The sequence below is a fragment of the Apium graveolens genome, chromosome 2 (assembly GCF_009905375.1).
Source record: "Apium graveolens cultivar Ventura chromosome 2, ASM990537v1, whole genome shotgun sequence".
Taxonomy (NCBI): domain Eukaryota; kingdom Viridiplantae; phylum Streptophyta; class Magnoliopsida; order Apiales; family Apiaceae; genus Apium; species Apium graveolens.
In genome coordinates this window covers 158,687,409-158,759,497 of record NC_133648.1, presented here as the reverse complement: position 1 = coordinate 158,759,497, position 72,089 = coordinate 158,687,409, and the positions used below count along the sequence as shown (strand labels likewise).

Below are 72,089 nucleotides of genomic sequence, written 5' to 3'. Positions count from 1 at the left end.
TCCATTGTTGCCAAAGTTTCCATCACCATTACCTTGAGTATCATCATGATTAACAGGTTCTTCACCATCAACAACCTCAGGTTCTTGATCATGTTCTGATTCTGAATCTGACATATCATCAAACTTTAGTTTGTCAGAAGGATCTTCAGTTTGGGTACTAGGGAGTTTAGTGTCATCAAATGTAACATTGACACTTTCAGTTACTTTGTGTTGATCAATGATATACACCCTGTATGATCTTCTTCCATATCCAACAAAAATACCCTCATATGCCTTTGCCTCGAATTTACCACGATGATCATCTCCATCCTTGAGCATGAAGCATCTGGCACCAAATACATGAAAGTATTTGATAGAAGGTTTCTGTTCATTCAAAATCTCATAAGGAGTTTTCATGAAGTCTTTGTTGATTAGAGTTCGATTCTGAGTATAACATGCAGTATTGACAGCTTCAGCCAAAAGTACATTGGAAGACCTGATTCACTTAACATCATTCTTGCAGCTTCAATCAATGTACGATTCTTCCTTTCTACCACTCCATTTTGTTGAGGGGTTCTAGGAGCTGAAAATTGTCTGGTAATCCCTTTGTCTGTATAGAATCCATTGAGAAGTGAATTCTTGAATTATGTTCCATTATCTGACCTTATTACTCTAACAGGGACATTAGAATCTAACTCGATCAACTTGATATGATCAATCACAACTTGTGGTGTTTCATCCTTAGAGTGAAGGAATAAAACCCACGTATACTTGGAATAGTCGTCAACTATCATAAGACAGTAACACTTCTTTGACATCGAAAGAACATTAACTGGTCCAAATAAATCCATGTGCAATAATTGCAGAACACCAGTTATGGAGGATGTGTTAGTGCCTCTGTGACTTGCTTTCTTTGACTTTCCTTTCTGGCAAGCCTCACACAGTCCTTCTGGGGAGAATTCCAGCTGAGGCAGACCTCTGACCAATTCTCTTTTGACAAGAGAATTCATTATTTTGAAATTGAGATGAGAAAGTCTCTTGTGCCATAGCCAACTCTCATCTGACGATGCCTTTGCATAGAAACAATTGACTTCAGGATTGCTTCCAGAGTTCATGTCAGCTACGAACAGATTTCCTTTCCGGATTCCCATTAAGGAGGGTTTTTCATTTTTCTTGTGCAGAATCTGACACTTCAGCTTGTCGAATAAAACATTGTAGCCGTTGTCACAGAACTGACTAATGCTAAGCAGATTGTGTTCAAGTCCTTGCACAACATACACATTTTCAATGATAACATTTCCAGCTAGCAAACAGCCATATCCCTCAGTTAAACCTTTGATGTTATCTCCAAAGGTAACCACTAGGCCAGCTTTCTCAACCACATTTGATAGCAGGGCTCTATCTCCGGTCATATGTCTTGACGATCCGCTGTCAAGAATCCACACTACCGGTTGTACCTGTTTAATGCCCTGCAATATAAATGGATTAGACCTTCTTCGGAACCCAAGCTTGGTTGGGTCCGGCATACTTGTAAAATTGGCCTTTATCAGGCAAAACAACATCCTTAACTTTAATGTTCTCAACTTTCTCAATGACTGGACATTTGACCTTGTGAACAACCTTGACAAATTTCTGTTTAGGCTTAGGCACAAATGTCTCCTTTCTAGCTTTAGGAGGACTAGCAGTCTTAGACCTATCATGCTTCCTATTATTCACATGCTGACGAGGAGTAGTCTTATCATTAGAAACATGCTTACCATTAAAATAAGCATACATCAAATTAAAAGCACAAGACATACAATCAGGAACACCACATGCTTTATGAGAGGGATTAATAATAGGCAACTTATGCATGGTAGACATGGCATTTGTGTTATCCAACTCATGTGTGTCTGAGTTAGTCTCAGTTGCTTTCACAACTTTGACTGGAACCTTTGACACACTTGACTTGGAAACAGCTTTCTCATTAGCAAGATCTTTAGCACGGATTTCTTCTTGAATAATAAATGAGGTCTCATCAAATGGTTCAGCAATTGATTCTTTATAGAGGGGTTCATCAACACCCTTAAGCACATGTGGTACTTCCCTACCTTTAGCACAGACATGGGGAGGGGAGTTTATGCCTAATTTTCCAATAGCAACATTGTAATCATAACCTATTCCAGATGTTTGATTAACAGCTTGCTTATTGTAAAACTCTTTGGACTTCGAACAAGAATTAAAGTAAGCTTTAACCTTAGCCTCAAGACCGGTGATCTTGTTTTTGAGAATAGTTTTAAGTTGTCTATAACAGTCAACTCTATTCTCTAGAAAAGATACTTGTTCTTTTAATTTATCTTGATTAATGTGCACAAGTCTTAATCCATTGACCTCTTTCTCAAGGTCTTTGATTTGTTGATTTAACATTTCATTATCACGACGAGCAAAATCTAAGGAACCTCCTAGATGACAAACTAATTCAGCATCAGTAAATTTTACCTCTTTTCTTGACGATGAGGTGTTTGCATCACTAGCCATGAGAGCAAGATTCCCAACTTCTTCATCTTCACTGTCAGTATCATCCCAGCTTCTTCCCTTTGCCAGGTAAGCCCTTTCAGATTTACTCTTCTGATTAGAATCATAAGAGTTCTTCCTCACTTGTTTTAGCTTCCTGCATTCTGTGGCAAAGTGTCCCAACTCATTGCAGTTGAAGCATCGAATGGTGCTTCGATCAACCATCCCTGTTTTGTACCCACCACTGCTGGTGTTTGAGGATGAAGATCCACCTTTCTGGAATCTGTTGTAGTTGGACTTGTACTTGAACATGGGATTCCTCTTGAATCTGACATTGGAGAATCTCTTGACAATCAGGGCCATTGACTCAACTTCCAATTGCTCCAGTTCTTCCAAGGAATAAAAATCATCTCCTGATTGATTTGTAGTAGGAGGATCAAATTCTGCTACTATCACATTTTTTTCAACCTTGGAAGACTGTACCATTCTTTCGGACTGTTGAGATTATTGTTGATATTGTGGTTATTGTTGTTGTTCTTCAGCTACTAGAGCAGTAGACGTGCTGATCACTCTTTCTTTCCCGTAGACTTCCTTCTGCTAAATCTGCTCCAACTCATAAGTCTTTAACACACCATAGAGCCTTTCCAAAGAAATCTCACTCAGATCTCTTGCTTCTCTTATGGCAGTGATTCTATGTTCGAGATAAGTTCGCAGTGTTAAAAGGAACTTTTTGTTGACCTCCCTGATGGAATAGTATTTACCATTAATGTTCAGGTTGTTGATCAATGCATTGTACTTCTCAAACACTTCAGTGATTCCTTCTCGTGGATTGGATTTAAAGTATTCATACTCAGAGGTTAGGATTTCCAACTTGTTCTCCCTAACTTCCTCTGTGCCTTCATTAATCACCTCAATAGTTTCCCATATGTGTTTGGAATCTTTACAGTTCATCACATGTCTATTCATCAAGGGATCAAGGGAATCCACTAAAATTAATTGAAGGCTAGCATCCAGGGAGGCTTCTTCTTTTTCAGCAGGAGAAAAATCCTCAGGATCTTTCACATAAGTTCTAGCTTTGGTAATCACCACATCATTTTCTATTACCTCTGGTTCAATAACCATCGGAATTTTCGGACCCTTCTTTAACACTTCCAGATATTTGGAATTTGCAACTTGTAAAAACAATAGCATCTTCTTCCACATAACATAATTTTCTTTATCAAATAAGGGAATTTTAACGGTTCCAACTTTTTCTGTAGTCATTATGAATTTTTGAGTAAATAAAAATTCAAGGAGTGAAAGAATCACAAAAGTCTAGGATCTTGATTTGTTCGTTAATCAGAAGACTCTGATACCAGTTGTTAGGTCTCAATATGTTTGTAGAAGGGGGGTTGAATACAAACAATACCGTTTAATCGAATAAAATGCGGAATAAAAAAGTGAAACAAAATTCAAGTTAAATAAAACTATTATTAAACTTGAAAGGTGTTACAACAACGGTATCGTTTACAAGGGATTAATCTCAAATAAATTATTCCAAATCTAGAATAAATTCGACATGAACTTTTTCTATTTTTGTAATAAAAAGGATCAAATGCTAAATGCAATTTGAGATTAAGCTCTAGGGATTTTGATCCGCTAGATAGTTATACAAGAACAAGAAAAGGATTTCTAGTGGATTAGATTTAACAATGAATACTAGAAATAAATGATCTGTGTAATTGCAATAAGTTCTCTGCAGTTTTTCTTTTGTTCTGTGTTCTTCTGTGTTTTACATTCAATACACTGCTTCTGTTGAAAATCAGCTGATGTTGATAAGTAAACAAAACAATCCACTTGATCCAGAAAGACTTTCGGCAAGACAATTCATTTGAACTAGAAAGACTTTCGGCAAGACAATCCATTTGAACTAGAAAGACTTTCGGCAAGACAATTATTTGAACCGGCAAGACAATCAAATGAACTGGCATGACTTTTGGTATGACTATTGATTGTCATACCGATTGTCTTGCTAATACAAAAGATAGTCTTGCTGAATTAATATAGAATATTAATTCAAAAACAATTCTGAAAATACATACTATTAATTCAGAATTAATTAATCAATTAATTCAATTAATCAATAAATTAATCTTCGCAGATATAATTTATTTTCTTAATTAAATTATATGACTTAATTAATTAATAGAGAATTAATACTACTCTTGAACATCAACCATTCTTCTGAAAATCTTCTGATAATTATGAATCAATTCCACACTTCAATGTTGACACTCGATGTACTGTCTGGTTCATGAGTGACTAACTTCCGTGACTTTTCTTCATGCCTTGACTTTGATACTCTTGATTTTCTTCGTACTAAATTCTTGTAATTAATTGATACCCTGACGAGATCTCTGTCACTTGATTAAATCCACAATCTTGATTTATATCACTGAGGCTTGATCAATTTCTTGAGCTTCTTCCAGTGAATTAAGTCATCAAGTCTGTAGAAGAACAATGTTGCTTAATCCTTTGACATATGTTACTATGAGAGATCTCTCTAACGATAGAATCACTATTTACTTGTTACATCCTTATCTGAGTTGAGTTAAATTCTTGAATAAACAAATAGGCTATTACATATGCCTTTCAAGGATGTAATTTAACAGCTAAGCAGTTTACTCAGAATTTGAAAAATTCCAAGTTAATTGAATTTAAAAAACAAATATGCAGAGATTTCTGAAATATTTATAATTATTTCAGTTAATTTCCAATTTAATCAAATTAATTTTGATTTAATGGAGATTAATCTGCTGCAAAACATTAGCTTAGTTCTTGCCTTAGGATGAAGAATTGAGCATTCCAATTTCACTTACAAGTCTAGTGAAAGTTGTTTCATCCAAAGGTTTAGTAAAAATGTCAGCTAGTTGTTTTTCTGTTGATACAAAAATGAGCTCAATGGTACCATTAGTAGCATGTTATCTAATAAAATGGTACCTCACATCAATGTGCTTTGTCCGAGAATGATTAACTGGATTAGCTACTATAGATATAGCACTAGTATTGTCACACATGATAGGAATTTTGTGTAACACTGGGCCATAATCCATTAGCTGATTTCTAATCCAAAGCACTTGAGCACAACAACTTTCTGCAGCTATGTATTCAGCTTCAGCTGTAGAACTTGATACAAATTGTTGTTTTTTGATGTACCAAGATACAAGTCTTTGTCCAAGAAATTGACAGCTTCCACTGGTACTCTTTCTGTCAACCCTGCATCCAGCAAAATCTGCATCTGTGTATCCAACAGCTTCAAAACCAGTTCCCTTAGGATACCATAATCCCAAGTTTGGAGTTCCCTTCAAATATCTAAAAATCCTCTTTACAGCCATCAAATGTGATTCTTTTGGATTGGCTTGAAATTTTGCACATAGACATGTTGCAAACATGATGTCTGGTGTACTTGCTGTTAAGTAAAGCAATGATCCAATCATCCCTCTGTAGCTTGAGATATCTACACTCTTGCCCTTTTTATCTTCATCCAACTTTGTTGCAGTAGACATAGGTGTAGATGCAGGTGAACAATCAACCATTCCAAACCTTTTTCAAAAGATCCTTGACATATTTAGTTTGGATGATGAATATAACATCACTTCTTTGGTTGACTTGAAGTCCTAGGAAGTAACTCAGTTCCCCCATCATACTCATTTCATATTCACTTTGCATAAGCTTGGAGAATCTTTGGCACAGCTTCTCATTAGTAGAACCAAAGATGATATCATCCACATAGATCTGGACTAGGATCATATTTTCACCATATTTCTTGTAGAAGAGAGTCTTGCCTATGGTTCCTCTAGTAAAACCATGCTTCAATAGGAAGTTTGATAGTGTGTCATACCAAACTCTAGGTGCATGTTTTAGTCCATAAAGAGCCTTGAGTAACTTATACACAAAATTTGGAAATTTTGGATCCTCAAAGTCAGGAGGCTGTTGTACATAAACTTCTTCTTCTAGCTCACCATTCAGAAAGGCACTTTTGACATCCATTTGATACACTTTAAAATTTGAATGTGCAGCAAATGCTAAAAAAATTCTTATAGCTTCAAGTCTTGCAACAGGAGCAAAAGTTTCATCATAATCAATCCCTTCTTCTTGTGAGTAGCCTTTTGCAACCAACCTTGCTTTGTTTCTGGTAACTATACCATTTTCATCCATTTTGTTCCTGAACACCCATTTTGTTCCAATAATGCTTCTGTTCTTTGGTGCAGGAACTAACTCCCAGACTTTGCTTCTTTCAAACTGGTTCAGCTCTTCCTACATGGCAGATATCCAGTCAGGATCCAGCAGAGCTTCATCAATTTTCTTAGGCTCTACTTGAGACTAAACATGCATGTAGGCACTCATTAGTTGTCGCACCTCTAGTCCTCACACCAGCAGTAGGATCACCAATAATTGCTTCTCTAGAGTGACTTATATCCCACTTCCTTGTATGAGTTTGTTGACTTGTGCCTTCATCATTTTCTCCATTATTGGTATGACTGGTAGATCCTTCTTCCCTTTCTCCCCCTGAGTTTGTGCTATCAAATTCAGGTGTTTGAGATGAGCTTCCATTCCCATAATTTTCCTGTTCAATAGACTCTTCATTCATCATTTGTTGTGCATTAACTTCATCTTCTTCATCAGAATCACTATCAATATTGAGTTTTTCAAATGCAAGGGCTTCAGCTTCATTATCATCAAGGCATCCCAAGCCTGGACACTTGTCATCATCAAAGGTCACATCTGTGCTTTCCATAATCTTCTTTTGATTAATCATATAGACTTTGTAGGCTGTTCTTTCCAGCGAATAACCCAGAATAATTACTTCAAAAACCTTTGAGTCAAATTTTCCCACATATTCAGAGTTGTCTTTCAAAATGTAACACTTACTTCCAAACACATGAAGATGATTTACAGTAGGATTTCTCTTGGACATGATTGAGTAGGATGACTTTCCATGTGCCTTGTTAATGAGATATTTGTTCTGAGTATAACATGCAGTGTTGACAGCCTCTTCCCAGAAACTTGTTGGCAACTTGGCATCTTGCAGCATTGTTTTAGCAGCTTCAACCAATGTTCTGTTCTTTCTCTCAACTACTCCATTTTATTGAGGTGTACTGGCAGCTGAGAATTCTTGAACAATGCCTTTGCCTTTGCAGAATTCACTTAATGTAACATTTCTGAATTCTGTTCCATTGTCACTTCTCAGTCTTTTCACACAATTGTAATCTTCAGCCTGCTTTTCTATCTTCTTGATGTGCTCAATTATGATATGTGGAGTTTCATCTTTAGAGTACATGAACTCTACCCAAGTGTATCTTGAGAAATCATCCACCATCACAAGTGCATATATGTTCCTTGAAATTGATAAGACATTTACTGGCCCAAACAAATCCATGTGAATAAGCTGCAAGGGTGCACTAATAGAATTCACAGTTTTTGAATTGTGACTAGATCTTTTCATCTTTCCTTTCTGACAAGCTTCACAAACTTCAACTTTAGCAAACTCCAGCTTGGGCATGTCTCTCACTAACTCTTTTTTGACTAAGTTGTTAATTGCTTTGAAATTCAAGTGAGACGGTTTCTTATGCAATAGCTTGCTTTATTCTTCTGATGCCTTGGTGTAGAAGCAACAAATACCATCCTTATTTATTGAGTCCAAGTCTGCAACAAACAAGCTTTCTTTCCTTGCTCCTTTTAGAGCAATTTCACCAGTTTTCTTGCTGATATAGGTGCATTCTTCTTTATTGAATAAAATTTCAAAGCCTTTGTCTGCAAATTGGCTAACACTGAGAAGATTCACCTCAAGACCAGCTACTAGTACTACATCATCAATGACAACATTTTCAGAAATAATCCTGCCATATCCCATTGTGAATCATTTGATGTTGTCTCCAAAGGTCACCAATGGGCCAGCTTTCTCCTCAAACTGTGATAGCAGGGCCTTATCACCTGTCATATGTCTGGAACATCCACTGTCAATGATCCATATGACTTTATTCACTTTGCCCTGCACATAATGAGATTCAGGTGTGTTTAGTGACCCAAGCAGTGTTGGGTACTTTCTTCTTGTTAACTGATTTAGCAGAAGTAGAGTGATTTGTTTCAGATAAAATAGAGTTCAATGATTGTTGTGCATTTTCCCTTTCTGATGTAGACTCAATTTTTGTTTCCTTAAGATCTACTCTCAGTTTGTGGCAACTTTTCATCACTTTTAAGTTGCAAGGGATGCAATCAAACTTATCACAGAATGAGTAGGGTTCATTTAAATCTGCTTCATTGTATTTGCAAGTTCCTTCTGTTGGCTTACTAACACCCTTTTTACAAAGGTGAGTTAGATGATTTGTAGAGCCACATTTTCCACACTTCTTGCCTGGAACATCTGCAATATATGCCAGATTATTGCTTTTGGTTATCCCCTTTCTCCTATTTCTATTTTTCTTCTTCTTTCTTGCATCTTCAATCTTGGTTTCTTTGACAGGAGTCTTGGTACTTTGATTGTCCATAAGATTTTCTTCAGGCTTAGAAGATTGAATTAAACTTGCATTTTTCTTTTCATTGTCCTCATCTGCAATTTCTTACTTGATGATCAATTCTTCTTCACTGAAGTTTACTTCACAAGTCTTAAACACAAGTGACCCACCATTTCTCAGCATTGCTGAAATATTTTCACTCTTTGTTGCTTTTCCTCTGTCACCAGTGTTTTTCTTTTTGTTGTTTAAGGCATCATAATCAAGACCAATAGCAATGTTTGCACATGGTTTGTTTTTCTTCCGGTACTGACCAACCAATTCAGATGCATTCTTGAAGGACTTCAACTTTACTTCACTTTTCTCCAATTTTTCCCTTAGCACAACCTCAATCTCATTTGCACACTTAAGCTTGTTTTTCAGATAGCCATTTTCTTGTTTCAAGGCTTCAAGCTCCACTATCAACAATTCAGCTTCTTATTTTTCACTTTCAAGCTTCTCATTTAACTTTGTTAATCTGCTAACTTCTTCATTAGCAGCAACCATGCTTGTATGAATGTGAAACATTTATGTGCTCATCTTTTCAACAGTTTCCTTATATTGATTCACATTTAAATCAGTGGAGGTAAGAGTTGGTACCTGTGATTTAGATGAGGATGATTCTCCTTGCTCCAAGGCCATGAGTGCATAGTTTCCAAGTTCTTCATCTTCATCATTTTCAGAGTCATCCCAACTTTTACGTTCTGCAATATAAGTTTTGCTTTGCTGTTTCTTCAGAAGAGCTTCATACTTTGCTTCAAGTTCAAGATAAGCCTTATCTTTCTTTGCCTTCTTGGGTTTCCTGCATTCTGTAGAAAAGTGGCCTAGTTCATCACAGCTGAAGCACCTTATATTAGATCTGTCAACGGATCCAGTTGTATAACAACTCTTGCTATCAGAATGGTACTTCATTTTCTCTTTCCAGCTGTTGTCTTTGTTAAAGGACTGTCATTTACTTTTGAAGTATCTTGGCTTCCTTACTCTAATGTTAGAGAATTTTCTAGCCACATAGGCCATTGACTGATCTAGCTCATCCAGTTCTTCAAGAGTATAGAACTCATCCTTTTTCAATTCTAGTATGACTTGCTCCTGTGAATCAATTGTTCTCTGCTCGCTTGTTGAGGCAACTGGAATATGAGATCTTGGTTCATCATTAGATGTTTGACCTTCATTTACTATTAAAGCACTTGAACCATCTACAACATGTCCTTGCCCAGATCTCAATGATTGCCTTTAAATCATCTCTAGTTCATAGGTTTTGAGAATTCCATATAGAACTTCCAGAGTTATTCTGCTCAAGTCTCTCCCTTCCTTGATTGCTGATATTTTCTGTTCCAAATGGTCAGGGAGAGTAAGCAAGAACTTCAGACTCACCTCTTCAGCTTCATAGAATTTGTCATGAAGCTGCAAGTCATTTATCAGCTTAATGAATCTTTCAAACACATCAGTAATGCTTTCCTTAGGCTTAGCCATGAAACCCTCATATTGTGAAATCAGTATCCTTCTTTGATTAGATCTAACCTCCTCAGTTCCTTCACAGAGTATTTCAATCTTCTCCCATATTTGTGATAAGTGGCATTTTATACCACTTAGAACGTCTTAAAATGGCTTAAATTGGTGTCTTGAAATCAAGTATTTTGTGTATTTGATGCGTTTTTCTAGTATTTATGCATTTCAGGGTTTTAGTTGCATTTCGGGGGAGGAATCATCAAGAATAAGCCTTGGCATGTGTTCACCATTGCGAGAGGAAAGAAACGGGCAGATTACGGTGAAGAAACGGAGCAAAATCAGATTTTTTTCCAGTAGAGGTCTAAGCGCCCACTCAGCATTGCTGAGCGGCCGCGCAGCAAGCTGAGCGGCCGCGCAGGGTCGGGAAAAAAGACAAATTATTTTAGGACTTCTACTTCTGTTTGGTTTCCACTTCTATGTAATCTGAGTTTTATGGGACTATTATATAAGTAGATTTGAGATGTTTTCACAAGGGGGATTAAAAAGAAGATTGTGTTTTTATGCAAGAAGAGAAGGAGATAAGGAAGAAGACCGATTTAGCACACCGCAACGAAGAGGAAGCATATCTTCTTGTGATTCTTGTTTCGTTGTAACGTTGGATGCTAGTTTTCTTGCTTTGAACTTATTTACTCTTGTGACGTATTCTGTTTTAATATAATTAGTTTAGTTATTATTTTCTTGTGTTTGTTTATCATGATTTCATATGAACCCATGATGACGATAAGTTCTATTATGGGCTAATCGTGATCATGGGGTTGCAACGGATTTATTATGGAATTCTTTAGTTAATCATTTAATACTTTAGTGTGTGATGATTGCATGATATCTAGTATTGGTTGTGCGTATTCGTCTTATGTGCGTCGCGAACATATAAGATAGGGTGTTAATCTCTTGTGAAGCGACGGTGGATCTTGAGATTTAGAACTTACCATGCTAGCATAGGTTCATGTACGTTGTGCATGATTAGTGGGTAACTCTAACAGTTTTATTTTCCCTATGTAATCAAAAGGAATAACTTGTGCTTAAATCGTTGTGTTGTCAATTTCTGTAGACATATAGGAACTCAACATAATTGATGACTATTCAACTTCTAACTTAATTGTGGATGCTTGGTAGAATGGTATTAGTACAATAAAAGTTGGCTTTTATCAGTTTCGTGTTATTCAATTAATATCATCAATGTCACATGCTAAAGGTAATAACAATGGCTATAGAAGGAAGTAATAATGAAGTTGTGATCTCATGAGTGTTTTATTATTGATAAATTGAAGTGTTAGTTAAGTGATTAATTAAGTAGTTAATTATAGTTAATATTTAATCAACAATTTTAAGTGTTAGTGTCTTAACATTGAGAAGTAATCATACATTGGTGAGTGAGTTTAATTAGACAATAATTTAGTCTGAGTCTCTGAGGGAACGAACTAGAAAATATTCTATATTACTTGCGAACGCGTATACTTGCGTGAATATTAGCGCGTGTTTTCGCCCTAACAAGTTTTTGGCGCCGCTGCCGGGGACTCGGCGTATTTGTTTAGTTTATGTACTTACGATCATTGGTCATTAGGACTCAGTGATTAGGACGTAGTAGTTACTTATTTTTTCCGGTTGTGTTTCAGGTACTTTAGCAAGCGTTTATGCAAACTCGTTCTCGTGCTCGCAAGAGGACTTTAGATACAGCTGAGGAGACAGACGAAGTTCTTGATATTCCGGAGAAGTTAGATTTTGAGGATTCGGATTCAGGAACTGAGCAGAAAGAACCAGTAAACATGGGATATCGTATTGTTCAAGCTGATCCAGCTCTTATGGATTTTTCTCGGCCTAAAATTGATGACATTCAGTCAAGCATCCTTCATCCGACTATTCAAGCTAACACCTTTGAAATCAAGCCGGGCACTATTCAGATGGTGCAGAATTCTGTTTCTTTTGGAGGAGCGGCAACTGAAGACCCCAACATGCACATAAGGAATTTTGTCGAGATCTGCAGCACTTTTAAGTATAATGGCGTGACTGATGAGGCTATCAAGTTGAGGCTTTTCCCATTCTCAATGAGGGACAAGGCTAAAGACTGGTTACATTCTGAACCAGCTGGGCCCATCACTATGTGGCAAGATCTTGCACAAAAGTTTCTGGTGAAGTTTTATCCGATGGCAAAGACTGCTGCTATGAGGAGTGCTCTTACTCAGTTTGCGCAGCAACCTACAGAATCTATGTGCGAGGCTTGGGAACGCTACAAGGAAATGTTGAGAAAATGTCCACATCATGGAATGCCGGATTGGATGGTGATCACTGGTTTCTATAATGGTTTGGGGGCCCAATCTCGGCCCATGCTCGATGCAGCAGCTGGAGGCGCCTTATGGGCTAAAAGCTATACTGAGGCGTATAATCTTATAGAGACGATGGCTGCAAATGAGCATCAAAACCCAACTCAGAGGATGACGTCAGGCAAGGTAGCAGGTATTCTGGAAGTTGATGCAGCCACCGCTATTGCAGCCCAGCTCCAAGCGCTATCAATGAAGGTTGATTCTCTGGCTACATATGGAGTTAATCAAATAGCTATGGTTTGTGAGCTTTGTGCATGTTCTCATACTACGGATCAGTGTTCTCTTGTCAATGAATCTGTTCAGTATGTGAATAATTATCAGCGACAACAGCAGCCTGTGCCAGTGACCTATCATCCTAACAACAGAAATCATCCAAATTTCAGCTGGGGGAATAATCAGAATGCTATTCAGCCACCATATCAGCAAGGAGTGAGTAAACAGTTTAACCCACCTGGATTCCAGCAACCACAGCAGTATGCTACAAGGCAATCATATCCTCAACAGGGAAGTACAGTTGTACCTACTAGTGCTGATTTTGAGGAACTTAAGCTGTTGTGTAAGAGTCAGGCGGTTTCTATCAAGACCTTGGAAAATCAAATCGGTCAATTAGCCAATGCAGTGCTCAATCGTCAACCTGGCACTCTTCCCAGTGACACGGAAGTACCAGGAAGGAAGGAAGCTAAAGAGCAAGTCAAGGCTATTACCTTAAGGTCTGGAAAAGTGGCTGATGCTGAAAAGGCAAAAGAAGTAGAAGCTGAAATTAGAGATGAAGAATCTAAGCAAAAGGAGAAAGCGGCGGAACCAAGGAAGACTACTGTTGAACACACTCTGCCTGAGGCTAATACAGGGGAGAAACAGCTCTATCCTCCACCACCTTTTCCTAAGAGATTGCAGCAACAAAAGCTGGATAGACAGTTCGGGAAGTTTCTGGAGGTGTTCAAGAAACTTCACATCAATATACCTTTCGCTGAGGCTCTGGAACAAATTCCTAGTTATGCGAAGTTTATGAAGACTATTCTTTCAAGGAAGGTGAAACTGGATGACCTTGAAACCGTTGCTCTCACGGAAGAAAGAAGCAGAACAAAAGTTACCACCAAAACTGAAAGATCCAGGAAGCTTCACCATTCCTTGCACCATTGGCAATCTGACTTTTGACAAGTGCCTTTGTGATTTGGGAGCAAGCATTAATCTGATGCCGTTATCGATCTTTAAAAAGCTGGATCTGCCTGATCCAAAACCCACATACATGTCGCTACAATTGGCTGACCGTTCCATTACTTACCCAAGGAGCATAGTTGAGGATGTGCTCGTCAAGGTGGATAAGCTCTTCTTTCCTACAGATTTTGTTATTCTGGATTTGAGGAAGATAAGAAGATTTCCATAATCTTGGGAAGGCCTTTCTTGGCTACTGGACGTACCTTGATAGATGTGCAAAAAGGTGAACTTACTATGCGGGTCCAAGATCAGGATGTGACCTTCAACGTATTCAAGGCAATGAAATTCCCTACAGAAGATGAGGAGTGCTTAAAATTGGATGTGATTGATTCTGCGGTTACTTCGGAACTCGATCGCATGCTAATGTCTGATGCATTGGAAAAGGCCTTAGTGGGGGATTTTGACAGCGATGATGAAGATGGCAACGAGCAATTACAATATCTGAACGCTTCTCCCTGGAAGCGAAAGCTGGACATACCATTTGAATCTCTTGGTACTTCTGACCTTAAGAATGCTGAAGGGAAGCTCAAACCATCAATAGAGGAAGCACCTACCTTGGAGCTCAAGCCATTACCTGAACACTTGAGGTATGCTTTTTTAGGTGATTCATCTATGTTACCTGTTATTATTTTATCTGACCTTTCAGGTAGTGAGGAAGACAAGCTCTTAAGGATTTTGAGAGAATTCAAATCGGCTATAGGATGGACCATAGCAGACATCAAGGGGATAAGTCCTTCATATTGTATGCATAAAATTCTGCTAGAGGAAGGTAGTAAGCCAACTGTGGAACAGCAGCGAAGACTGAATCCCATCATGAAGGAAGTGGTGAAGAAAGAAATTCTGAAATGGCTGGATGCAGGCATCATTTATCCTATTTCTGACAGCTCGTGGGTGAGCCCCGTACAATGTGTACCTAAGAAGGGAGGTATCACTGTGGTCGCAAATGAAAAGAATGAGCTCATCCCTACTCGAACAGTTACAGGATGGAGAGTATGCATGGATTATAGAAAATTGAACAAAACCACAAGGAAGGATCACTTCCCTCTTCCATTTATTGATCAGATGCTTGACAGATTGGCGGGTCATGAGTATGTTTGTCTTCTGGATGGTTATTCCGGGTATAATCAGATTTGTATTGCACCAGAGGATCAGGAAAAGACTACCTTCACTTGTCCATTTGGCACGTTTGCTTTTCGCAGAGTTTCGTTTGGGTTATGTGGCGCCCCGGCCACTTTTTAGAGATGTATGATGGCTATATTCTCTGAAATGATTGGAAATAACGTCGAAGTGTTCATGGATGACTTCTCCGTCTTTGGACACTCATATGATGAATGTTTGAATAATCTGCGCGCCGTACTCAAAAGATGCGTGGAAACTAATTTGGTGCTCAATTGGGAGAAATGTCATTTTATGGTGCGTGAAGGCATTATCCTTGGGCATAAGGTCTCTAGCAAGGGTCTGGAGGTGGACAAGGCCAAGGTGGGAGTCATTGAAAATCTTCCCCCACCTAATTCTGTGAAAGGAATCCGTAGTTTTCTTGGTCATGCGGGTTTTTATCGGCGATTCATCAAGGACTTTTTAAAGATATCTAAGCCGTTGTGCAATTTGCTTGAGAAAGATGTGCCTTTCAAATTTGATGATGAATGTTTGGCAGTATTCGAGACTCTCAAGAAGAGTTTGATCACTGCACCAGTTATTACAGCACCAGATTGGACAGAACCGTTTGTGATGATGTGTGATGCGAGTGATTATGCGGTAGGTGCAGTTCTGGGACAGCGCAAGAAAAACCTCTTCCATGTGGTCTACTATGCGAGTAAGACTTTAAATGGTGCCCAATTGAACTACACCACTACTGAGAAGGAGCTTTTGGCTATAGTCTTTGGTTTTGAGAAATTTCGATCGTATCTACTTGGTACGAAAGTAACAGTATTCACTGATCATGCAGCTATTCGCTATCTAGTGTCCAAGAAGGATTCGAAGCCGAGACTCATTCGTTGGGTGCTTTTACTTCAGGAATTTGAGTTAGAGATCAAAGATAGAAAAGGTACTGAGAATCAAGTAGCTGACCATCTCTCTAGATTGGAGAATCCCGATTCTACTTCACAGGATAGGACGTTAATCAATGAATCTTTTCCGGATGAGCAGTTGTTTGCAATTCAGGAGGAAGAACCATGGTTTGCAGATATTGTAAACTATCTCGTCAGCAATATAATGCCTCCTAATTTGACATCCGCTCAAAAGAAGAAGTTTCTGCATGAGCTGAAGTGGTATATGTGGGAGGAACCATATTTGTTTAGACAGGGAGCTGAGATGTATCTCGTTCTGTGAGACGGAGGGGATATTACGAGACTGCCATTCCACGGTTTATGGTGGACACTATGGTGGTGAGAAAACGGCAGCTCGTATTCTGCAAGCAGGTTTTTTCTGGCCTACTTTGTTCAAGGATGCTCATCAGTTTGTTTTAAGGTGTGATCGTTGCCAAAGAGTGGGAAATTTGTCAAGGAAGGATGAGATGCCATTAAATGTGATGCTTGAAGTCGAGGTCTTTGATGTGTGGGGAATCGATTTCATGGGGCCTTTTATCTCGTCTTGCAATAATCAGTACATCTTGCTGGCAGTCGATTATGTCTCAAAATGGGTTGAAGTTAAAGCTTTACCAACAAATGATGCAAAGGCAGTGCTAAATTTTCTTCATAAGCAAATTTTCACAAGGTTTGGAACACCTCGGGTAATCATAAGTGATGAAGGATCGCATTTTTGCAACCGTAAGTTCACTTCTATGATGCAGCGTTATAATGTGAATCATCGAGTAGCTACTGCCTATCATCCGCAAACAAATGGTCAAGCGGAAGTGTCTAACAGAGAGATAAAGTGCATTTTAGAGAAGGTTGTTTGTCCGTCAAGGAAGGATTGGTCTTTAAAGCTCGATGAAGCTGTTTGGGCTTACAGAACAACATACAAAACTCCACTTGGGATGTCACCATTTCAGTTGGTGTACGGTAAGGGATGTCATCTACCTGCGGAGCTTGAGCATAAGGCCTACTGGGCATTGAAGAAGTTGAACCTGGATTTAGATGCAGCTGGTAAGAAAAGAATGCTTCAGCTTAATGAACTTGATGAATTTCGACTTCAAGCGTACGAGAATAACAAAATGTATAAGGAAAAGGTGAAGAGGTGGCACGATAGGAAGCTACATCCTAAGTTATTTGTGCCAGGGCAACAAGTTCTTTTATTCAACTCTCGGCTCCGACTTTTTCCTGGGAAGTTGAAATAAAGGTGGTCTGGACCTTTTATTGTCAAAAATGTGTTTCCACATGGAGCGGTGGAAATTTTTGAGAATGATCTGGACCAAGCATTCAAGGTTAACGGTCAGCGGTTGAAGTACTACTATGGGGACATGGCAAACCGAGAAGTGGTTAGTGCCATTTTGTTGACTACTTGAGAAGGGTACGAAACGTCAAGCTAATGACGAAAAAGAAGCGCTGTGTGGGAGGCAACCCATGAATTGTTGTTACAGGAACCCTTAGAAGTTAATAACCTATCCAAAAACATAAAAAAATCAGAAAATAGGGGCTGAAAAAAAAAATTCAGTGACCCCCTGAGCGCCTGCTCAGCTTTGCTGAGCGACCGCGCAACAAGCTGAGCGCCCGCTCAGCTTTGCTGAGCGACCGCGCAGCAAGCTGAGCGCCCGCTCAGTTTTGCTGAGCGACCGCTCAGGGGTCGAGTACCAGAATTTTTTTTTACAGCTCAGAAAAATCAAAAAAAAAACACACAAAAACAGTTTTAGCCCATAAACCCACGATTTGTTCCCACTATCCCATCATTTTACCCCTTAATTCCCAAACCCTAATCTAATCCACATCCTATATATACATACACCTATCCTACATATCTCCCACAAAACTTCCTACACTTAAACCCTCTCACAAACATCAAAAATCAGTTCTTACACACTTTTATTCACGAATCAATGGCACCCAAGAGAGCACGCACTATTGATAGCAGCAGCACAGTTCCTACTGTTGATTCATCGAGGGGTACTGCTGCAAGGCCTCGGTTAACTGACAGAGCTGCGGAGGAGGAGTACACTAGGCTGTTGGGGAAGCCGATTCTGAAGGAGAGGGGGTTTTTACCATCGGGGAGGGATGGTGAGTTGTTGCCCATGATTGCAGATAAGGGGTGGATAGCTTTTTGTGAGTCACCCGAAGCGGTACCGATGAGTGTTGTTCGCGAGTTCTACGCGAACGCGAAGGCCGAAAAGAATGGGTTTTCTGTGGTCCGTGGGCTGACGGTTGATTATCATCCTGTGGCGATTCGCCGTGTGATTGGACAGCGAGAGAGGAAGCCCGAGGAGGAGAACTGGAATGAAAAGACTGCTGAGGATTTTGACTTGGATTTGATTTATGCGACTCTCTATCGACCGGGCACAGTTTGGACCTGCAGGACCGGCACTAATGAGTATCGTCACTTTCCGGCGATCGCCATGAACAGGTACGCCCGTGCATGGAATGCATTTATTTGTGCTAATATTTTGCCTTCTTCGCATGCACACGAGGTCACAGTTGAGAGAGCACAGTTGTTGTGGGGAATTCTGAATGAGGAATACTATGTGGACCTTGGTGAGTTTATCTACCAAGGAATTCTGAAGTTTTTGAGGGGAGCGAAGCATATGAACATCCCTTATGCATCTACGGTTACGAAGCTATGCCGAGCAGTGGGAGTGAACTGGCCGGCTCATGAGCAGTTGCAGTTGCCAGCAGCTTCGATTGATTCTGGCACTCTGAATGGGATGCAGGAGTGGACCGGTGGTGAGCCTGAGGAGCATGGGCTGGGTTATCGTCTTCCAGGAGGGCGTCCAGCACGAGGTGCTACTATGGCTAGGCCAGGGCGTGATGAGGCTGGTTCTTCGAGAGCTCAGGAGGGTGCTGGGATGGTTGATGCCCTATATAGGAGGCTTTCACGGCGGATGGATGCCATGTATGAGACGCAGAGCAGGTTTGCTCAGGAGCTCACCCTTGCGTTAGGGACTGCTTTTCGAAGCCTTGGAGCTGATATCCAGTGGCCAGTTTTTGGTGAGGACTCTGCATACCCGCCGCATGATACTCCACCCACTGAGGGTGATGATGATGATGACTCCGAGTAGGTATACCCTGTGTTCCTTTCTACTACTTTCACTGAGGACAGTGAAGATTTTTAGTTTGGGGGTGGTAGTTAAGGAATATTGTGTGTGTGTCATATAGTTGCATATTCATGATAGTTTAGTTCATATAGTTGCATAATTTATGCCATATAGTTTTTTTTGTTATGAATGTCATGTAGCTCATGTATTTACCATGATCCCTTTTGTAATGATTTATCGACTGAATTGTGATATTGATGCGAGTGTAGTGATAGCATTAAAGTGATATTAAGTCGTGTAGGTTGATATGCATGCTAGAAACAATTGTAAGTCCACTAAGTCTTAGAGAATGCGTAAGGGCTAGATTGTTGTTATGATTTAGCTGTTTTCAAGGTCAATCTACTTATTATGCTTAGAATTCGATTATAGGTTCTTAGTGATAAAGGCATGAAAAAGAAAAAAAATTGGAGAAAAAAATATGGAAGTTGTTGCTAGTTGTGGCTAGGCGTCAAATGGCTAGTAGCCGGCTCGCATATGGTGTGAGTAGTCTAGGGTTGAACAAGAAGGAGCGAAACGCACTTGCTCAGAAGATAAAAAAAAAAAATTATTTAGTTTATGCATAATTGATCAAGAGTGTGCTCTTTGGTATTCGAGTTATTAAGTTCTTAGGGGACTTTGTGCCTAGTGACCTAAGGCTTTTAGAGTCTGGGATCCGCTAACCTAACGCTCGTTACATGGATACCATTGTATAAGTCTTTTGTGGACCTCACTCATTGCACGGTCAAATAAGTATTTGAGTTGTAAATAAAAAGCACGATTCCGTAATAAGCTCCAGAGTTCTTGTAGTGTTGTATATCACTTTGTGCCTAGAATTTTTTATTCTTTGTATAATCGTAGGATTGCCTTGAGGATAGTCTAGTCATAGTAATTGGTCTAGTTCCGAAGCATATCTGTTAAGCATTTGCACACACCACATTTCTGGCTGTATGTCCGTTTGCATGAGTTTATTGATCTTTAGTTGTCTAACTGCATTCGTTGAGATGTGGCAATTTGGTTGGTTAATTGTAGTAAGGGGGATCGCTGCATTTTCATATAGATTGCATTCATGCATGTTTTTATTTGTTTTTGAGTCTGTGACGCTTGAGGGCAAGCATCGATTTAAGTTTGGGGGTGTGATAAGTGGCATTTTATACCACTTAGAACGTCTTAAAATGGCTTAAATTGGTGTCTTGAAATCAAGTATTTTGTGTATTTGATGCATTTTTCTAGTGTTTATGCATTTCAGGGTTTTAGTTACATTTCGGGGGAGGAATCATCAAGAATAAGCCTTGGCATGTGTTCACCATTGCGAGAGGAAAGAAACGGGCAGATTACGGCGAAGAAACAGAGCAAAATCAGATTTTTTCCAGTAGAGGTCTGAGCGCCCGCTCAGCATTGCTGAGCGGCCGCGCAGGGTCGGGAAAAAAGACAAATTATTTTAGGACTTCTACTTCTGTTTGGTTTCCACTTCTATGTAATCTGAGTTTTATGGGACTATTATATAAGTAGATTTGAGACGTTTTCACAAGGGGGATTAAAAAGAAGATTGTGTTTTTATGCAAGAAGAGAAGGAGATAAGGAAGAAGACCGATTTAGCACACCGCAACGAAGAGGAAGCATATCTTCTTGTGATTCTTGTTTCGTTGTAATGTTGGATGCTAGTTTTCTTGCTTTGAACTTATTTACTCTTGTGACGTATTCTGTTTTAATATAATTTGTTTAGTTATTATTTTCTTGTGTTTGTTTATCATGATTTCATATGAACCCATGATGACGATAAGTTCTATTATGGGCTAATCGTGATCATGGGGTTGCAACGGATTTATTATGGAATTCTTTAGTTAATCGTTTAATACTTTAGTGTGTGATGAGTGCATGATATCTAGTATTGGTTGTGCGTATTCGTCTTATGTACGTCGCGAACATATAAGATAGGGTGTTAATCTCTTGTGAAACGACGGTGGATCTTGAGATTTAGAACTTGCCATGCTAGCATAGGTTCATGTACGTTGTGCATGATTAGTGGGTAACTCTAACAGTTTTATTTGCCCTATGTAATCAAAAGGAATAACTTGTGCTTAAATCGTTGTGTTGTCAATTTCTGTAGACATATAGGAACTCAACATAATTGATGACTATTCAACTTCTATCTTAATTGTGGATGCTTGGTAGAATGGTATTAGTACAATGAAAGTTGGCTTTTATCAGTTTCGTGTTATTCGATTAATATCATCAATGTCACATGCTAAAGGTAATAACAATGGCTATAGAAGGAAGTAATAATGAAGTTGTGATCTCATGAGTGTTTTATTATTGATAAATTGAAGTGTTAGTTAAGTGATTAATTAAGTAGTTAATTATAGTTAATATTTAATCAACAATTTTAAGTGTTAGTGTCTTAACATTGAGAAGTAATCATACATTGGTCAGTGAGTTTAATTAGACAATAATTTAGTCTGAGTCTCTGAGGGAACGAACTAGAAAATATTCTATATTACTTGCGAACGCGTATACTTGCGTGAATATTAGCGCGTGTTTTCGCCCTAACAATTTGCTTGGCAGTGTCACAGTTAACAATATTGTTGTACATCACAGTGTCAAGTGACTCAATCAATATTAATTGCAAGCTGCTATCAAGGGAGACTTTCTCCTTTTGAGGGTCTAAATACTCAGCCGGATCTTTGGGAGCATAATGAGTTGGTATGACCATGTCTCCATCTGTAGATTCCTCAACTCTTACCATAGGAATGAAGGGTCCATTCTTGAGGATTTGAATATAGAATGGATTGGCCATCCTGGTAAACAGCATCATTTTCTTTTTCTAAAGAGTGTAGTTAGCTTTGTCAAAGGTAGGAATTTTGATGCTACTGATTTTCTGTGTATTCATTCTTCCAAGATCTTGAATCTGTTTACTTTCAGATTTTGCTCTGATACCACTTTTTAGGTAATGAATCACACACAGAGGGGGGGTGAATGTGTTTTTCTGATTTTAGGCTTTTCTTGAAGGTTAATGGTTGAACAAAGTAAATTAAATCTTGTATAGAAAAGTGTTCATGCGGAATATAAGCTTGTAGAAAATAAAGAACACAGATCTTCAAAACTCACTTAATTTTTGTATTAAAAATTAAGATATTTTGCTACAAAATTTCTAAGCTCTTTGAAGTTAAAAAGCTCAGCTTCTTCTCGAGAGTGTTACAAGAATTTTGATCTAAATTATTACTTCTAACTAGAAGACCAGTGTTAACTTTATATCTCAGTTAACTGCTAGTTTACACAATAGATAATAAACATGCTATTAACTTTTCTAAACTGTCACTTGTCATTTCTATTTATAGAAAAGCAAATCTTCCATTTCTGGCTTAGCATATCTTTGGCATCCCGTGTTTACTTTAATCTTCCTCTGTCAGTTAATCTTTGCCATTGATCTTGCACACTCTTCAAGCTGCTTTTTGTAGACTTGTCAATCCAGCTGTTGGATTGTTTGTTGATTGTTTATCTTGAATATTGAACTGATCTGCAATTCTGTACTTTGAGAATGTACTTCGAGATCTTCAGTTTGAATTAATAGAACACTTGACATTTCGATTAGTACATAAGTTTATCGAGATCTCTAGCACTCCATAATGAGTTTGGCTTGTAGAGGTCTTCAGCTTGTCGAGATCTCTAGTCTCTATATATTCACTTTGACATGTAGATATCTCTGAGTTCTCTAATAAATATAGACTTGTCGATAACTCTGAGTTCTCTAGTGAATGGATGACTTGTCGATATCTCCAATCTACAGTTGTTCAAATTGGCTTGTCGATATCTTCTTGAGTTCTCGAGTAGCTTTCCTGACTTCTCTACTCCCGGTGGATATTGCTTATCCGTCGAGTAATGATGGCTTATTCGTCGAGTAGACATTGCTTATCCATCGAGTAGATGTTGCTCATCCATCGAGTAGATATTGTTGATCCATTGAGTAGACACTGTTCATCCATCGAGTAGAAGTTGCTCATCCATCGAGTAGATATTGCTCATTCGTCGGTACTCTCTGGAGTTTGAATGACTTCTCGATAAGCCATTCTGGAGTTCTCGAATGACTTCTCTATAACATTAAATCTGTGACTTGTAGAGATCTTGACTAATTTTAGTCGTTTTTTAATAAATTTATACATGTATAAATTATTTATACATGTATATATACGTTTTGATTTGATTTCATAGAATAATTTTAGTCGTTTTTGAATAAATTTGTTAGCAATTATTTAGTGTTATCTAGGAGGAAGAAGATCTCCAAATATAATATGTATTAATTTATTTTCTTCGAATATGTTTATAGAGTTAAATTTTTTAATTTTTACTACATATCATAGAATAATGAAAACTAAAAGATATAGAGTTCAGTTTATAATTTAATAAAATAGTTTCTATAGTATAAAAAATTAAATTTAGTGAATAGAAAAAAATAAAAGCTTTGATTTATAAAGAATTGTAAAATCTTAAAATATTAGATTGCATCAAGTTTATTTAGCTATTTTCGTAATAATATTTAATCTTGAAAAACACTTTAATTTTGTTTAATATTTATTCAAAATAAAAACAAAATTGGTGATAATCAGTTTAGATTTTAAATCTCCCACTAAATTCGATGATAGTAAAATTATAGATTATTTTGAATATTATAAAATACTCAATTTTTATTTATAACATTATAGTTTTATATTTTGTTATGTTATTATATACTTTGCATTCATCGTACCTATTTGATTTTATACCTTTTTTATTTTAATGAATTTTTTTAGCGGTTTCACTAAATTCCCTTCACAATTGATAGTTTCATTTTCAATTTATGGATGTACTATTTTACACATTTTTTTTAGTACTAAAAAATGTCATGTTTTCTATTTTTTTTGGAAATAAATTTTTAATGATCAAAATACAGTAAATGTACTTTTATATCAAATAAATAATATTTTTATATATTGTGTACAACTGCATTTCTAAAATCTAAGAATCTTATTTCTCGTCAAAATATGCACATTCCCGCATGATACCATTTTTCAAGCTACGAAAATTATATATAAATAAATTTTTAATTAAAATAAAAATTTCCTACTTACAGTAAATTAGCATCACTTGCTAACTAAAAAAATTTGACAACAAAATTAAAATTTATTAATTTAAAAAAATATATAAAAAAACATGACCTTACTAATAATTTTCCATTTATAATTACCAATAAATTTTATTACCCAGAAAGCCATTTCATCTGGGTGACATCCCCGTTTGAAGTGGCGTCCATATGTGCTATTTTTTGAAATTAAACGTAAAAAAGTGTTAAAAAAGGGATGGAGGTTGAAGATGAGTGTAGTAGTGGTGTACGGGTGTAGTGGTGTGTAATGTGTATGAGTGTACTTGGATAATTTTCTGATTTATTAATAATTATTTTTAATCCAAATTTTGAATTATTAAAATTTGTTTTAGAAGTGTTTAGAATTTGGATGCAATTAAAAATTAAATAAAATTATATTACAAAAAAATTGTAATTATATTAAATATATGATTTAATATTTTTAAAAATAAATAATATTTATTTTAACTTTATTATAAATATCTTTGCCCCCAAATTCTAACACAAAAAAAGGCGGGAAGAGAAAACATATCACTCCATTTCTTCCCCAACCACTCAATGGCGGCGATGGATTCCGACTCAGATTCCGGCACCTCTTATATCTCAGCAACCCCGCCACGTCATTCCTCTCCCCCACCACCACCATCATCACCTCCTTGCTATTCTTCTCCGCCGCAACAACCACCCGCAAGATCAAACATTCTATCTCTAACCAAATGCAAACCCAAATCTAAAACAAAGCTCCCCAACACTTCCCGCCCAATTTTAAGGCCTAAACCCAAAAATAACTCATCTAAGCCCAACCCTATTCCAGTTCAACCCGACCCATTACCCGACCCACTTCCCTCTTCTTCAATTAAGCCTGCAAGTCTCCAAGATTTGCCTTTTAGAATTATCCAGCCTTGTTTATTTGATCAATGTGAGAATGAAAGGGTTTCTACTACTCGCTTATCAGTGTCGAAATTTGGGTCTTTTTCGAAAAAGAATGTAGCTTGTCTCCATTTTGAATCTACTGAAGATGATAAAGGTTGCGGCTTTGCTCCGTGTTCGATAAAGGGTAAGTCTTGTCTTAATTCTGAATTTACTGAAATTGATAAAGATTGTACCTTTGATCCTAAGTCTTGTTCCAATTTTGAATCTACTGAAAATTATAAAGATTGTAATGTTTCTCATTCGGGTTCGACAAAGCCTAAATCTTTTCTTAATTTCGAGTCTGATGGAAATGATAACGATTGTGCTTTTGCTCCTTCGGTGTCGAGACCTGAGGTGGGAAAAGGAAAGTCAGGTGTTTGTGCTGAGAGTGTGGTTAGACCGGTAAGGAAACACCCTAATTTAATTAGTAGTAGTGGTGATTTTATGCAGCCGGTTAAGAAAGCAAAATGTAGCAATGAAGGGAACTTTGTGAAGCTTAATATTAATGGCTACGGACGGAGCAAATTTACTTATAAGAGTAAAAACAGGAACTTTAAGTCTTCGAGGAGGAGGAATAAGAATTGGAATGGTAGAGGTAAAGATGGTAAGGAGGAAGGGGAGTTTGTGGAAGACGAAGGTTTGGTTTTTGAGAAGAGAGATGAGGTGAAAGGAAGTGCAAAGATAAGGGGGGATTTTGAGGTTTTGGTTGAGGAGGCGGTATTGAGTGTTAGAAATGAGGCATCGGACGAGAATTTGGTGAAGCTATTGAAGCTTACTCATGGGTTTGATGAGTTTAGGGATGGGCAGTTGGAGGCAATTAAGATGGTACTAGATGGAAAGTCAACTATGTTGGTTTTGCCTACTGGTGCAGGGAAATCTTTGTGCTATCAGTTGGCTTCAATGGTTTTGCTAGGGATTACACTTGTTGTTAGTCCTTTGGTTGCTTTAATGATTGATCAACTCAAACAGCTACCACCAGTCATTCCTGGTGGTCTTATATCTAGCAGTCAAGTAGGCCTTTCTTCCCCTTCTATATACGCTATTTGCATATGCGTTGATGTTTAAATAACAAGCCCCGTTTCTGACTTGGAGCCCTCTTATGATTGTAGACACGTGAAGAGACTGAGGAAACGTTAAGGCTGCTACAAGAGGGTGCGTTGAAGGTACATTTATAGTTAGTCACATTTTTAATGCTCTTGTTTGTTTTGATGTTTACAGACATGAATCCCTCTGAAAGATTATCTTAAATTTTTCTGTTCAGTTTAAACATTTATGTACTAGGATTGTTGCGCGCTATCCGTTGCGTCGTATAATATAAAACTTAACCTTTAGATATTGATTATTTTAAATTATAACCGTTCCCATTTGTTGTTAGAGGTTTCGGTTTAACATTAAAGAAACTACTCCATATATGTTTTTGTAATGGTTTTCCATTCTCTATGGGTAAATTAATCAATAGTTATTATTTTTCCAAAAAATATATTGTGTCATTCTCAGAGATCCAATATAAGATGTTGACGAATGTTCAAATTTATATCGCATTTGTATTGGTCAACGCATTGAGATGTTACTAATATTCTATACGCTGGAAGATATGCACATTATTCATTTGGTTGTATTTATTGAATGGTGTATTGAATTCGATACACAAACAGGAAAAATATCATGCAGTAAGGTGTAAACTTGGTGCAAACCTATATAATTTATAAAAAAGAGTATGTAGTGTATCTCATTTCATCTTTTTGAGAGTTACTTTCTACAAATTCAAGCACAGCTAATATTACTTGACACTTTTGGATCAGGTCCTTTTTGTTTCGCCGGAGAGATTTTTGAGTAAAGAATTCATATCTACTTTTACTAGCGGCACACTAGTCTCGCTTGCAGTGATTGATGAAGCCCACTGTATCTCAGAATGGTGAGCCATATCTGGACCATATTCACTAATCTCAACTGTGATCTGGATGCCCTATATTCTTGTAAATTGCAGTATAATTTAATGATGCTCAAACTATTGTGGCAGGTCCCATAATTTCCGACCATCATATATGAGGCTTAGGGCATCCTTACTGTGTGACTGTCTTAATGTCAAAAGCATTCTTGCAATGACCGCAACAGCGACCAAAAAAACACTGCTTGATGTAATGAGTGCGTTGGATATTCCTCCTACAAATCTCATCCAAGCAGCCCAATTGAGGGAGAACTTTCAGTTATCAGTATCTATAAGCGATAACAGGCAAGTGCCTACATATTAGTGATTATAGAGCTTCCTTGTTATATATGCTCATTTTTTGAGTAAATATATGTTACAACAATTTGATCATAGCAGGATGAAACATCTGATGGCACTTCTCAGGTCCTCTCCCTATAAAGATATCACTAGCATCATTGTGTACTGCAAGTATAAGGTTTGTATTCTTTTTCTTTTTTATGTGTGTCTGTAAATTTTTTCCCTATGTTTAATGGTGGTACAGAACTTAATGAGAGTGCTTCAGCATTACTTCGGAGGATGTTATTCCTGTCGAATTTCAGTAATTTAAATCCAAAACATGTCTATAATAAGAATTAATTGCACTTTGCACCCTATTATTATGTTTCAAAAACAAATTTGTACCAGAATTTTGGAAAATTCAGTTTGCACCCCTACACTTCAAGTTTGGGATTCATTATACACCCCTTTCCAAAATTTTGTTGAATTGGGTAGGGGTAAAACCGGAAATTCAGCAAAAATATTAAGTAAATTAATTTCATATCTTTTAAAATAATGTTAAAAATTGAATTTTGATACAACATTGTAAGTTTTTAATTTTTTAAATGATAATAGTAATTTTAGTTTTGATTTCATTTTATATTACTAATGCTAGTATTTTGTAATTCTACAAAAAAATATTTTAACAATTAATTTTGATTATATAATTAAATTTAATTAAGTAGAGTAATAAAATTTTGAAATTGATATTAAAAAAAATAAAAATCGAATGTAAAATTAATAGTGCTATTTGAAAATAAAAAAATCATTATTTTATAGTTGATATAAAATAATATACAATTTTTAATAATATTTGAACAAGTTAAATTTTATTTTTGATTAAGTATATTGTTGAATTTCCGGTTTTACCCCCACCTAATTCAACAAAATTCTGGAAATGGTGCATAATGAATCCCAAAGTTAAAGTATAGGGGTGCAAACTGAATTTCTCAAAGTTCTGGTTCAAATTTGTTTTTGAAACATAGTAGTAGGGTGTAAAGTGCAATTTACCCCTATAAAAATTGTGATTCGAACTTTGCAATTTATGTAACAGACAAATTGTGGTGAAATAACAAATGCTATCTGGAACGTTGATGTCGAGATAATATCTCGTAACATGTATGCTGAGAGAAAAGTAGCAATGGAAGAGTATTGAGGACCGGAGAGGATAAAGTAGTGTTAATAATTTTTGATACGTATATGTAAATCCATACATGCTACTCGCATTATATCTGGATTTTTTGTATAGAGAATAACATACATCTTAGAGCTTTAACCTTTGCAATTTATTTAACAAATAAATTGTAGTGAAACAACAAAAACTATTTGGAATGTTGATGTCAAGAGAATATCACATAAAATATGTATGCTGAGAGAAAAGAAGCAATGGAAGAGTATTGAGGGCTAGAGAATTAAGAAGTGTTAATAATTTTTAATAAATATCTGGGATTTTTGTATAGATTTACATACATCTTAGAGCTTTGAACCTTGCTGAAAGCAAACCTTTTTGTTTCCAGAAAGCTAGGAACAGACTCAGATACGGTGACACGGGACACGGGTACGGGGACACGGGGATTCGCCAATCGCCAAAGAGTCTTGGATACGGACTCGGCAAATAAAATAATAATAATTAATATTTATATATATCTATATTCATGATAAGATTTGTATATGTGAAATACTTCACATTTTTATTATAAATCATAAGTTATAACAAGTAATGAAAGTTCAATTCTTCAAAATAAGTGGAAAATTTAATTATAAACTCAGTCAACATTATGTTCATCTTTTTTAAAAAGAGCAATCTCATTTAGCAAAAAAAAAAAGCAATCTCCATCTCTGGTTAGTCGAGAGAAAAGTTTCTAACTGTTAAAACACTTTCCTCCACATGTGATTAAGTTTATATAGTGGCGGGCCAGGCTTTTTCTAGTTGGGCTGGGTTTTTCTAGTTGGGCTGGGTTTTTCTAGTTGGGTAGAGTCCGAGGAGTGTCGCCCCCGAGTCAATGGCGAGTCCAACACTGTTTTTTGTGCCGACTTGCCACGTGGCGAGTCCAATACGCACTCAGGAGAGTCAGGGCCGAGTCGGAGAGTCTGGAGAGTCCGACTCGCATACGGCAACCAAAATGAAGAGTCCGTGCTTCCTAGCCAGAAAGTCATTGCTTTAATTACACAAATGACAAGTGTTGAAGGATATATGCCTTCTTAGCGTGTTAGTATCTGTTCAGTGTTCAGGGTTATGATAACTGACATCTTACTCTTTGGTATGCATCTGTAGTATGAAACCGACACAATAAGCAAATTTCTAGCTGATGGCAATATCAAGGCTAAGGTTAGTGTTTGATGTACCACAATGTGCTCCTGATATTTACTATTATTACTATTATACGATGTGACAATACCTAATATGAATAATAATGATGTTAAAAATATTTTACATCTAGAGTTATCACAGTGGTCTTACTGCAAAAGAGCGAAGCCGCACACAGGAATTATTTTGCTCCAACAAGATAAGAGTGGTATGTGGATACAGTTATTGAAATTCCTTGCTTGTTAAAAAAAATATAATTTATAAGATATCTCCTTTTACCTGATGTTAAACGTATATATTATTTATTTCTTTATCTTCCTGTCCAGTCCTTTCTTTTTCTTTATGTGTACTGCTCCTTTTTTGAAGGTTGTAGCGACTGTGGCATTTGGTATGGGGCTTGACAAGAGTGATGTTGGGGCTGTAAGAATTAATAGTCTAATTTTTTGTGTGAGAATTCTGCTACTTTTTTAATATATATTCCCCCCTAAACTTAAGTAATCTCCAGGTAATTCACTATAGCCTGCCAGAAAGCTTGGAAGAGTATGTCCAGGTTGATATTCAGTTTCAATACTAAGAGTTAATTATATATACTCTTATAGCCATAACTTGATTGGGTATATGATTCCATTTTTTTAGGAAATTGGTCGTGCTGGACGGGATGGGAGATTGTCTTTCTGCCATCTTCTTTTTGATGATATCACATATTATAGACTTCGTAGTCTTATGTACAGGTAGCTGACTTATTGCCTATTCATCACTGCATTTTAGTTCATATGTGTTGATTATCAGATTTGGTAATGATATTCTGTGATTTGCAGTGACGGGCTAGACGAATATGCAGTAAATAAATTCCTACGTCAAGTTTTCAGTAGTGATGACTTCCCTGGGAAAGTTTGTTCATTGCCCAAAGAATCATTATCTCGCAAATTTGACATGAAAGAAGAGGTGCATTCCATGATTTCCTTTGTAGCTTTCATATATAATTTGCAGAGCAAAGATATTTATGGCCCTATCTGTCTCGCTTTACATTGATACAGTCATTTATACATTCCAAAGGTTAATTTTGATTTGCATTTAGCATGTCATTCAAGTTGTAGCTTTGCCATGGAACATAATCCTTTGGCATTAAGTGTATATTTTTTGCCTTTGTTCTGCATTAAACGTTTTAACAGTAGAAATGCTTGGATCATGATAATTAATTTCTTAATCAGCACATTTATTTTAGCACCATTCTCTAGATGTTGAAATTCCCATCTGATCGGCACAGGTTATGCTTACGATTTTAACACGCTTGGAGTTGGGCGAAGTGCGCTACTTGCATTTACTTCCAGAAATGAACATAACTTGCTGCTTGAATTTCTATAAGGTGTGTTTTAAAGAGTCTGTTCTATACTCTTATTGTCCATTATTATAACTTTTGTGCTTCTTTGGCCATTGTCTTGGTGGTTTATCCACTGTCCGAAGTTGTGTTTACAGTTTACTATGATTAGCACATATTTTGAATATAAAACAATAATTTCTCATCTATTACATTTGTGCTTTCTGATATTAATTACTTGTGATCAATGTAACTCGTAATAATTTGCATAACTGCAGACTCCACCTGCAGTATTAGCTTCAAAGGATATTTTTGTTGCTGCAATTATGAAAAAGTGAGTATACTCGTTGAGTTGATTATTTGAATAATTGTGTGGTTGGTTACATAAAAGAATGGTGTAATTATATTTACAGGTCAGTAACAAAGGATGGGCAATATGTGTTCGACATACCCGCTGTAGCAAGTAGCATGCGTGTTCCAGCTATGGACTTAATAAATCAGCTGCAGTATCTTAAGGTTTGAAATTCACATACAAACCTAAATTTGTCAGATATTTTTTTAAGTGTTGATAATTAATGACGCGTTTTAGGTTAATCACTCTGTCTTCTCATTCTACTAATATTTGTAGTATATTTCTTGAACTGCATTTTTGTCTTCGCCAAGGGCTGAAGAGGTTCATTGCGAACACGGATCTATGTATATATTGTGTGTGTGTTGAAAAATATTCCTTTAATTAAGAAAGTTTGAACCTTTGCAGAGTAAAAACCGTAACGTAAGATTGCATGCAAAGCTCAGCTAATTAACTAAACTTTAATTACAGTTAGAAGGTGTTGGGTACATGAATTATTTTCCACTAACCATGTTACTATTTACAACCCTGTTAGGGGCTTTACACATAAATTCCTTTATTGATTAGGCCATATGGTCAAACAAAATTTAGACACCCAAAACTACTTGTGTTAAGTTTTCTACTCTCTTACTGTTTACTTCTGCTCTTACAATATGATGATTCCATGGAATGATGAATGTTAACTTATGGTATACCAGAGTAGTCTTTGGAATACTAAGATTCCAGACTAGTAATCCAGAAGAGTAGACGTAGTGGTAACTTGTTAGTTTGGTTGGAAGTCGCGGTTTGTCTGAAGTTTGTGAGTGCTTTCCTCAGTATTTTTATTAATACTGTTTCACTAGCCTATAACATATTCTGCGTACAATTTTGTTGATGTTCTTTTTGTATATGTGTTTTATATACAAAACGGTGATGCTCGGAGACAGATATTAAGAATGATCTTTTACCCTAGTGCGCTGCTACTCTGAAGTAAATGATTGATCGTAACTGCTTCATGGTCGATTATACTGTTTTTTCTTATATAATGTTAAATTCTTCTGGTTTACTTCTATACCATTTTATGCTTCGTCACTACTATAGTTTGCAATTTTTTTTCAACTTTCCAAAGTGAATTCAGTTTCATTTGATTACATGTTTTACTTTCACCTTATACTAGTTGAAGGGAGAAGTTACATATGAATTGAAGGATCCAGCATATTGCTATACAATATTGAATTCGCCAAAGGATGTATGCTCACTTACAGAAGATCTTACGAAGTGGTTAATGGAGGTCGAGAGTTGCAAGGTGATTAATATATTAATTAATTTCTTGTTTTAGTCATTTTTGACAAGCCCGGGTTAGGGACTAGCTGCAGAGTGCAAATGTTTCTTTTGATAGTTTCCAGACCAATAAAATGTTATGTATCGATGTTGGACAAGGTTAAGAAAGGGTTGTAAACATTGGATAGAACCTATTTCCGCGGTCAGGGGTAACACAACTTAATCCTCGGATCTATTAAATATCATTAATTCATAATCTTCAAGAGTTCATTTACATAGAACGATTACATCTCCTTATTTAGGAATAAAAACATATCAAGGGTCGCAAAAATCATCTCGATTCCTAATACTTAACTATTGCAACGAATCCAAAATCTTAAAAGTTGATTGTAATCTTTTTTATCTCAATCCTAGATTATCCCTCTTTTTTATCTCAATCCTAGAATATTCCTGATAGATATATCAATATGCCTATATCTAGAGGGTATTATACAAAAATTAACTATATTCAATAATTACTGCTGCGCATCATGCATTACCTTGTCACATGTTCATGTTAAGCTTCTATGTGTTGCCCATATAAAAGTGCATCTACTCTGTAACTCTATCTTATGGTGCAGTCTGTAGGTATAATAGACTTAGCAGTATTTAAAATACTAGAATAATATTCAGCATAATTAGGAGTTCAGGCCGCATTGGCTGATCACTAAAGGATTTTGTCGCAATTGCAAACCTTTTCAACAATTATCAATCCTCATGAATGCTATCAGAAAATTCTGTTTTGCAGGCTGTTTTATTACTATTTTCTCTTCCACTTATATACAATCACTTTTCTGTAGGTTAAGAAACTAGATGCAATGTACAATGCTGCAGTCTTTGCAGTGAAAGAGTGTAATAAAATGCTTGGCTGCAATGATTGCACACCATTTTTACAAAAGAAGATTTTGGAATACTTCGCGGCAGATGATGGTGATGAAATCCCAAATAAGATGGGTCAAAGCAGGTTTGTAAAATTGCTTTGGTCGAACACTTGTGAACTAATACGGAGCCAGGATCCATTTTCATACTTACTAGTTACTAAGATACATCATTCGGAAACCAGTATGAAAAAGGGCAATCCCTGGTGTTTATCAACAAATTGTAATTGTACTGGAAATAGAGGTCAGGTTGCCACACGGGCAGAAATAATTACCGAATAATATATGCATTACATTAACACAATAAGTTACATACACTAATTGTGACAAATTTCAATTTTTTCCTATAATTTTTCCTTATTTTTTATTTAATGGTTTGTTTTTGCAGCCCCTTTTTGCGATCAGATATAAAGGTATGGCTTGATGTGTCACTTGTTCTTGCTGTTGCATGAAGGAATTTTAGTCAAGTGAAAAAAGGTTATATGTTTTTCTTTTGTGTGGCGTGATAGGTTTTTCTGCAGAGTAACAACCATGCCAAGTTTACTCCCAGAGCTATTGCAAGGATAATGCATGGGATTGCTAGTCCAGCCTTTCCTTCTTCAATTTGGTCCAGAACTCATTTCTGGTATATTTTAAATTTCTAGAAATCTGTGTTAAGTACCTGTCTTAATTTTTTTAAGATTATTTGGTCAATTTGGACTTTTAGATTTAGTTAAAAATCACGTGGCGATGCTAATTCTCTATTGCAGGGGAAGGTATGCGCAGATAGAGTTCAAGGCGGTTATGGAAGCAGCTAAGGCGGAACTTCTAAATATTGTTGGGAAGGATGTAATCTAGTGATTAACTACGCAGAAAGATGTCTCAAGAGGAGGCTAGTTCCAACAAATGGTAGATATCCACAGATGGTTTATTATAGCACCAATGAACTTTAAAACTGGCTCTTGCGTATAACCTAAAGTTGCAAGTTTGCAAGCAGAAATTGCGAGATTGAATATAGGGACAACATCCAAGTGGGCATGCCCTGAAGTTATGTTACACAAGGTACACGAAAAAACAACATTAGATTATGTTATGTTGCCCGTACGATTGATAAAGGCATTGTATTGAGGGTTAGATGGTGTTAGCACACTGCCGCAGCATAAAGAAAATAGAATGTCGCCCATTTCGTTAAATTAATGACAGTGGTGTAGATGCTGTTATTGGATCTGTACAATGTATATAACCTTATTTCATCTTATGTATTGGTGTCCCTGATGTGTTGTACATTAAAAAAATACAATAAAATTCAGGTTTATATACAAAAATTTGTATGTGTTCAATAGCAGCATGCAAGCAAGTTTTATAGTCTCATGTAGATCAGTAGTAGATGTACATGTGATCATAGACGGAATCAATCGGAGGCTAACCTGATTGTGGTTGATTTTTAAATTTTGTAGATTTTTTTTTAAAAAATTTGTAGTTTCGGCTCTTTCAGGTTAAAACTAATGGAGTAGTTAGCTTTAATATATGCTGGAAATCTGGTGAGCTGAAGCAAAAGGAGTAGCTAACTTTGATTAATGGTGCTTTTAGATGAGCCAAAGTGATGAATATTAAATCTGTATGTGCAGAATTTAACATGGGTTTTGTCACCATTTCACAATGCACATGGTGAAGCAACTTCAAGATTTGGCTTATAGCAAATTTTATTAATTACACACTAATTTCTATTATTATTTTCTTTTTAAGAAAGATGCCTAATTTTCATTAAAGCATCCATCCAAATTTTAATTAATATATATGGGTGTAATATTAATAATGCCTGCCCCATAGGGATAGTGATAGTAGTATGGACCCAATACAATACAACCATTTATTTAGTCAAATGTGACAGTAAAATTATTAATTAACCATAAAAAACACAGTGTTGCAGAAGCCCATGCCATGTGAAGTAGAAAAAAGAATGCGCAGAGCAATGACAATGCAATTACATTATTTAGCAATCAAATGGCCCTATGTCAGTTACCGTTAAAAAGATAACTTTTGTATGTGCATCTTCCTTCTCTGTACCCAACACTTTTACTGCATTATCCCGAATGAAATTATTTATGGTGATATGATATGTTACATTTTGATTTTTTCGTTTTTATTATTATCACTTCTACTTCGTTATCCCGAATAGTAGTTATTTATCGCGATATAATATGCCACGTTATAAATCGTGATCTTTTCATTATTTTTATCACACTTTAATTACGTTATTCGTAGTTATTTATCCCGATATGATATGTTACATTGTAGATCATGATCTTTTCTTTCTTTTTTTACCATTTTCAATCTGTTTGTGAATAAAAAGTACAGTGCCATAATTTGTGTGGGTGTCCCTGAACTCTTGTTAAATTCTCTTGCGAGTGAAGATGAGTGATAGGCCACTGCTTGAATTGCAGTAGATTCCATCAAATTCAATGCAAATAAAGATAAAATGGTTTTTTAATATTACCCACTTCGTTAATTTTTACTATTGTTTCTATCTGTTGTTGCTTTTAACCATGCAATTTTTTACTAGCATTTTGTATGGTTGAATGGATCTGTTCTTGATATCTTAAAACTGACAGTCACAAACATCCATGTTTTCGAGCTTCCTTTTTTTTTTATTCTCTCTGTTTCTAGCTAGCTGTCACATTTTGCATCTATCCTAGGTGACTTTCCAATTTACACTCAACTGCCTATCTATACAGTTTACACTCCAGTTCTGTGGATAAAGTGGCTTCAAGGTTTCTTTTTATGTTGTAGCAATTCTGCATTACATTCTTTTTCTTGCAATCAAGTTGCTGCAAGAGACAGTACATATTGGAGGCTATTTTGCTGAGTGAGTTTGCATATAGTTTGGCCAGTTTAACATATTTGTTTGTTTCTTACAGTGCTTGTACTGAACTGAGTGTTGTTTCCACTTGAAGTAAAAATCTTGAAATACTTCAGTAGTTCAGTTGTATGGTAGTTTTTATCTGTTCCTTTAAGTATTATGTTTCGAATCTTGTTATGCTTCAAGATGCTTGTGAGTGCGTGATTTGTTTGGTGATAAAGTCTTAACAACGACAATATAAGACATTCTTGTTGCTAATGATGCACAAGTGATTGTCAAGCTTCAATCTCGAACAAATTTAGTGAGGGGTTGCTGTGGAATATAGTCATTCAGAAAAGATTGGAATATAGTTAAGTGAAATGAGATCTATAGAAGACAAGGGGATCTTGAATCTGACACCAACACATGAGATTTTAAGTAATGGTGTTGCTAATTTTGAGTTCCACAAAGCAAATGGAAAGGGTCGCACTTCGCAACATCGAACAGGGTTGGGGAAACCTACTCCATCAAAATGGGATGATGCACAGAAGTGGTTAGTCAATCTGTCAAGAGGGGGAGAGAAAAGCCAAGCTAATACTGCTCCACGTAATTCGAATGCTGATGACAGGAGACTGATTGCTCCGGTGCCAAAGAAGGAAGATTGTTCGAGTAGTGATGACGAAGAACTCAAAGTATGTCCAGGGTCTTCAAGCAATGCTCGGTATGAGGTAGAAACAAAGAAAGTTGATTACGATGACTCACGTTGGAGGGTCAATAAACCTGAAAATTCAACTCCAGTAGTAGTTCAATCAATATGTGTCAGGGACATGGGGACTGATATGACTCCCATTGCCAGCCAAGAGCCTTCCAGAGCTACGACCCCCATCAGAGCCATGACTCCAGCAGGACAAAGCCCCGTATCATCTAGATCCACAACTCCAGTAAGGGGTCAAAGTGGAGTGCAAGTTGTTGATAACGGTCAAATGGCGATAAACACTACTGAGAATAGAGAAGAGGCTGGCAGGGCTGGTTTCGTAACTACATGGTTTAGTCGAGAGAGAGAAGCACCAATTGCTAATGTTGTGCCTGAAAACAACTCAGACCAGGCCAAGAAGCTGACACCTCTGGAAACTCGAGCAATGGCTTGGGATGAGGCTGAACGTGCCAGATACTTGGCAAGGTACATGCTTGGAACCTTTTGTGTACTAATTGTTGGGGTCAATCTAAGTTACTGTCTTATATTTCCTTTTATAGCTTTCGTAAATTAGATTATTAAAACTTAAGTGCTTAGGCATGCGTTTCCCCGTTGAAAATGGTATTGTATGTAATAGTGAGATGCGTGTTAACATGATAATGCAGGTATAAACGAGAAGAGGTGAAGATACAAGCTTGGGAAAATCACGAGAAGAGGAAAGCTGAAATGGAAATGAAAAGAATGGAGGTATTACAGTTTATAATTATTTCCTTCAAGCACTTAAAACCACAATTGTTCTTTACCATTACTGAGTATTACTCATTGAGCCAATAAGATTTAGGAGTATCAAAAACCTTTCCTTCTGTTACTTATCCTGCCTTGTAGCTTCCTTTTTTGCAGTTTAACCTGCAAATAGAAAAGGTGACATAGTAATAGCAGTTCATAGAAATGAGTAATTCAAAAGTTTTTTTTTAATAAATCTGCACCTGTTTGAAGAAATTTAAGAATATGATAAACCTATGAGAACTGGAACTTATGTGGTGCTTTCATGTCTATCATGTTCATCACAGAATTTCACTGCATGTAAGTACAATGTAACTATGTTACTATCCATTGAACAAGCATTGCATATATGTAGATATCAGAAGCCAGACCCCTCATTTTTGTATAATTTACGAAATAAATTTGGAACCAAATACATTAAGAAAACAAAATGCCAATTTTCCGATCTCTATTAATCTTCTGTATCTGAAGAAAATGTTAGAACAAATTTCTTGTAATAGTTTGCCTGAAAAGAAAATAATTTTTTTCCACATTGCCAACAGCAACTAAACGTCAGGTATTGGATCTTATATTTAAAATCGACCAGCTTCTAACTCCCCCTGATTTGTACATGCAGGTGAAGGCTGAAAGACTAAAATCTAGAGCACAAGAGAAGTACACAAACAAGCTTGCTTCAACTAGGAGAATCGCAGAGGAAAAGCGTGCCAATGCTGAGTCTAAACTAAGCGAGAAAGCTGTGAAAACTTCAGAAAAGGCTGATTACATAAGGAGGACAGGTCATCTGCCTTCCTCGTTTTCCTTTAAGCTACCTACTTGCTGCTGGTAGCACTTGTTCTGTAAATTTGATACGTACTTCTCAGTCAAAAATTGTGATATGAGGCACCATCAGGCTATACAATGTCTAAGCATAAGCCCAATGGAAGACCTTTTATTGTCATAGGCAACAATGTGATGTCCAAAGAGGGAAAATTTGACTCTGCAATATCTATCTCTCCTCCTAATTTCAGGCTGTGAAATCACTCTCGGTTGTCTGAGGTTTACAAACTGAAAACTGCTTGTTGAATGTTCTCGTTTACGAATAAATTCATGAGTCAGCTGTCAGCATCATATTTGCTTTACTTGCCAGTATTGTGATCTAGACGCTGAATTTATTACTTGTGCACTGTCTGTATATTAGCTATCGTGTAAGTGGGATCAATGATTAGGACACAGAAGATAGATATTCAAAATTTCAATCTTGAGCTCATTCTTTTACCAGTACTTTGTTGTATAATGATAAATCATATTATCTTAACAGTAAGTTCAGCATTATGAATTACACTGTCTGCTAGATATATTCATTAATTTTTCCTGTGTCGAATGGAACAGTAAGACTATGATGCTTGTTTCTATCAATAGTAACATATTGAGAGTTGAATTATAACAACAGCTTGGTTTGGTTGTGAAAAATGATTCCCTTTCCTTTCTCCAGGTTAATACTATAATTAAAGAAGTCGATGAGTTTCCCAGCCTATTTTCTAAGAAATTGTCGATTCTATGTACGATAAATCACATTTCGGTTTCCTTGCCTCGTTTTTTAATTTACACTCACTTTGTGCCTTGTTCACATAAAATAAATACCAAGATAAAGAAAGAAACGGATTTATTTAATTAATTAATTTCTCAAAGGGAAGAATACATGTGAAAAGCATGACAATGATGCTTGTCTCTATAAACAATAACTCCAATAGCGAGAGTTGAATTATTATGACAAGTCCATTTCAGTAGGTTGGTTTGGTGTTGTGATTAATATCATTCCTTTTTTCTTTTCTCCGGTTAATAAAAGAAAAGGTAAAATAGATTAATTTAAATTGGTACAAGGGAAAATAAGGTAGGCTATTTAAGAAAACTGCTACTTCAATTGTTCTGAGTTCTGACATACAGGTCTCTGGAATAAGTTGATAAATGCTCATAATTAATAATTAAAATTTCTTGCTAACCATATTTAAAATATAAATGTTTACTTGTATAAGTGAAGTATTTCATTTCCTCCTGCCAGGCCTTGCCTTCTCTGAGACTTATCCTTTGACCTCTTATTGCAGAGTGGAGAGGGGAGCTTTGTGGCGCTTGATAGAAAACCAAAGCTTACAGCATAATTAAGCCATCTTCGTCTACCACCTTGAAACTGGTTTAACTTAAAAGAATATTGATTATTTCAAAAATCCTGCGCATTCTTGTTGCATAAATGAGTTCGTCTAAAAGTTTAACTGGTGGTTTTTAAAAGAGAAAATAATTTTTAGAAAGGGGGAGTTCAGTAGCTGCATTGCAGGTAAGAGCGACGCCATCTGCTGTCACTAAATATGTCTCAGGATCGACCTTGATGTCCGGAAGTGCATCATTCAGCTTCATGTCAAGTTTCGTGAGCTTCCTGACATTACTGACTGCTTCTACTCTCTTGTTGAGCCCATACATGTCTTTTATACCACAATCAACTGCTGCCTGCTTACCAGTTGACACAAAAAAGATCAAATATAGTTTTCGTTATGAAATATTCAAATTACCAGATAAATGGGGAAGAACAAAACCTTGCTAACAAAAGCAATTGAATTGTTGCTTCCAGCTTTGCCAAAAGCTCCGAACATGGGCCTCATGATAACCTGCCATATGGTGATTCAGCAAACTAAAAATTATGTTTAGAACCATGTTGTGTAATTTAATATACATGACCAAGAGTGTGTATACCCAAAACATATTCAATCATAATATGACCATGATTATTAAATTTCAATTCTGAATGAATTCCCAAACTTAAAAGCAAAACGAACCAATCAGTTACATTACGATCCCCTAAATCCGAGGTCAAAGAGTCGTCAGAGAGACGGATTAAGCTCACTAAAAGCTAGAGCATGCAATGCACAAAAGTTATATTATTTTAACTCTAATATTCATGTTTGCAATTGCACATCAGAATACTTGGTGTGGAATCAGACACCTTATTGAGTATCAAAAATTTAAGTGCAAATGGCATGCACGCCATTATATACACAATATTATATTTATTCATATACCGGTTGGGGAGTGGGGATGCTGGCATTTGGATCCCCCATGTTCGCCCAAGCAATTTCACCGCCTTTAATCACCAATTCTGGTTTGGCCCCAAAAAAAGAAGGTTTCCAGATGACCAGGTCCGCCAACTTATTCACCTGCATAGATACATAATTTAAACTAGTACGTGGTAGTTCAAAATGAAAAGTACAGTAAGAAGGTATATGAGGGATAATTTACTATCTAATTGGGATAATTTACTATCTAATTGGGTGTGAGCCGCTAAATGCCTGTTCCATTAAATAAATGTTTATAATATGCCTGTAGGCTATAGTTCAGATATAAAGACAGAGCACATAACCATCGCCCTAAACTGGGAGCGATAAGAACTATGGTCAAGGTTTTAATAACCTAATGTAAAATGGATTTGATTCCTCTAGACAATTAAATGAATCTGAAAGTTACATTTCAACTTTCTAAGCTTTACTAAATAATGGTGTGGCTATGTGTGTGTCCATGCGCACGATCGTGACCATAGACACTCTAAATTATCATCCTTGATTTTGTGATATGATATAAGGTACAGACAAAATTACAAAAGAATATATTGTTTAAAAAATGTATATCAAATTATGAAAAATACAAATTATCATAATTGTGCAATCTAATTAAATTTACTAATCATATATGTTAAAAGGTAGTTACCTCAACTGACCCAATACAATGAGAAAATCCATTCGCTATTGCAGGATTAATAGTGTATTTTGCTATATATCTTTTAATCCGAAGATTGTCATTGTCTGGTCCATCACCTTCAATTGCTCCTCTTATCAATTTCATTTTGTGTGCAGTTTGCCAAGTTCTGGTAATCACCTGGTAAAGGAAAGTATTTTCTTCAACCCGCCATCAATTTTTGAATTTTATGCTATCATAAATAAAATTTTATATTCATTTTTTGTGCAGACAAGGAGGAGCTACAACGGATAAATTCATCATGCAACATAAGAACTTGTCATAAAACATAAAGCAAGAAGTTTTATGAGCATACAGATTCAAATCTTTGGTAACTTGCAAGTAAGGAAATCATTAAAAATCCAGATATATTTCAAAAAAAACAGTTCTCAAACACAATTGTCCCACTTTCAAGAATTTGATAATGAGGTGACCTTGGTGAGGCAGAACTGTTACAAGCTCCCTCTTAACCAGTGGAAACAGATATATACTGAAATCTACATCCCTCAACAAAAGAGTACATTGGTTACGAATAACTAAACAGGAAGTCTTGTTTTCCCAGAGCAGACGAAGACCATGTCAGAGAACTTAACTGACCATTTTCTATTCCAAAAGACCACATAAAGGTAGACAATGAAGAACATGATTATAAACAAGTAGCAATATTATGACGGGGATGTGCCAAATATCAAGTTACTAATAACACATTTGGCAAATATAACATTTATACTTTGCGGATATGCTAGAGGTGGATAAATTGAGTTAAGCATAAAAAAATTTGTTAAGAAACCTCTCCGATCCGACCCATGGCCTGTGAATCAGATGATATGATGCTAATAGCACCCATATCATGCAAAATATCTTCAGCAGCTATCGTTTCAGCCCGAATCCGAGATTCTGCAAAAGCAACATCCTCTGGAATATCCTTGTCCAGGTGATGGCAGACCATCTGTATGCCACTGAATTAGTATATGAATAGTAAATAATTATTTGTAAATGTTACTGTGGCAGGAAAGTGTAAATCATTTCACCAGCATGTCTAGGTGTTCGTCGATAGTATTTGTAGTAAAAGGGCGTGTTGGGTTAGTTGATGAGGGAAGAACGTTTTTGACACCACAAACTTTGATGATATCCGGAGCATGGCCACCCCCGGCACCTTCACTGCACAAAAGTACAAGAAATACATTTAATTACATTTAATTATGTAGGATGAAGTAATGATGGGAGTTGGGGGCACTTAGGGGGTTACAATATGTGAATAGGTCGTTATTGAAATGTATACCTGTGGTAAGTATGAATAGTCCTACCCTTGAAAGCAGCAATTGTGTGTTCCACAAATCCAGATTCATTTAAGGTGTCGGTATGTATATTAACCTAACAAATTCCGAAATTAGCTTGAATGAATTTGATAGTGAAGCCATGGGGAAGTGTAGCATTTGTTACATAATAAGAAACCTGAATGTCATACTGATCCGCAACAGTCAAACAATTGTCTATTGCTGCGGTCGTAGTTCCCCAGTCTTCATGGAGCTTCAGTCCCATTGCACCAGCACTAATAATCTCATGTAAGCCTTCTGGTTTTGAAGTATTGCCCTAAAAAAGGTAAAGTGATTATTTACAATGCATACATATGTGAAAATCAGTTTCATATTATATGCAAATTACTCCACCCACTTGACAACCCAGGAAAGAAGCAAATATAGTAACATAAGAACTTAGTAAAACTTATCATACTTTTCCAGTAAAACCAAAATTTATTGGTAGATCGTCGGTGGATTGCAACATTAATCTCATATGTGATGGAGCCGGTGTACAAGTGGTAGCACGAGTCCCATGGGAAGGTCCAGTTCCACCTCCCACCATTGTCGTGATACCTGCACTTCATAAAATCATTAAAACAATTACAACAAACATAGAGACGTAGTTGTATTGATTCTCAACCCCCCCCCCCCCCCCCCGTCTCCAAAAAAATATTAATGTGGTAAAAGAGGTTAGTTTATACTGATCTAAACAGCTAGGGTTTGATTGAGTAGTTGAAAACCAATTTACAAACCCATTAAATGCGAGATACTTTCAATCTAAGGCTACGTCTAATCCAATTGTTGTTCTAAAAATACCAAGCCTATAAAAATTGTTTATATCATATGTGATAAAATGCTTTCTTCCTCTGTTGAATAACTAAACATTCGAACTGTTCGAACTGTGTTCATTTGGACTAGAATGGAATGTGGTGAGGATAGAGGGAAAAAATGAGAAGCTTAGAGATGAAAAGAAAATGAATTAGGTGAAAGTGGCATACAAGATGGAATGCAAATTTCTATGGTGAGATGTGTGAAGGATATGCAGAGCAGGTAGGAATGAGCACTCATCTGTAAGTTGAGAAAATAGAACTCTAATCTGAATTTGTAAAATAAATTGAAGGGATGAGTTTCAAGCATAAATGTTGACAAATACAGTACAAATCCATTCCATTTACAGAGGCGTAGGCAGCTGAAAACCGAGCATTCAGAGGAATTTCCTTTTTTTTGGGGGGGGGGTACCTCTAAAAGGCAGCAAAAAAAATTATGCTTTTCTAGTTACGACATTGTTAAATATATAATTTCTGGATTAGCATTCCTAGTTGTGGAAATCTTACCACTTGCTATTGCCTCATGTGCCAATTGTGGGCATATGAAGTGCACATGACAATCTACAGCTCCTGCTGTCACTATCATTCCTTCTCCAGCAATAACCTCTGTATTCACCTGAAATAAGAAATCACAATACCAATGACTCAATGGTGCAAAATAAATTAATGTTTTCTATACACATTATAAGCCATTACTCACCCCAACTATCATGTTGTTCGTAACACCATCCATGACATCTGGGTTGCCTGCTTTTCCAAGAGAAACAATAATACCTTCTTTAATGCCAATATCTGCCTTGAAGATTCCTGTGAAATCTATGATAATAGCATTTGTGATGACTGTATCCAGACAATCAACTTGATTACGCCCACAAGCCTGCCCCATTCCTTGTCTTAAAACCTTACCCCCTCCAAATACACATTCATCACCGTAAACAGCAAAATCACTTTCAATTTCTGCAAATAAGTCAGTGTCACCGAGTCGAATTTTGTCACCAGTGGTAGGTCCATAGATGTTAGCATAGGCCTCACGGGAAAGTACAGTAACACTGTCTTCTACAACAGTAGATTCACTGCAAAACAATGTTAAAGCTAAGGGTTTTGGTTTATTTTTGTCATGTTGCCTATTGGCCGAACATGATACACAATAGAGCAATTTAACTTTTATGAATGTGTAATAGATGTGAAAGCAAGGAAGAATAAGATGCTCAAATGTTTTGTAAACCTTGCAACCATTTCTTCCAAGTGACCAAAACTCCTCTCAAGTACCCTTTCCATCACTGTTTCAATATTTGCATCACTGAAAGGACCATCAGCAATACTATTCCCTCCTCTAATAACTTGCTTACCACCTATCTGTACTAAAGTAACAGTTTTTGCATCGCCTGGCTGATAGAAAGAGTTGTATATTTGTCAAATTTTGTATGTCCAATTAGGGGACTAGCTAAAAAGCAGTGAAACAAGTGTCCACTTTGCAGAACTAATATTCAGTTAAATATGAAGAAAATTATTGTTGTAAATTACAAAAAAAAGCCCGAAGAAAAGCTCTCAAACTAATCATAGTACATTCAGCCATCTGCTATATCAAAAATAGACAGTTAGTGTCACCCTGAGCCTCACTTCAGTTGCATCCATATGTACACGATCAACATCTAGACAAGATAGCATAAATTTGAACTGCCAGTAAAAGTATTGAGCAACAGACTATGGACTACGACTAATACATATTCATTATATGCAGACTTAAAAGGTAAGCATTCTGATTTGGCAGGGAAGAGACAAGTTTTTATAAAAAATTCGATGCATCACTATGTTTGCTGTTGGTTTTATAAATTACATGCCAAGCATTGAACTCAAGTCAATATTTGTACAGCGACACTGTAAGCACAGCGACGCGAGTGCCCCTGTTGGACCCTCAACACTCAGAGATGGGTAAGGAAACCCAGAAACTTATTTTGGGCCAGAAACATGTAAAATTTTCAAAATATTTTTAAGTCCAGCACTTAGACTTAGACATGTATCCATGTTCGACACTCCCAGCCGAGTCCGTGTAACAAAGGGTAACTTCTGATGAGTAGATCAGTAAATACTCACAAAAGCTGTTAGAGGTATAAAAGGGATTCAAGAAGAGAGATTAAAAATTAGGAGAGGATCATTCGTGAAATAGGAAACATTGCATGCCTGACCTCAAATCTGGTAGCTGTTCCTGCTGGTATATTTAAGCGCATCCCATAAGACTTTCTTCGATCGAACACTAAATAAGGGTTTACGTCGATGAAGTGATAGTGGCTACCAACCTGAAAGATATATGTATTGACATCACAGTTAGATTATCAGCATATGATGTCCAGTTTTTTACAGTGATACAAGTGCATTACATGACAAATGAACCTCCTTAAGTAATAGGGGATCCAAGCAAAAATGCAAATAAATAGTATGATGATTACATGACAAATGAACCTCCTTAAGTAATAGGGGATCCAAGCAAAAATGAAAATAAATAGTATGATGATATATGGAAAGAAGCTTTGTCTTCATGGTTACAGGGCATATATCGAAAAGATGTAATGTTAGAAAACTATAAAATCGCGTGTGTGTGTGCTATATAACAACAACCTGAACTGGTCTATCTCCAGTGTTTCTGACTTTAAGCTTTATTGTTTTCCTTCCGGAATTAAGGGTGATACATCCCTGTCCAAACCTCAGTTCACCGGGAATTTTATCGCCTTCCACACTGGGAAACTTTTCAAGTGAAGGAACTGCAGAACTAACAGCATCACATTAAAGCCCTTCACAGAGCAGAGAGTCCAAATATATGAGCAATATATTTCAGTACACTTAGTTAACATGTAGTTAAGGTTCAGGATTTTAATATAATTTAATAGCTTATGTTATGCAAGCACCGAGAAATCATAATACTAGAAAAAAAAATTGGAAGGGGTTGATACACATAAGTATTAGATAACAATATGAAAAGATAAACACTGAAGTATTTGGTTGGCATCATTTGAAAAAATCATTACGAAATCTGTAAAAATGAAGGGATTTAGTCTTTGTGCATGTATTGAATGTATACTCTAATTTTAAACATCTATATTGCAATCCTCTAAACATGTAAAATATAAACAGTTAACTATATAAAAAAATCAAGAAGTGGTAAATCATTGCCACAGATTGTTAAATAAATAAAAGTGACATATAGTCCCACCTGGAAGGAAAGAACCTTGTAAAGCAAGCTCCAGATTTCCGTTCTCACTAGATATTGGATAATGTATCGTGATTAACTTTGTACCATCGGGAAAGGTTCCCTCAACCTGAATGTCCAATTAGCATACTTTTTAAATCAACTATTTTTAAGAAACAAAATAAAATGTAATGGTATTCATGTGCGGTGTAAATTTCTGAAAGTAAGAAACGGCAGTGAATGGTTTCAGATACGAATTTGAGAATTTGGTTCACAATGAATTGCTTTAAACTTTTAAGACATGAATATTAAGAAGATACAATCTGCCACACTTGGGATAACAACCTTACATTATAACGCAGATGACCAGGGTATTTTAAAAGTTTTAGACAAACCAATAGGGCGGACAACTCTTACTTACTAAAAAAATTCAGAATAACAAGTTGCAGATCTGTAATTTACCTGCACGGAATCCATTAGGTGAGGGACAGCTGAAAGAACTTGTCTCCTGTTAACAGATAATGCATCTATAAGATTATTGAGTAATATTTTACAGAACCGTGCTTTCTGGTTTTGTAGAAGTTTCATGAATCGTAGGTGCAGGTCACTGGCAGCAATTATTTGCAAAGAATAATTTACATGAATAGTTTTGTATAATAAATTAGTAGCAAACACAATTTTACTATACAAATAAACGTTCTTCCATTCAAAACTTGGCTAAACTCTTATACCAATTGCAGCAAAATATTTAAAACTAATTCAAATCTTACCTTCCTATCAGCTGTCTTCCAATATCCATTAGTTCGGCTACACTCTTGTCTCCATCATGTACAAATTCCAAAATCTGATCACGTTTATAGAAATTAAATAAACAAAACTTAAAAATTTTACACAATGTCTCTTTACTCATCCATTGCTTTACTTTAAAAAAAATAGCAACTCAATGTTTGCGTATAACAAGCACCTAAAAAATATTGGCAAACAGAACATAAATGTATAATTGGAGGCAAGTTAGTGTAAGTTGTAGAAACCTGTGTAGCTATAAGCGCAACAGCTTCAGTATAATTAAGTCTAAGGCCGCGTGCAAGACGCTTCTGAGCAAGAAATCCAGCATTGTGCAACATTAATTTTTCGATTTCTCTAGGAGCTAACTTCATCTTTCAATCCTCTAGAAAACTAACTATCAAATAAACAACACACAACTTATTAAAATGAATGAAATTTAATAGAATCTAGATTGTAGTAATCATGAGTGATTGTTTATAGCATTTTTACATGTAAAATTAGCATAAAATGCAGTGAATCACCAAGTGATATAACAAGATTAACAATAAAATATAAGAGGCAAAAGTCAACGTCAAGTCGATGAAAATAAAAATTGAATCAAGTAGTATTGAGTTTATACGAGGGTGATGATTATACCGTTGTTACAGAGGTGGAGTGAATAACTGAAGCTGCAGGCGCTCAACTGCTGATGATTACGCTAAATAGTAGTTCCTCTAGCTTCTGTGTATATAAAAAGAATGAGAATGTTAAAAATCTCCCATTTAACCGATTAATCCGGAATAATCTCCTGCAAAATTTTCAACCCATTTGATTTTTAAAATCCGATTAATTCTTATGAATTTTTTTTATTGGAGTATATATAGTTATTTAATAAAATTTAAATATTATATTCATTTAAATATGAATAAATATAGAAATTATGATATAATAAATATATATTTGTTAATAAATAACTAATATAATTATAATAATATATTAAATATAATTTAATATTATAACACATCCGATTTTTACTCTGATTAATCCCCGATTTTTAATTAATCCCAAATCGGTAACTTGACCGATCTTTACCGATCCCGATTTTTACAACACTGCGAATTATAAATAAAAATACAAAAAAATATTTATTAATATGAACTATGGCCTATGGATGTTTTTAAAACTATCAATGTAAATTTTTGGGAAACAACAAAATAATTGTCAAAAGTAAAAAAAAAATGATTAAAATAATTTAAAATATTAAATTTCCCCCCTTTAATGATGGATTGGGTTTTTCTCAAGCTGTTGGCATGATAAAGAACTTAAACATTTTTTGCATTTTTCGAACTAGTTTCCTGTTAAATGAAATTGTAAAATAGGAAATGACTAAATGCTAACAGTTCAATTTTGTAAATGAGGTCTTTGCCAAAACAACATTTTTACTCCTTCCCACTTCCCAGCAAAGACAAGTTTAAAATACATTATCCTATTATGCTGTAAGCAAGATTTTTAGGTTTGGCTTCGTAGAATTTAAACGGTTTTATGCTTCCCAATCCCAAATTTGTCTAATGGAGTACTCCCTCTGTCCCGTTAATTTCTATACGTTTACTATTTGCACGTATTTCGAGGTCTGTATAAAATATAGTTCCGTAATGTTTTTTTCAAAATTTTTTTTTTTGAATAAAAGTTTAAACATGAAACTTTTTTTCAGAAATTTTTTTTAAAAAAAAAATATTATGGAATTATGTTTTAAATGAGCATTGAAAAGCGTGCCGAAAAGTAACGTATAGAATTCAATGGGACAGAGGGAGTATGTTTTTACATAATTTACAAATAATATATTTAATCACTTTTTTTATGTTTTGAAAGACAGTAGACCCCGTATAGTTGATAAAGGTCTAATCTTCACCTTGCCCACAACTACATCGTTCAAAGATGACCAAAATCAATTATTGCTAGTAAAAAGAACATCTCAACATGTATAATGTAAACAGGGAGGAAACTTGCAAGCCAAAAATACTTCATTGTATTTGGGAGTTTTATTCTTGCGAAGTTACAACATTATCTTCACACAACTCGTTAGGAAATAGAGCTCAACAGCCTAAGTTACATAAGAAAAATGCTATTGCAAAAGGGAGAAAGCCGTCCCAGTAATGTACTGGATTACATGGAGAAAATATTTCAGTATTGCTTTTGAAGTATAGGAAGAGCAATGATCCTTATCATGAAGACAGAACTTTCTGAACCTCAGTTGTGACCTCTTTTGGAGGCTTTTCTGCAGGAAGCTGTGCCACAACACCCTTCTTTGCATAGTAATCTATGACCTATACACAGCAATGACGATGTATTTAGAAAAATGTAATTACACTAGGAACTAAATAACATGGAGAAAAGAGCTGAAAATAAATTTCAAAAGTTTTCGGAAAACTAATTCATCACCCGCCCTTTCGCAACAAACTTGTGTCCCTTTTGTACGAGTAGGTATAGGTATGCCCAAATTATAATGTTTGGTGGTTGGATGCGGACTTATACTAGGTAAGAGAGACACTGACTCTCGTTAGGAGCAATAGCACATCATACAGCACTAATTATCTGATGCAAATTGGCAAACTGCAGGACCACATTCTATCACTTAACCATGAAATACAACAAAGACACATGTCAACTAACATTCTCGTTCAACTCTGCCACAGCACATGCGATCACAAGTCACAACTCAGAAAAGTTGATGCTATGATACATAGTATCCAACTCTATGCACAACAAGTGTAATACAATTCCTTGTGAAATGTGAAACTTGGAATTTGATTTTTAGTAACTAAAGATTTATCTCAATTGATGTACATGGCATTGGCAGTAGCTGCAGCCTGCAATCAAATACTTGTATGCAAAAGCCTCTTATCTCCTTGGTAAACTACACAACTGAATGTGTCATGACATGCAACCTCAAGAGGAAAAACACATAAATTGGAAGGTTAGAAGTGCCTCAATCCTGAATAATTTTTAATAACTGGCCTTACTTAACTATTTAAGCTATGGGAACTTTAATTCCTACCAAAGAGCATATCGTATTACTAATTTGGTAAACCTCCACGAGTAATGTATTATTGAGTTCCCTTACACATAAGATGGTCAGGAAACCAAAACTAAGTCAACTGCGACATGGCTCATCGACCTCAGTTTGTACACTGTACTTCAAATTTTCTCCTTTTAGTATATTTGTTTTTTAAGTTTCAACCCATAATTGCATAACCCAGAGTGAGGCACACATATCATAATATGAAGAGGCTAAAGTTTTTATCTGATGAGGAATTCCTACCGGTTCAGTTTGCCTGTGGAATGCTTCCAGCCTTGACTTGAGAACTTCTGCAGTATCATCTTTGCGCTGCAGTAGTGGCTCTCCAGTAACCTATAACACGAGGGTAGAAATCACATCAGAACAACTTTTTTATACCGTCAACCTATAACGGGTATTCATTTGATACTAGGAAATGAGGGAGAGCATGCAAAAAGGATTGAAGTAAAGAAGTAATTGAGGACACACAACCAGAATCATACACACACACACACACACACACACATATATATATATATAGAGAGAGAGAGAGAGAGAGATGATAAAGTATGTAATAATATTCAAAGTTTGCAGGAATGTGAATATCATGTGACCAGAAATTGATCAGAAATCAGAATATACTTCAGAATAAGGCTGTGTTATACTTAACAAGTAATAAAGCAACAAAATTATCAGTTAAATGTTTCTGACAGAAAACATATAACAACTTACATCATCAACACCGGGGGCCTTGGGAGGTGCGAATTTAGTGTGGTAAGTTCGACCACTTGAAGCATGAATCCAACGTCCGGTGATTCTCTCCTCCAAAATAGCATCATCTATAGCAAAATTGAGCACCTTATCAATTTTTGCACCCTGCTTCTCGAGCATTTCATCAAGCTGCAGACAAATAAAATTAAACAAGAATGATACAATCTGAATAAACATCATGAAACTCCACAAAGATTTTTGTGTGTGCATGTATAGTCTAGGCAGGAGGGAGCAAAATTACCTTTTCTGCTTGGACAACTGTGCGGGGAAAGCCATCAAGAATGAAACCTTTCTGACATGAAGGCTTCTTCATTGCTTCATCGATTATACCAACCACCAAGTCATCAGAAACAAGCTCTCCCTTGAAAAGAAACAAAAAAATACATTAATGCTTATGCACTTCGATACATAATAAACAAGAAGCAGGAGACTGCAAAAGTTGGTGGCAACACTGACATTAACAACACGAGGAAATAATACTTGCAGCACAAAGTATAAGCAAGTGCTTACCTTGTTCATGGCTTCCTTAGCCTCGACACCAAGTGGAGTTTTAGCTGCAACAGCTGCTCTCAGCATATCACCAGTAGCCAAGTATGAAAGGAATGTGTGAATAAAAGTAATTATTATATTCCTGTTCCTAATGTTCCTAGAAAGAAATGCTATAACTATGGAAATTCTAATATCTGGCTTTTTTTGCAGGAAGAATAAGAATATAAACTCCTTACCTTCTAAGTCAGGAGTTAAGAGTCAGTCTGTTAGGTTTAAGCCACAAAATCCTTGTTTTCATTGTGGTAGTTTATGGCATTCCATTTATACTTGTAAGGAATATCATAGTTTGTACTATGATTATTATCAAATAAACCTTCTTTAAAGAAAGTTAGCATTATTCCTTCTAGTGTAAGTTCTGATGCAAAGTCTGATACTGTAAATTCTGATAAGAAAAATGTTAACATAAACTTGATGTTAAATCCGCTGCAAATGTTAACAAACTTAATAAGCCCAAAGGATCCAAGCAAGTCTGGGTCCTTAAAACTAATCATTAGTGGTCTTTGTGATTGTAGGGCAACAGGAAAAACATCCTAGTTCTGGACAGTGGATGTTCAGGACATATGACTGGAAATAAAGCCCTGCTATCATTCTTTGTGGAGAAAGCTGGCCCAGGAGTTTCTTATGGAGATGGCAACATGGGAAAAACTCTGGGATATGGCAATATCAATCTTGGGAATGTCAACATTGAACAAGTAGCTTTAGTCTCAGGACTTAAACACAATCTGCTGAGTGTTAGTCAAATCTGTGACAGAGGTTATCATGTGGATTTCTTTGAAGAATACTGAGAAGTTGTAAGCAAATCTACAGGCAAAGTTGTTCTAAAGGGATACAGGCATGGTAACATTTATGAAGCCAAGCTTTTAACAAGTTCTGATGGTTCTGCAATCTGTCTGTTAAGTAGAGCATCAATTGAAGAAAACTGGGATTGGCACAAGAAACACTCTCATTTAAATTTTAGCAATATAAATGAACTAGTCAAGAAAGATCTTGTGAGAGGACTGCCAAAATCAGTATTTGCTCCTGATGGCCTTTGTGATTCATGTCAAAAGGCAAAAAAACAAAGAAAATGTTCATTCAAGAGCAAGACTAAATCTTCAATTCTTGAGCCTTATCACCTACTAGGTGTTGATTTATTTGGTCCAGTGAATTGGTCAAAGACTCTGTAAAAATTTTAAGAAGTGATAATGACACTGAGTTCAAGAATTTAATCATGGAAGAGTTCTGCAAAGACCATGGAATAAAGCAGGAATTTTCTGCTCCTGGAACTCCACAGCAAAATGTAGTTGTTGAAAAAAAGAATAGAACTCTTATTGAAGCTCCATGAACTATGCTTGATGAAGCAAAGTTACTAACCTACTTTTGGGTTGAAGCTGTGCAGACTGCTTGTTTTACTCAGAATGCAACACTTATCAACAAGCATGGAAGACACCATATGAGATGGTGAAGAAAAAGAAGCCAAATATGAAGTACTTTCATGTATTTGGATGCAAGTGTTTTGTTCTTAAGACTCATCCTGAACAGCTATCCAAATTTGATCTAAAAGATGATGAAGGAATTTTTATTGGATATCCACATTCCATAAAAGCCTTCAGAGTCTACAATTTAAGAACAAGGGTTGTCATGGAATCTATCAATGTCTCTTTTGATGATAAGAGGATTATTGGACCTGAAGATTTCAATAATCATGATCAGTGAGATTTGAGAATGAAGCTTTAAATTCTGATTCTGTAAATTCTGATAGTCTAAATCCTGATACTGCAAACTCTGATGGGTTAAACTCTGATGTTATGAAACTGTGGTGACTACGCCAAAGGAAAATGCACCTGTGCAGGGGGAGCATATTGAAGATCCAACCACATCTCAAGAAGCATCAGAACCTAGAACAGGCTCTTCAAGTTCTGATTCATCAAGTTCTGATGGGCCAAATTCTGATAATTCTGGAAACTCAAATTCTGAAGGATCCACTCAGAGAGCATAATTTCAGGGGAGCATCAGAAAATGTTGATGGAGACAGCATGGATCATGGGGGAACATCCAGTTCTAGAGATAATCTTCCATCTGCAAGGAAGTGGACTAAAGCACATACACCTGACTTGATTATTGGAGATCCTGAAGCAGGTATAAGAACTAGAATAGCAACATCAAATGAATTTCTATCACTCTTTTCTTTCTCAGGATGAACCAAAGAAAGTGGAAGAAGCTCTTCAAGATGCTGATTGGGTGCAAGCAATGCCAGAAGGGTTAACTGAATTTGAAAGAAATAAAGTTTGGATTCTAGTGCCAAGACCAAAGGACAGATCAGTTATTGGTACAAAATGGGTGTTCAGAAACAAAACTGATAGTGATGGCATAATTACAAGGAATAAAGCAAGGCTGGTTGTAAAAGGATATTCTCAACAGGAGGGAATTGATTATGATGAAACATTTGCACCAGTTTCTAGATTGGAAGCCATAAGGATATTTTTGGCTTATGCTGCTCACAAAAAGTTTACAGTCTTTCAAATGGATGTAAAAAGTGCTTTTCTTAATGGAGAATTGGAAGAAGAAGTATAAGTTGAACAACCTCCAGGTTTTGTAGATTCAAAATTTCCTAATCATGTCTACAGACTTGATAAAGCACTTTATGGCCTTAAGCAAGCTCCAAGAGCATGGTATGAGACATTAGCTCAGTTTCTTCTGGAAAGTGGATTTAACAGAGGGACTATTGATAAAACCTTATTCTATCTCAACCATGAAAAGGACTTACTTTTGGTGCAGATATATGTTGATGATATCATTTTTGGCTCTACAAATGACAGACTTTGTAAAAGGTTTGCCAAGCTAATGCAGTCAAGATATCAAATGAGTATGATGGAAGAACTTAGTTATTTTCTGGGCCTTCAAGTCAAGCAGAATGAAGAAGGAACTTTTATTTGTCAATCTAAGTACACCAGAAATTTGTTGAAGAAATTTGGAATGCAAGACTATTCAAGTGCATCCACTCCTATGGCCATTGCAACAAAATTGGATAAGGATACTGGTACATCAGTAGATATTACTGATTACAGAGGTATGATTGGCTCATTACTCTATCTAACTGCAAGTAGACTTGATATCATGTATGCTACCTGTTTTTGTGCAAGATTTCAAGCAGATCCAAGAGAACCTCACTTAAGAGCTGTGAAAAGAATTTTCAAGTACCTTAAGGGTATAGCTGATCTGGGATTGTGGTATCCTAGGGAATCAGACTTTAAGCTAATAGGTTACTCAGCTGCCGATTTTGTAGGGTGCAAAATGGACAGGAAAAGCACAAGTGGAAGCTGCCAATTTCTTGGAGGCAGATTAGTTTCTTGGTTTAGCAAGAAACATAAGTCAATTTCCACATCAACTGCAGAGGCAGAGTATATTGCTGCAGGAAGCTGTTGTGCACAGATTCTTTGGATGAAGAATCATCTACTGGATTATGGGTTAGAATTTTCTAAAATCTCTATTTACTGTGATAATCAAAGTGCTATTGCTATGACAGGTAATCCAGTTCAACACTCCATGACAAAGCACATCAGCATTAGGTACCACTTCATAAGGGAGCATGTGATGGAAGGTACAGTGGAATTGCATTTTGTTCCAACAGATCAACAACTAAAAGATATCTTCACAAAACCACTATGTGAAGCTGCTTTTACAGGATCGGTAAATGAACTTGGAATGGTTTCAGGTTCTTTCTCTAAATCTGCTTAGTTTATGTTCTGATACATCAGACTTTATGATCAGTATTTACAGATATTACTATCTTTATGTAGTCTATGCTTAAATTGAAATTTCCTTAAGTGCTGATTGTTGTCTGATGTGGATTTCTAAACTCTGATGGTGATATGAATGTTTCTGTGACTATTTAATCCAATGAGGATAACTGTGCTAAATGTTGATCTAGTAGTATTTAATATACTAAAGATCCCATGTTTGAAGTAATTGTTTATGTGGAAATCTTTTAACACAAGCAAATTCTGATATTGAGCTTAGTTAAGTTTACATTGTGTATCTTATTACTAAGTCAAAAACTAGAATAGTGCTTTTTATCTGTTAAGTTCTGATGTTGGTAAATCTTATGGATGTACTAAATGCTGATAAATCTCACTTATCAAAAGAAAAAGAAAAGAAAAGAAAAGAAATAAATATCAGGTACTCCTTTGAGATCTAGAGAAAAATATATGTGGAAGGGAAGACCCAAGTGCATTGCTGGTATTAAGTAATATGCATTAGAAAAGCAAAATAAAATTTTCTTGGTGACTTTTCACATTCTCTGATTACTGGAGAAATACTCTGATAATAGCATAAATTCTGATAATCAGTCGTGACTCACTTACACTGAGAAGCCACCGTAAAAAGAATTTCAAAAGATGCATAAAATGAGCACAAAACAGTTGAGGTGGACTCATTCATGAACTCATTCTAGAGTAGACTTCAGACTAATGACAGATTTTAAGCAAAGTTCTTAGATATGCCTTATTTCTAAGATGTACTGAAGTGAATAAGACTTTACTCTTTGTCTGATATTTAGCTTAATGCACACACTTACACTCCATATGAATGATGAAAATTATTGTGGTGATCAATGTTATTTTAGATGAACAGTTTAAGTGTCAGTTGCATAAATTCTGAGGACAAGTTCTGAAGGAACATCTGATGATTAAGTTCTATTGAAACCATATCAGTATTTGTGTGAAGAATTACAGAAATAAACATTCACTTTTTGAGTAAAGAAGCCATATTCTGATGACTTTTAAATTCTGATAATAATCAAGTTCTGATGCTTACGTGGCAGTATTTATTTCCTTGATTTATTTTGAAGTCAATACTTAAACGGTAATATTTTATCAGAATATTGGATTACGTGAGATAAAGATAGTCATAATCATTTGTTTAGTGGGAACAGTATTTTTTAAAACTGCATGTGCATAGTAATCATTTATTATTTCCCGTGCCCATTAACTACTGTCTTAACTGCTGCATGCCTGACAAGTGTAACGTCTGTTCCACTTCTCAATAACTGTTGTAACATGGGGTGTATAAGTAAAAGAGATAAAAGATTTTCAAATCTTTTATTTACATTTCTATTCTATTTACTCTCTCTTTTTCTTACTCTCTCATATTTTCTGACGGTTTACAATACAGACATTTTATCAAACACTTTTCAGGCATTCTAAATTCTCACTAGTTTTCAATGGCATCCAAGGATATAATCTTTAATGGAAAAAAGTTCATCCCCAACAACTATGCTGCCATTCTCACTAAGAGTGAAGCTCCTTCTGAATTTCATTTTATTCAGGATTTCTTATCTCATAGTGAAATTGGGTTTGCATTGACACAGCCATCCAGTATATCTGGAACTCAATTTCTGACATTCTGGCGTACTGGACATTATGATGATGGTGGTAAGCATGGGACTCCAAGCATCGTATTTACAACAAATGAGGTTGAGTATGTTGTTACTCCAGGAGCAGTTCGTAAAGCTCTACACCTACCTGAATCTTGTCAATTCAGTTCTGCTATGGAGGAGCCCTTGCTACAACAAATGATGGCTAATCTTGGGTATGAATGGAGTTTGGCTAAGTTGGGTCAACTCAAATGCCCATATATTCGAAAGGAATGGAGCTTCTTCTTGAATTGCATCACGAAGACGTTTGCCAACAAATGCTTAAATTTTGATGCCATTCCTATTTTGACATAACAAATTGGGTATGCACTCCTAAACCAGTCTTATTTTGATTATGGAAAGACTGTGTTATGTTTTATAGGAGATCAAATGAAAGAGGACATGAATATAGTTTACTTTGCTAGGTTTTGTTAGTTAATTTATGATTATTGTATATCAGATGAACCAAAACTAGCAGGTGAACTCATAGAACCTTTTAAGTTAGCAAAAAGGGCTTTTACTGATCTTTTCACTACTGACAACAAGAAGGGAGTTTTGAGACCTCTTAGCATTCCTTTATCAGTAAAGCAAGCCCTTATAAATGCTGATGCTACTACATATTCATTGCTATATCCTGATGTCCAACCCACCAACACACAACAGCCATCAGTAGCTACTCCTGTCACTCAACAACCATAAACATCAGATCATGCCAATCAACCATCAGCACCTACTGTGAAGCCTTCTTCTTCTAGAGCAAAAAGGACAAAGACTGTACCTCAGACACAATAAAAGAGAAGGAGGATGATTCTGAGAGATGAATCAGAAGATGAGGCATAGGTTCAAATATCAGAACCTGTTGTAAAAGCAGCTGAGGAAGTGTCTCCTCAGAAAATAAAGGAAACTGGGAGTTCTAGGCCCCTCAAAAGGCTTAGAAAGAGAAATTCTGATGACAAAGCTCCCAAAGTCTCTCCACCCTTGAAGAGATGGAAGAAACAAAGAGCTAACAGGGACACAGCTGAGTTAGATTCAGAGGATTTCGAAGCAGCAGCTAAGGAAGAGGATCAGGAATCTTTGATCCCAAAGGAACCAATTGTGATTGAATCCCTTCCATCTACACAACCATAATTTGCTGAAGCCACTGAATCTATACCTCCACTGTCACCAATTCAAGACACTGCTCAAGACAGAGTGCCTACACCTCCTGTGTCTCCTATCCTTGAACAAGTACATGCTGAAGACCCAGGTACAAGTGCTGAAGTAGATATTCACAACTTGGTTGTGCCTGAGGTTCTGTACTTGGAAGCTCCAACTATTCCTCAACAAACACCACCAACACCATAAATTTTAGATGCTGATATCAATGCAGATATTCCAACAACACCTCTTCTAAATCCAGATGATGAAGATCAGATATTAGGTGAGCATCAGAATTTGGATGTTGATCAGAACTTAAAGGATGATTTTGAAACCTCTATAGCCTCACACACTATAATTTTATCAGAGGAAGCTGATTCTGCAGGCTCTGTAAGTTCTGATGCTACAAATGCTGAAAATACTGGTGAACCTGCTATAAATGAAAATGCTGATGCAGCTGGTCCTTCAGGACATGCACCTCTACCAGCAGTTAATAAAGCTGAATTGATTAAAAATTTTGTTAGAGAGGATGCACCAGTACCTTGGAGTGAAACTCCAAGAGGAAAAGAATGGATAAAGGAGTGGAACAAAGTTGATTTTGTTCCTACTGCAAATATTCTTGCTGAGCACCTGGCTAAATCTGATGAGATGCTGGTGAATGATGATTTCAAAGCACAGCTCAGAGTTACTGCATTGAGTACAAGGCACCTTCAAGGTCAACACTCAATAACTCAAGACAAGGTGAATAAAATTCAAGAAACCCTGATTCAGCAAGACATGAATGTTAAACTGGATAAGAACAGGTTTTTCAAGCCTACCTTTAACAGAGTTGAGGCTATTGAGAAAGCTCAGGAGAAACAGCAAGCTCGGATTGATGAAGTACTAAAGAATCAAGCTTCTCAACAAGTTCAACTAAATGAAATCCAATCTTCAGTGGAATTACTTCTCTCTCTCCTATTACCTGATGATGCCAAAAAGGGGGAGAAAGTGATTAAGTCCAAATGCAAATCTGATTTAGCACTGAAGAAAAAGGATGATGGAAATGATGACCAGGGAAACTCTGAAAGGGGTAGAGGTCATGAACAAGGCAAAGGCTTTTCATCCAGGAAAGTAGGAACTTCTACACAGAGATCAACTTCTGATGCTGATAGAAGAAAAAGTTCTGATAAGCAAGTTCTGACTAAGCCTAATGTTCTGATACAGGGTGAAAGTCAAGAATCACAGAAGTTTATGCAGACACTGAAGCTTAAGGGGAAGGAAACATCAGTATACTATCAAGACCCCAAGTTATAGAAGCTGGATGATGAAATTTCAAAAAGACTATTTCTCAAAGACAATCCAGGAATAGACTTTGAAAGTCTGAAGATAGAAGAAGCCAGACTTAAAGCAGAAAATGACAAATTCAAGTCTAAAGCTTCTATTACTGCAAAGAAACCTCTAAAGCCTAAGGGCATTGTGATTAAAGAGAAGACAAACTCTGAGGCAACCAAATCTGAATCCAAAGACAAATCACAAGTAGAGGTAGATCCAAGATTCAATGGTAAAGCAAAAGTTGATAAACCTGTAAAGGTTTATATGCAATTATGGATCTGGAAGTAAATTCTGATGAATATACTAGTCTGATTTTGAAGAAGAAGAATATTCAAACAACCTCTGACAGAGCTCATGTTGTTCAAGATCAGGACTTAGTAAATTATGATATGACAATGAAGCAAGCAACCTCTGACAGAGCTCAAGTTGGCTTGATATTAGAAGATAAAGGAAATGAAACCTCTGACATTGCTCATGTTAAACCTTCAAATATTCTTCTACCTGGGTTCACTAAAGCTCAACAATCTACTCAACCTTTGAAGACTACATCAAGTGGATTTGAAGCAAGAGTTATTCGAGGAAAGGAAGCTAGAGACAAATCAGGATTGGGTAGTTCTAAAGAAAACAGAGTAAATAATACTACCTCTGATCCAACTTCTTTGAGTGACCCAGGAGTGGGAACAACTCCTGAAAGATTGAATCAACTGGAGTCTGTACAAATGGTTTACCACTCTGTATTAAAAGAAGATATCATGCTATACTTCATGACAGATGGGAAGGTATTCCAGATTAGAAAAAATGCTATTCGTTTGAAGTACTTTGAAGAATTGCAACATGTTTTATTTCTACTTCAAGTGAAAAATAGGTCAACAGATGGTGCTTCCAGTTACTTAAAATCTGATATTCAAAGGCAGAAGAAACTTTACTCTGTAAAGTCTGACAGACCATACTATCTTAAGTACAGAGCTTACAATGGTGATATAGTTGAGATGAAGCCTAATACCGCCAAAATCATCACTACATTTCTTGGTATTAAAGGTCTTGAATTCAATCTAGAGTCTGATAAAGCCTATGCCATCAGACTGGATCAGGATATAAGGAAAGCAAAAATAAATGATCTCAGGGCTGCTATCTTTTAAACAGGTGAAGATACAGTTGAACTTAAAGATGCAAAAAGGATGATGCAGAATGAACTTGAATATGCTGAGAGAAGTCTGTTGAAGAACTATCTCAGAACAACTCCTGACATTAAAGAGATTACACACTAAAGCCGAGTCAAGAACTATAGTTGATAAATTTTGAAGGATATACAGGCTAAAGCTGATATCAGACTTTAAGGATGGTAAAAGCTACAAGGACTGTGAGTTGTAGTTACTTAGCCAAATTCTCATATGCATTTGTACTTAATGTTTTTGACATCATCAAATATCTATTGAACTTGTATATTATGCTAATTTACAAGTTGGGGGAGATTGTTAGATATATTTGTGATGTCATGTCTAATAATGATTTGTGTTTAGTTTTCAGATCTTAACTAACAGGACAAATCAGGACTTAACTGGAAATCAGTACTTATACTGAAGTCAAAACTTAAGATATCAGAACTTAAGATATCAGAAGATATTTATCAGGAGATAATATCAGGACTTAAGAAGACGTTTAGATAAGGAAGACGACTGATTGAAGGAAAGAAGATTAAGGCAAACACAAGAAGAGATATGCATGGAGAAGAATTCTATTAAGAATAGAATACTTGGAAGAAAATATAACTAGTTGATATATTTTAGGATACAAACTTATGTTCGATATCAATTAGAAGTTTATCTTGTAACTGTGTGTCTATATAAACACAACATAGGGTTTACACTATAAGTGTTATCTTAATTGAGAATATTATTCATTGTAACCCTAGCAGCTCTCGTGATATTTGTTCATCACTGAGAGAGAACGGTTCCATTGTAATACTGTTTTATTAATAAGATTATTTTGTGTTTCATACTTGTGTTCTTAATTCGATTTGATTGTAGTAAACACTGTATTCAACCCCCTTCTATAGTGTGTGTGACCTAACAATTGCTTTCTTTAAAGATCCAACTAATTCAGTGCTGAAAAGAAGAATTGCCAAGATCTACAGGAATGGTAAAGAAATCTGTGTGGTGGCTGGACACCCTCAATTTGCAGAAGCTAAGAAGGAAGAAAAAGAAAGAATCAAGCAAGAAAAGAAGCAGGATGCTTTAGATGCTAAAAAGCTCAAATAGAAGAAGCAAAGAACCTGTGACAGCTAAAGCTCAGGATCAGAAAATGCTCAATGAACCTCAATAGACAAAGAAACCAAGATATAAGCAAAGAATCAAGAGAAAATTGGATTTCAGTGATGAGGAATTGGAATACTACATTCCCAACCAGTCTACTTCTACAACTCAAACATCTAAACCCTCAGTGGTGCATGAGGAATTCAAGGTGGATCCAACAAAGAACTTTCATGGTGAGCCTATTATTCCCAATGATGAGCCAATAGACTGGGAAAGTTTGCCAATTCCTGAACTCAATTTACCTATCTTCAACAAGCCAAAGAAAACAAAGTCTAGAGCAATCAAGAAGGTCAAGCCTATGAGTTTCAGATCCAAAGCCCTAATCAAAGCTCAACCAACTGTTAACAAGGGAGATCTTCTATACATCTGTGATATCAAAGAATTTTATAGAGATTAATCTCTACATGGATGAACTAGAAGAAGTGAGAGCAATTGATGCTCACAGAAATCTCCCTGAAAGATTGGTGTTCAAGTACAAGGGAGGGAAAGAAATCACATGGCCTCTTCACAGGATTCTTCAAGAAAGCTGCTCTGTACTGATAAAGATCTTCTCATCCTTCAAGAAAAACTTTGGATTTAATATAACTGCAAGGAATTGGTCCTAAAGAAGATAGAAGATCTAAGGAGAAATAAAGCAAAATATGCACTCCCAAAGACTATATCAATTCCCTTCACAGGAAAAAGAGTGCATTTGAGGCCTTATTGGCTGATGGAATTCATGGATGACAAGGGTGTTAGAAGATTCATCAGACTGAATGACCAATTGAGTATCTCTAGCAATGAGACACTATTGGAAATACAAGATAAGCTGGATCTATCAGATGCTGAAGAACTTGAATTCCACAGACAACTCCAAAATCAAATAGAAGAAAATAACAGGAAGCTTGGGAAGAAATCCAGACAATCAAGGAAATAGAAATAATCTGCTCGGACTAGAGGAGCACCTTGATAATGATTGTGAGAATTATTTGTACACTTTACTTTGTTCAATTTTCAAATAAATTGTAGCACTTACTAGTTTTATCTACCATAATTCAATCTGTAGATTTGGGGTGTTTTGTTATTATCAAGTTTGTCTTAATTTATGGCTACAATTCTATAGACATAAATTGGGGGAGATTTTTAGGTATATGTTGTGAACTTGATGATAAGTTTAACAAAACACCTTAGTAGATTTAACTTAGTGATTTTGTAGCTCTCGATGGATGTTCTATAATAGTCCCAACAGATGACCTTTATAGTCCCGATAGATGACCTCTGAACATCCATCGAGAATATAGCTTATGTAACAATAAGTATTATAGCATATATCTGCAAACAATAATGTATTAGTTGAGTAGATTCTGTAGGATTCTCTAAGTCATGTTGGCTACTAGCTTGATATACAGAATAAGGTGACTAATTATAAATATAAGATGTCTTGTAATTCTATATAAGTGAAATAGAGTCAAGTGGCAGAAAAGGCTCCCGACAGATGGTCTACAAAGACTCCCGATGGATGATCAACAAAGGCTCCCAACAGATGACCAACAAAGTCTTGGAGAATGATCTAATTTAAAATAGCAGTTGACAGTGACAACACGGTCACATGCGTCGGGTGTTTGCAAAAGGAATGTGGCAGCCAAATTGCAGGATTTAGAGAACAAGAAGCATTACCATTTCCATGCAAATATGAAGATATTCAAAGATGCTGGATAGAGTAATGAAGCAGATTGAAAGAAGACTAGAAACAATTTTGTTTTACTTGTTTGTCTTTTTAATCATGTATCTTGGTGGTATATAAACCAAGTGTAGCAAGTAGAACAAAGAACTGAGTTAGATAGAATTATTTCAAGAGAGATAGAAAAAGCTGTATCTGTTAAGAATCTCTCAATAATTCTGTAAGTTTACTTGTAAGTAGCTGTGTGTTATTCAAGCATCACAGAGTTCTTATTTATATATATATCTCTGGTGGTTAAGTTGAAATCCACCAGAAAGTTTTAAAGCCTTGTGTTTTATTACTTTGTGTTTTGATTTCTATTTTCTTTTTATTCCGCACTTTTTTCAAAATCAAACACAGTTGTATATTAAGTAAGAACATTCTTAAAATCAGAAAATATGCCAGAATTACATTCACCCCCCCTTCTGCAATTTTTGTAACATTGATTGGGAATAACAAGACATTTAATTAATAGTAAATCACCCGATAATTATCCAGAATACATTCTGACTGAAACAGGATACACGTAGCACATAACAACTAGGGTTTTATGACTCAACACAATTAATGATATAATAAAACACATAAATCACCTTTATTAAGATATAATATGAGCGTCATTTCTCGGTCGTTACAAATAACCTAGCAGCGCTCGAGGATAATTGTTCATCCTTTGAGAGAGTATTTTTGTAATCAGTTTTTATCTGTTAATATAAAAATTGTTGATTCTGTTTAAGCTTTATCGGATTGTTTGCATAAACTATATTTACCCCCTCTATAGTTGTATTACAGACCTAACACATAAAGTGTTCTATTTTTTGTTTATATAACGAATATTTATTTATAATCATAAAGTCACTGAACAACAATATACTCTTCTTTGTTATCATGAGGTATAATTCCTTCTTTTCGAGTAACATTATTTTTGAAACTTTAATAGTTAACCTTCTAGTGATAATGCTATTCGAGATTTTCTTTCCTTATTTGAAAAGAAATTTTTTCTTCCAAAAAGAAAATCTTACAATCATCATTCATATGATGTTATTATCCATCAACCATTGCTTTCGACGAACATTCTATAATAATATCGTAATATAAAATTCTAAGGACATGGAAGAATAATCCTTGTATTCTTTCTTCCAGTTCATATATCATCTTGAGTATTGCAATTTTTTTATTCGGAGTTCATTATTTATTGAGATATTGGATTTTGAAATCATATTAATATTGTCTAAATTACAACAACATCGTGAAAATCATTATTTCAAGGATGATTGCCTTTCGAAAAAAGAGAGGTATAGTTGAGAACCAGTTGCGGTAATATGATATTGAAAACTCAGTGCTATGATTGTGCCATTGAAACATATTGATGGGTAAAATTATGAAAAGAGGTAATAACATGTTTAAAACATATCGTATAAAATTTTTATCAGGATGAGTACTTAATGAATCCAGGAATGACAAAACGTGTATGAATTCGAAGAATAGGGTTTTTAAAAAGGAAAGGTAAGATTAGGAAAGGTAAGATTTGTAACAACCCGGCATTAGCAATATCTGACAATAAAAGAGGACTTTGTGTAAAATATAATGATACGTCCATGCGACTTAAGAACTGTGACATAAGATGTCCTAATAATGATCTAGAATAATCGCGATAAGGTTCGCGCGGAAAGGGACACAGAGTTTAACCTATAAGGAGAATTTAGAATTTATTTTATTTTTATTATTTTTCAAAGTGTATACTTACACTGAACATGAGGTAGGGCTATAGTCAAATTGATCTAGGTTATGATTGAGAAATCTATTATTATCAAGGAAAGACCAAGTGGTGGTCGATATTTAATAGGGAAAAGATAGATTGAGGATAACAAATTTCGGGACAACTGATGAGACAGATTGCACGAATGAATTTTAAAAGTTAAGATAATACGAAGAGAACCCTTTATTATGTGACAGGAAGAATTAAAGATTCCTAGAAACTTAAGAGGATACTAGTCATGACCGAATATGAAAAGAGATGTCATTGAGTAGGTAAGTACTCAAGGAATAAAATTTTGGTGATTGCGGCTTGTAAATGACCCGAATATGATTAAGAGTTAATTTTAATAAATTTTGAAGGAGGACTATCAAGAGCCAAGTAAGCCATCATGCTATTTGGGTATTTTGAGTTATATGTTGAATAAGACTGCTTATTTTATTATGAAATGATAGATCTCCACTCGATAAAATTGTTATGAACACAGAAGAGATAATTGGTGACAGAGAGACCCCGTGGAAATTGCGCTACGCAATGACCCAAGATTTAATTTCACAACTGGATTATTTCCCCAAAGTATTTGGTGAAAAAGAATGAGCAGATGCACAACTTAGAGTTCTCAAATCGACAGGTAGAACGAGAGAACTATCCAGACCATTAGAGATACATCTAGCGGCTTACCTTTTATTTAGGAGCGATTAAGAGAATCTCCTAACGTTAACTGGAAAGTCGTGTAGGTATACTTACCACGCAAGCTTAAGGAAAAGACCGTCGATATCCCTTACGAAGGACAAAGTAGAAAGATGAAGGATGTTATTGTTAGAGATGACAAAAGGCAAAGAATATCGTACATGCCCTTTAAAGGCCGTTGGTAGCAGTTCTCAAGAAATACTGATATTCTAAGACGCTGGCGAGAATAACAGATACGACCTTGAATGTGGCGCCCTCCAAACCCGGGTCAGAAGTTTGGGGTCCACAACACATACATATTATATAAACCTATACATGCAATATTATTTGTAATGACCCTGTTTTACATAACCATGGATCGCAACAGGTTAAAGTATGAAAACAAGCCACAACCTTAATTTTTATTACAATGTACCAAATCCCAACTAATTTAACATACAACTGATAATGAAATTATTCTTACAATCTTACTATCTCACTACCGTAATAAGCTCCTGCTAGCTCGATCCAACTCAAACTGGAATTATAGCTCGCACTTTGGACTGAGGAACTTCACTATCATCCATATCCTTTTTAACTGTAAAATATATAAAAAGATTCGCAAGAGTGAGCTAACTAGCTCAGCAAGTCACAATATCAATAACTGAGGTTAAACGATGATCAAACAAGATGATTCAGAGGAATCAAGTTTCTTATTAACTTATCATTAGAATTGGATATATATTTTAAATTTTAAAACCAAGGTTAGGCTACTGATCAGTCACGCACTAACCCCGAGCAAGGCACACATCTCTGCTCTACGAACTGGATCCAAGGCACACATTGGCCTAATTTGAGCACGAATCTGGTCTGACCATGAATCTGGTCCACATAAAGAAAACTATCCAATTCTAAAGCAATTCAATATGATAAACAATATAATTTAATAAAACAAGATCATAATCAACAGTGATGAAACATTTGTATAAAGGCATGATGCACTTCATGAGTATCACAAGGGGGTATCGAAGTATGTATATGAAATGGCCTTCAGCCTGTAGGAGAATCGGGTATTAGATGAATAATAATTTTACAAGGTTTAGTTCTTTGATGTCACAAGGTATGGTTGAGTATAAAAGTTTCTGGATGTTTAAATAATTATGTTCCAGTGTTTGGTGTTTGGTGGTTATATATTTGGAGAGTGATGTCATATTTGTGTGGTTTAGTATCTGGAAATCAGCAAGAAATGGTTCACGAAGAATAAGGCTTACGGATCCCAGAATCAAATGATGTGGCTCAAGTTCAAGGCTGAAGGATTCAAGGTACTTAAAATATAAAACAAAGCTATTTTGAATACTTAACAATATGCCACGAGAGAATTTAGAAATATTTGCATTATATTTCGAAAAAGGTTTAGAAGTACTTGCCTTACAGGGCTTTACAACTATTACTGATCAACTCTGAGTCGACTCTGTCGCTCAGGCTTTATTGTCTATCCACTAGATCAACCTGGATTCGACCTCAACACTTAAGTCCTTTGATTGGAACCTTACTGAGCTTTTCGACTGACCACCAAACTATCTTTTGTCCAATGCCAATTCTCAGGCCTTCCGACTAGAACCTACAGAGTCGAAATACCCTAATTTAGACTTTCGATTATGCTTGACATATCCTTGCTAACAATCTACCCGAACGTTAACAAAACCCGACTCATAACATACTTCATATAATAATAGACGTATCACTTAGGGTTCACATTTTTGAAAATTGGTTTGGTGTTCGTTTTCAGAAAATACGTATATTCCTCATTGTACAAAGTTAGGGTTATTGGTTTTGGCAAAACATTTCACCACAACACACAATCAGGTTTCGTATAAAACATATGCTCATATATTTATATATATTCGCTCGATGTCTCGATAATTATTGGATCGCTCCCATATTTCTGAAATTTGATTTCTCGGAAATCGGGGAGCACTTCCTTTATTTATCGGACTAACCCATCGAACAACTCGACGTCAAATCAACACAATCCAACAATTAATCCAATAATCATAAATTCCCAATCACCGGTATTATTCAATTATTACTATTATTCGTATTTTATATAATTATTCATATTAGGACTCAGAATTAGCTCATCACCGTCCACCATCCGCTCGTCGAAATTCATCGCAGATGGCGGTAAAATCCGCGGGTACACGATTAATTTGGGTTTCCAACGCTAAATTCTACCGATTAAAATACACACGTAAACAATTAATTCCAATAATTTCAGGGATTCACCTAAATTTTTACTAAAATAACTCGAACAAATACAATAAATGTTCATTCGAAAATTTCAGAAAATATTCAGATAATCCAATCAAAACCTAATCGAACATATCCAAAATCGGATAACCCCGAAACAAACAACATCGCAAAGGAACAAAAACCACGCAAAGGGACACACACCGATCACGCTGTGGGAAAATAACCCGACGGCAATCGGAAAAGCTAAAAGCACAGAACAGCAGTAATCGTTACAGCAACAACACAAACGCAAATAAAAGACCGCACAACCACAGTACCTCCATCGTGATACACACATATGTGTGTGTATATACCTTCACCTACAACCCCGACTGAATCGAGGTCATACGGCTGGAACAGACAGGTCACCGAGAAATATAGAGAACGACGGCTAGATGCTTGAAAGAAGGGAAACTACGGCGGCCGGAAAGTATGCGGCGGCAGGGGAAAGAAAAATATAGGAGGATAATGAATTAAAGAAGAGGAAGAACATAGCATGGGGGGTTATATCCCCTTTGTTTCTTTTTCGGTTTATACAGCAACAACACGATAACAAATATACTGCTGCCACGTATCTGAGAATAGCCAAAATCTTGCCACGTGCCCTTTGTCTTATTCTGACAGTCTCATTTTATCCCAATTTTTGGAATTTAACGAACTCAAGTTGCACCTAAAATAAATTCCGAAAATTATCAAAATAGTCTTAAAATTTTCTAAAAATCCCGAAACTAATAAAATAAAATTTTCATAAGTTTTAATGCATTTTTGAAACGCAACTCGTACCCACAATTTACAATTAAAGAACCGAGCTGCACTGAAAACAATTTCAGAAAATCACGATAATAGTCTTAAAATGTTACAAATATCCCGAAGTTTATAAAAACATAGATTCTGAAATTTTAAGATAAGTTTTGAAACACAATTTATACCCACTTTTAACAATTAACGAATCAACACGCGGGTAAAATAAATCCCAAAAATTTCTAAAATAATTTTAAAATTCTCGAAATATTCCAACCTTCAATAAATATGAGTTTCATAATTTTTAAAGAATTCTGGAATTAAATACAGATTTTATAAATAAATGTAATCAGAAAATCATACAAGGTTAAAAAATTGATGAAATGTTTATTTCTAAATTTTATAAAATCCCAAAAATAATTATTGTAGTTATAGAACCATAAAAACAATTTTAGTGACATTCCAAATATTTATGCAAACAAATTTGCACTTAATCCACTTTTGAAAGTGAAAACAATTCAATGTGACTCTATAATTAATCACGCGGACAACCCGGTACACCATAAATCGTACATAGTTACTAATCAAACAACACAAAGCGGTCAAAACCAATACACATATTTTATTTATTTAATAATTTCATAGTTACATATTTAAATAATTCAAAAATACACGAGTCGTTATATTGAAGCTATCATAGTACTAACAATATTATACGGGAAATGATTAAAGAAGTTCGACAGATAGTGGAAGCTGAGCGTTCCAAGATTTTAAAACGTCTCAATCAATTACACCGTACGAAATGGTGCTTCTTTCGAGATGAGAAAGGGACCACGATGTGTTTTACGTGACTACAGAAAGAAAATTTAAACCTGACGCCAAGCGTGCGAAAAAAGATGAGTGTGTGGGACTGCAACCAGAATTTCTTACATAAGAAACTTACAGAGATAATACATCAGAATGAGCAAACTTTGAGGAACAAGACTTTAACGTGAGTAAGAGAACGTAAGGGGAACTAAAAAAATGAAAGAATCATTCAAGTAATGGAAGATGTGATAATAGTCCACGCCGTTGATTTTTAAAGGAAGAAGAACTGATCGGTGGGCGTTAATTGAATTACCAACAATAACGAGTTATCATGCGAGCATGGGAATGGCTACAAAGCTTTGTACGGAAGAAGAAATCGTTCACCCTTGGGTTGGGGAGAAGTTGGTAAGTGAAGGATACTCCGACCCCAGTTAAGGAAATAGATGAAAGTGATCATATACCATATCAGGATCTGGCTAGTAGCATCCAAGGTCAAACAAAAGAAATATGTGAACCAAACTCGTAGGGACAGAGAGAAGTAATGGAATTTAGAAGGAAAGAAATATAGAGCCCAAGGTTTATCAAACCGTTTGAAATAAGGACTAAGAAAGTCAGCTTACGAGTTAAAACTACTACCGAACAGTGGACAAGTTTATAACATGTACCACCTATCGATGTTAGAGAATTTTATCGTCAACGCCAAATATATGATTGAAAATGAGAAAATAAACTTCCAGCCAGACATAGCGTATGTGGAACAACATGTAGAGATCATAGAACTATAAAATGAGTACTCTCAAACATATTTGATAGATGAGTGAAAATTTTGTGAAGCGATCAAATAATACAAAGTCAACGTGAGAAATCGAGGTTGTCATGCGAGAAATATATTCACATCTATTTCTAAACTGATTCCGGGATAGAATCTTTTTAAGGAGGAAGACTGTTGATAGGGAATAAAAATAAACTTAATTGCGAAGTTAATGTCGCATTAATCAGACCTGATTTGGTCAAAGGGAAAATCCCAGTTAATGAGGCCCAAAGTCCTAATTATTTATTAATTTCATAATTAATAAGGGGCTAATTAAACAGCCCAATAAATATGTTCAAATAAGTAACTACTTCTACAAGAAGTAGCCTCCAAGCAACCTATATTCAGAAGGAAACTAATTTCTGCTTTCTAGGACTCCAAAGTCCAATCAGAGGTGGAGATTGCCCATCAAGTCACCCAATTCTACCCTAATTCCTAGACTCTAAACATCTATATAAAGGGTCTTACCCCTTCAACTTTAGCGGAATGTTTTGGGGACAAGAGCTCCAAACGTCACTACCATGAAACCACATTTTGAAGACAGCTTTAAGCATCGTAAAATCGTGAAGGCGTCCTACAAGCCACGAGGCCATTACCTGGAATGACATTTTAGACTCAGTCCTCGATGGACATGAAAGTCACTACGTCCTTGGTGAGCCCTTGCTGCCATAGTCCTGAGGGCAAGCATCACCAAGAACTACATTTTTGACTTGATCCTTGGCAATCAACAAGGTATGTAGGCATCTTGTTAAGGCAGATTGAGTCACGAAACACAAGAGCATTCAAAACGAGTCTTGAAGCTCACAAACCCTAGTAGTAAGTACAACAATATAGATAACTTAGTTTTCAATCCATAACATTGGCGCCATCTGTGGGAAGAAGACGACAACCATGAAAGCACGAAGAAGCACCGAGAAACCACATGCTGAAATACGCAACATCGCATCCATTATTGAGATTTCACCATAGTCAAACCTCAATATCCGAGGAACTGATCTCTCAGGGATGGAGATCCCTAATACCCAACTACTG

At 36.0% G+C, this 72,089-nt stretch overlaps 4 protein-coding genes and 1 non-coding gene across 7 annotated transcripts; 2 read left to right on the top strand and 3 right to left on the bottom strand.

The window, feature by feature from the left end:
* Nucleotides 1-12,670: 12,670 nt before the first annotated feature.
* On the bottom strand, nt 12,671-12,777 carry LOC141709529 (small nucleolar RNA R71). The gene has a single exon (XR_012570100.1). It is a non-coding gene; the product is annotated as a small nucleolar RNA R71 (small nucleolar RNA).
* Nucleotides 12,778-24,836: 12,059 nt separating this feature from the next.
* LOC141707950 (ATP-dependent DNA helicase Q-like 5) lies at nt 24,837-34,950 on the top strand. Its single transcript, XM_074511404.1, has 19 exons — nt 24,837-26,241; nt 26,340-26,393; nt 27,033-27,145; nt 27,251-27,463; nt 27,557-27,635; nt 29,751-29,804; nt 29,917-29,991; nt 30,150-30,203; nt 30,289-30,333; nt 30,420-30,514; nt 30,602-30,728; nt 31,051-31,149; nt 31,380-31,435; nt 31,515-31,617; nt 32,607-32,735; nt 33,550-33,713; nt 34,016-34,040; nt 34,137-34,252; nt 34,377-34,950. Exons 1-19 carry the CDS (start codon nt 24,877-24,879, stop codon nt 34,462-34,464), a joined length of 3,054 nt encoding a protein of 1,017 aa, XP_074367505.1. The 5' UTR covers nt 24,837-24,876; the 3' UTR covers nt 34,465-34,950.
* A 1,109-nt stretch (nt 34,951-36,059) lies between these two features.
* LOC141707949 (uncharacterized) lies at nt 36,060-39,240 on the top strand. The gene is made up of 3 exons (XM_074511403.1): nt 36,060-37,625; nt 37,805-37,886; nt 38,539-39,240. The coding sequence occupies exons 1-3, from the start codon at nt 36,826-36,828 to the stop codon at nt 38,746-38,748; spliced, it is 1,092 nt and encodes a 363-aa protein (XP_074367504.1). The 5' UTR covers nt 36,060-36,825; the 3' UTR covers nt 38,749-39,240.
* Nucleotides 39,241-39,767: 527 nt separating this feature from the next.
* LOC141707948 (urease) lies at nt 39,768-48,504 on the bottom strand. Of its 3 annotated transcripts, none has more exons than XM_074511400.1 (19): nt 48,413-48,504; nt 48,022-48,170; nt 47,761-47,834; nt 47,453-47,498; nt 47,015-47,120; nt 46,420-46,565; nt 45,993-46,103; nt 45,032-45,195; nt 44,507-44,879; nt 44,314-44,422; nt 43,413-43,552; nt 43,134-43,271; nt 42,961-43,052; nt 42,710-42,839; nt 42,469-42,627; nt 41,652-41,819; nt 40,970-41,104; nt 40,487-40,558; nt 39,768-40,400 (listed from the first exon to the last, which is right to left on the bottom strand). In XM_074511400.1, the coding sequence occupies exons 2-19, from the start codon at nt 48,145-48,147 to the stop codon at nt 40,179-40,181; spliced, it is 2,511 nt and encodes an 836-aa protein (XP_074367501.1). In that variant the 5' UTR covers nt 48,148-48,170; nt 48,413-48,504; the 3' UTR covers nt 39,768-40,178. The 3 variants fall into 3 exon arrangements, with proteins under 3 accessions (XP_074367501.1, XP_074367503.1, XP_074367502.1); XM_074511402.1 differs by having other exon boundaries at nt 46,423-46,565; XM_074511401.1 differs by having other exon boundaries at nt 48,022-48,166; nt 48,413-48,485.
* Nucleotides 48,505-49,758: 1,254 nt separating this feature from the next.
* LOC141695083 (adenylate kinase 4-like) lies at nt 49,759-71,650 on the bottom strand. The gene is made up of 6 exons (XM_074499329.1): nt 71,526-71,650; nt 52,092-52,227; nt 51,823-51,942; nt 51,543-51,710; nt 51,075-51,164; nt 49,759-50,079 (listed from the first exon to the last, which is right to left on the bottom strand). Exons 1-6 carry the CDS (start codon nt 71,648-71,650, stop codon nt 49,978-49,980), a joined length of 741 nt encoding a protein of 246 aa, XP_074355430.1. The 3' UTR covers nt 49,759-49,977.
* Nucleotides 71,651-72,089: the final 439 nt, after the last annotated feature.

Coding starts and splice junctions, on each gene's coding strand:
- LOC141707950 (XM_074511404.1), top strand. CDS start 24,877: ATGGCGGCGATGGATTCCGACTCAGATTCCGGCACCTCTTATATCTCA. Junction 30,729..31,050: donor AATTTGACATGAAAGAAGAG/GTGCATTCCATG, acceptor TGATCGGCACAG/GTTATGCTTACGATTTTAAC. Junction 31,436..31,514: donor GTTGCTGCAATTATGAAAAA/GTGAGTATACTC, acceptor TTATATTTACAG/GTCAGTAACAAAGGATGGGC.
- LOC141707949 (XM_074511403.1), top strand. CDS start 36,826: ATGAGATCTATAGAAGACAAGGGGATCTTGAATCTGACACCAACACAT. Junction 37,626..37,804: donor CGTGCCAGATACTTGGCAAG/GTACATGCTTGG, acceptor ATGATAATGCAG/GTATAAACGAGAAGAGGTGA. Junction 37,887..38,538: donor TGGAAATGAAAAGAATGGAG/GTATTACAGTTT, acceptor TTGTACATGCAG/GTGAAGGCTGAAAGACTAAA.
- LOC141707948 (XM_074511400.1), bottom strand. CDS start 48,147: ATGAAGTTAGCTCCTAGAGAAATCGAAAAATTAATGTTGCACAATGCT. Junction 47,121..47,452: donor ACCTAATGGATTCCGTGCAG/GTAAATTACAGA, acceptor TTGGACATTCAG/GTTGAGGGAACCTTTCCCGA. Junction 46,104..46,419: donor GAGATAGACCAGTTCAGGTT/GTTGTTATATAG, acceptor TATATCTTTCAG/GTTGGTAGCCACTATCACTT.
- LOC141695083 (XM_074499329.1), bottom strand. CDS start 71,650: ATGGCCTCGTGGCTTGTAGGACGCCTTCACGATTTTACGATGCTTAAA. Junction 51,711..51,822: donor CAGTTGTCCAAGCAGAAAAG/GTAATTTTGCTC, acceptor ATTTGTCTGCAG/CTTGATGAAATGCTCGAGAA. Junction 51,165..51,542: donor AGGCCCCCGGTGTTGATGAT/GTAAGTTGTTAT, acceptor CTCGTGTTATAG/GTTACTGGAGAGCCACTACT.